Genomic DNA, 72,089 nt, shown 5'->3' on the forward strand with positions numbered 1-72,089 from the left:
AGAAAGGATTTAGGGATCTAAACTTACAGTTGCAGGCAACAACAAGAATGACAATTCAAAATAGAATGGCATTAGATTTGCTTTTATTAAAAGAACATGGAGTCTGTGGGTACCTCCAAGGAAAGGTTGACCATTGCTGCGTACATATCCCAAATGTCACAGAAGAAGTAGAAAAAGACATAAGTCAATTAGAACAAATTGAAACAAAAGTGCATGAAGTCCAGGAGGAAGCTGAACATAACTGGGTAGGAGCACTGTTTAGCTCCCTAGGAATCCAAGTCTCTGGTTGGATATCATCAATTGTACAATATGTAATAATGATTGTATTGATTATTGTAGTATGCATGATTATGTACAGATGTCTTTTAGGAATGATTGCCAGAGAAGGAACTCATACTCGACGTGTTATGAGAGCACTGACCCGGAAAGAAGTAATTCTGCCAACTCGAAAAGAAGACTCACCATCCTACTTAGAAACCATAACTTGAAGAATTGAGCATCCTTGCAGAAAATCTGAAGAATGCTCAAAAGGGGGGAGTTGATACCGAAATAATGAGAAAAAGGACTAATGTAGATATAGTAGTAGTCATGCTAAGGCTTAGAAAACTGCAGTTCTCGAACAGGCCCTGGGAACCAGCCCTGGGAATGAGCTGGGGACTGTGGAAACAATAATTAAAGATAATTAAAGAATTTAGTGGAGCATATAAGAACATCTAGAAACTTTCAGGATAAGGCTAAAGTATAATAATAAATAAAGGGTTCTGGTGATGGGAAAACATGCAAGGGGGAATTAAAGGGGGGTAGCCTATAGTTTTGAATAGACAAGCATGCAAAATTTATAACTTTTAGGAATGATATCTACAAGATTTATGTATCTGTATTGTCTTGAAGAATGCGTACCTCTGCACGTGGACTACTTTGTAAAAAGGTATAAAAAACTTGACGAAAAAGGGAACTGTGGGACCCTGACTTTGGACGCTAGTCCGCAGGTTCCCCGGGCCCTGAATAAAGCACCGCATAAACTGACACTCTGTTAGTTTGTGTTCTGTTTGGGGCATCGGGCAGCAATGGGATCCCTTGGATGGGTTCGGATGGGATGGGATGGGATGGGATGGGATGGGATCCCTGGGATGGGATGGGATGGGATCCCTGGGATGGGATGGGATGGGATGGGATGGGATGGGATGGGATCCCTTGGATGGGATCGGATGGGATGCCTGGGATGGGATGGGATGGGATCCGTGGGATGGGATGTGATCCCTGGGATGGGATGGGTTGAGATGGGATGGGATGGGATGGGATGGGATGGGATGGGATGGGATTTCTGGGATTGGATGGGATCCCTGGGATGGGATGGGATGGGATCCCTGGGTTGGGATGGCTTCCATGGGATGGGATCCCTGGGATGGGATGGGATGGGATGGGATGGGATGGGATGGGATGGGATGGGATGGGATGGCATGGGATGGGATGTGATGGGTTGGGATGGGATTGGATCCCTGGGATAGGATGGAATGTGATGGGGTGGGATGGGAAGGGATGGGATGGGATCCCTGGGATGGGAACAGATGAAATGGGATCCCTGGGATGGGATGGAATCCCTGGGATGGGATGGGATGGGATGGGATGGGCTGGGATCCCTGGGATGGGTTGGGATCCCTGGGATGGGATGGCCTCCCTGGGATGGGATCCATGGGATGGGTTACTTGGGATGGGATAGGATCCCTGGGATGGGAGAGGATGGGATGGGATATGTTGGGATGGGATGGGATCATTGGGATGGGATGGGATCCCTGGGATGGGATCCCTGGAATGTGATCCCTCGTATGGGATGGGATCACTGGGATGGGATGGAATCCCTGGGATGGGATCCCTGGGATGGGATGGGATGGGATGGGATGGGATGGGATCCCTGGGATGTTATGGGATCCGTGGGATGTGATGGGATGGGATTCCTGGGATGGGAATGGGTGGGATGGGATGGGATCACTGGGATGGGATGGAATCCCTGGGATGAGATCGCTGGGATGGGATGTGATGGGATGTGATGGGATGGGATGGGGTGGGATGGGATGGGATGGGATCCCTGCGATGGGATGGGATGGTATGGGATGGGATCCCTGGGATGGGATCGGATGGGATGCCTGGGATGGGATGGGATCCATGGGATGGGATGGGATTGGATGGGATGGGGTGAGATGGGATGGGATGGGATGTTATGGTATCCCTGGGATGGTGTCCCTGGGATGGGATGGGGTGGGATGGGGTGGGATGGGATGGGATTGGATGGGATGGGGTGGGATGGGATTGGCTACAATGGGTTGGGATGGGATGGGATCGATGGGATGGGATGGGATGGGATGGAATGGGATCCCTGGGATGGTACGGAATGGGATCCCTGGGATGGGATGGGATCCCTGGGATGGGATCCCTGGGATGGGATGGGATGGGATCCCTGGGATGGGATGGGATCCCTGGGATGGGATCCCTGGAATGTGATCCCTGGGATGGGATGGGATCCCTGGGATGGGATGGAATCCCTGGGATGGGATCCCCGGGATAGGATGGGATCCCTGGGTTGGGATCGAATCCCTGGGATGGCATCCCTGGGATGGGATGGAATCTCTGGGATGGGATCCCTGGGATGGGATGGGATGGGTTGGAATGGGATGGGATCCCTGGGTTGGGATGGGTTCCATGGGATGGGATCCCTTGGATGGGTTCGGATGGGATGGGATGGGATGGGATGGGATGGGATGGGATGGGATGGGATCCCTGGGATGGGATGGGATGGGATCCCTGGGATGGGATGGGATGGGATGGGATGGGATGGGATGGGATGGGATCCCTTGGATGGGATCGGATGGGATGCCTGGGATGGGATGGGATGGGATCCGTGGGATGGGATGTGATCCCTGGGATGGGATGGGTTGAGATGGGATGGGATGGGATGGGATGGGATGGGATTTCTGGGATTGGATGGGATCCCTGGGATGGGATGGGATGGGATCCCTGGGTTGGGATGGCTTCCATGGGATGGGATCCCTGGGATGGGATGGGATGGGATGGGATGGGATGGGATGGGATGGCATGGGATGGCATGGGATGGGATGTGATGGGATGGGATGGGATGGGATGGGATGGGATCCCTGCGGTGGGATGGGATGGTATGGGATGGGATCCCTGGGATGGGGTCGGATGGGATGCCTGGGATGGGATGGGATGGGATCCGTGGGATGGGATGTGATCCCTGGGATGGGATGGGGTGAGATGGGATGGGATGGGTTGGGATGGGATGGGATTGGATGGGATGGGTTGGGATGGTATGGTATCCCTGGGATGGTGTCCCTGGGATGGGATGGGATGGGATGGGATGGGATGGGATGGGATGGGATGGGATGGGATGGCATGGGATGGGGTGGGATGGGATGGGATTGGCTACACTGGGTTGGGATGGGATGGGATCGATGGGATGGGATGGGATGGAATGGGATCCCTGGGATGGTGCGGAATGGGATCCCTGGGATGGGATGGGATGGGATCCCTGGGATGTTATGGGATCCGTGGGATGTGATGGGATGGGATTCCTGGGATGGGAATGGGTGGGATGGGATGGGATCACTGGGATGGGATGGAATCCCTGGGATAAGATCGCTGGGATGGGATGTGATGGGATGGGATGGGATGGGATGGGATGGGATGGGATGGGGTGGGATGGGATGGGATGGGATCCCTGCGATGGGATGGGATGGTATGGGATGGGATCCCTGGGATGGGATCGGATGGGATGCCTGGGATGGGATGGGATCCATGGGATGGGATGGGATTGGATGGGATGGGGTGAGATGGGATGGGATGGGATGGTATGGTATCCCTGGGATGGTGTCCCTGGGATGGGATGGGGTGGGATGGGGTGGGATGGGATGGGATTGGATGGGATGGGGTGGGATGGGATTGGCTACAATGGGTTGGGATGGGATGGGATCGATGGGATGGGATGGGATGGGATGGAATGGGATCCCTGGGATGGTACGGAATGGGATCCCTGGGATGGGATGGGATCCCTGGGATGGGATCCCTGGGATGGGATGGGATGGGATCCCTGGGATGGGATGGGATCCCTGGGATGGGATCCCTGGAATGTGATCCCTGGGATGGGATGGGATCCCTGGGATGGGATGGAATCCCTGGGATGGGATCCCTGGGATAGGATGGGATCCCTGGGTTGGGATCGAATCCCTGGGATGGCATCCCTGGGATGGGATGGAATCTCTGGGATGGGATCCCTGGGATGGGATGGGATGGGTTGGAATGGGATGGGATCCCTGGGTTGGGATGGGTTCCATGGGATGGGATCCCTTGGATGGGTTCGGATGGGATGGGATGGGATGGGATGGGAAGGGATGGGATGGGATCCCTGGGATGGGATGGGATGGGATCCCTGGGATGGGATGGGATGGGATGGGATGGGATCCCTTGGATGGGATCGGATGGGATGCCTGGGATGGGATGGGATGGGATCCGTGGGATGGGATGTGATCCCTGGGATGGGATGGGTTGAGATGGGATGGGAAGGGATGGGATGGGATGGGATTTCTGGGATTGGATGGGATCCCTGGGATGGGATGGGATGGGATCCATGGGTTGGGATGGCTTCCATGGGATGGGATCCCTGGGATGGGATGGGATGGGATGGGATGGGATGGGATGGGATGGGATGGGATGGCATGGGATGGGATGTGATGGGTTGGGATGGGATTGGATCCCTGGGATAGGATGAAATGTGATGGGGTGGGATGGGAAGGGATGGGATGGGATCCCTGGGATGGGAACAGATGAAATGGGATCCCTGGGATGGGATGGAATCCCTGGGATGGGATGGGATGGGATGGGATGGGATGGGCTGGGATCCCTGGGATGGGTTGGGATCCCTGGGATGGGATGGCCTCCCTGGGATGGGATCCATGGGATGGGTTACTTGGGATGGGATAGGATCCCTGGGATGGGAGAGGATGGGATGGGATATGTTGGGATGGGATGGGATCATTGGGATGGGATGGGATCCCTGGGATGGGATCCCTGGAATGTGATCCCTCGTATGGGATGGGATCACTGGGATGGGATGGAATCCCTGGGATGGGATCCCTGGAATGGGATGGGATGGGATGGGATGGGATCCCTGGGATGTTATGGGATCCGTGGGATGTGATGGGATGGGATTCCTGGGATGGGAATGGGTGGGATGGGATGGGATCACTGGGATGGGATGGAATCCCTGGGATGAGATCGCTGGGATGGGATGTGATGGGATGTGATGGGATGGGATGGGATGGGGTGGGATGGGATGGGATGGGATCCCTGCGATGGGATGGGATGGTATGGGATGGGATCCCTGGGATGGGATCGGATGGGATGCCTGGGATGGGATGGGATCCATGGGATGGGATGGGATTGGATGGGATGGGGTGAGATGGGATGGGATGGGATGGGATGGGATGGTATGGTATCCCTGGGATGGTGTCCCTGGGATGGGATGGGGTGGGATGGGGTGGGATGGGATGGGATTGGATGGGATGGGGTGGGATGGGATTGGCTACAATGGGTTGGGATGGGATGGGATCGATGGGATGGGATGGGATGGGATGGAATGGGATCCCTGGGATGGTACGGAATGGGATCCCTGGGATGGGATGGGATCCCTGGGATGGGATCCCTGGGATGGGATGGGATGGGATCCCTGGGATGGGATGGGATCCCTGGGATGGGATCCCTGGAATGTGATCCCTGGGATGGGATGGGATCCCTGGGATGGGATGGAATCCCTGGGATGGGATCCCTGGGATAGGATGGGATCCCTGGGTTGGGATCGAATCCCTGGGATGGCATCCCTGGGATGGGATGGAATCTCTGGGATGGGATCCCTGGGATGGGATGGGATGGGTTGGAATGGGATGGGATCCCTGGGTTGGGATGGGTTCCATGGGATGGGATCCCTTGGATGGGTTCGGATGGGATGGGATGGGATGGGATGGGATGGGATGGGATCCCTGGGATGGGATGGGATGGGATCCCTGGGATGGGATGGGATGGGATGGGATGGGATGGGATCCCTTGGATGTGATCGGATGGGATGCCTGGGATGGGATGGGATGGGATCCGTGGGATGGGATGTGATCCCTGGGATGGGATGGGTTGAGATGGGATGGGATGGGATGGGATGGGATGGGATTTCTGGGATTGGATGGGATCCCTGGGATGGGATGGGATGGGATCCCTGGGTTGGGATGGCTTCCATGGGATGGGATCCCTGGGATGGGATGGGATGGGATGGGATGGGATGGGATGGGATGGCATGGGATGGGATGTGATGGGATGGGATGGGATGGGATGGGATCCCTGCGGTGGGATAAGATGGTATGGGATGGGATCCCTGGGATGGGGTCGGATGGGATGCCTGGGATGGGATGGGATGGGATCCGTGGGATGGGATGTGATCCCTGGGATGGGATGGGGTGAGATGGGATGGGATGGGATCCCTGGGATGGTGTCCCTGGGATGGGATGGGATGGGATGGGATGGGATGGGATGGCATGAGATGGGGTGGGATTGGATGGGATTGGATGGGATGGGGTGGGATGGGATGGGATTGGCTACACTGGGTTGGGATGGGATGGGATCGATGGGATGGGATGGGATGGGATGGAATGGGATCCCTGGGATGGTGCGGAATGGGATCCCTGGGATGGGATGGGATGGGATCGCTGGGATGGGATCCCTGGGATGGGATGGGATGGGAAGGGATCCTTGGGATGGGATGGGATCCCTGGGTTGGGATGTGTTCACTGGGATGGGATGGGATCCCTGGAATGGGATGGGATGGGATTCCTGGGATGGGGTCGGATGGGATGCCTGGGATGGGATGGGATGGGATCCGTGGGATGGGATGTGATCCCTGGGATGGGATGGGGTGAGATGGGATGGGATCGGATGGGATCCCTGGGATTGGATGGGATGGGATGGGATGGGATGGGTTGGGATGGGATGGGATGGGATTGGATGGGATGGGTTGGGATGGTATGGTATCCCTGGGATGGTGTCCCTGGGATGGGATGGGATGGGATGGGATGGGATGGGATGGGATGGCATGGGATGGCATGGGATGGGGTGGGATGGGATGGGATTGGATGGGATGGGGTGGGATGGGATGGGATTGGCTACACTGGGTTGGGATGGGATGGGATCGATGGGATGGGATGGGATCGATGGGATGGGATGGGATGGAATGGGATCCCTGGGATGGTACGGAATGGGATCCCTGGGATGGGATGGGATACCTGGTATGGGATCCCTAGGATGGGATGGGATGGGATGCGATGGGATAGGATGGGATGGGATGCGATGGGATAGGATGGGATGGGATGGGGTAGGATGGGATGGGATGGCTGGGATGGGATGGCTGGGATGGGATGGGATCCCTGGGATGGGATCTCTGGGATCGGATGGTATCCATGGGATGGGATGGGTTGGGATGGGATGGGATGGGATGGGTTGGGATGGGATGGGATTGGATGGGATGGGTTGGGATGGTATGGTATCCCTGGGATGGTGTCCCTGGGATGGGATGGGATGGGATGGGATGGGATGGGATGGGATGGGATGGGATGGGATGGGATGGCATGGGATGGGGTGGGATGGGATGGGATTGGATGGGATGGGGTGGGATGGGATGGGATTGGCTACACTGGGTTGGGATGGGATCGATGGGATGGGATGGGATGGAATGGGATCCCTGGGATGGTACGGAATGGGATCCCTGGGATGGGATGGGATACCTGGTATGGGATCCCTAGGATGGGATGGGATGGGATGCGATGGGATAGGATGGGATGGGATGCGATGGGATAGGATGGGATGGGATGGGGTAGGATGGGATGGGATGGCTGGGATGGGATGGCTGGGATGGGATGGGATCCCTGGGATGGGATCTCTGGGATCGGATGGTATCCATGGGATGGGATGGGTTGGGATGGGATGGAATCCCTGGGATGGGGACCCGGGGTTGGGATGGGATCGCTGGTATGGGATCCCTGGGATGGGATGGGATGGGATGGGATCCCTGGGATGGGATGGGATCCCTGGGATGGGATCCCTGGAATGTGATCCCTGAGATGGGATGTGATCCCTGGGATGGGATGGGATTGGATGGGATGGCATGGGTTGGGATGGGTTGGGAACACTGGGATGGGATGTTATGTGATCCCTGGGATGGGATGGGATGGGATGGGATGGGATGGGATGGGATGGGATGGGTTGGGATGGGATGGGATCTCAGGGATGGGATGGGATGAGATGGTGCGGGACGGGATGGGATGGGATGGGATCCCTCAGATGGAATGGGACCCCAAGAATGGGATCCCTGGGATGGGATCCCAGGGATGGGATGGGATGGGATTGGATGGGTTGGGATACCTGGGATGGGCTGGGATGGCATGGGATGGGATGGTATCCTTGGATGGGATGGAATGGGATCCCTGAGATGGGATGCGATCCCTGGGATGGGATCCCTGGGCTGGGATGGGATCCCTGGAATGGGATGGGATCCCTGGAATGGGATGGGATGGGATTCCTGGGATGGGAATGGATGGGATGGGATGGGATCCCTGGGATGGGATGGGATGGGATCCCTGGGATGGGATGGGATCCCTGGGATGGGATGGGATGGGATCCCTGGGATGGGATGGGATGGGATGGGATGGGATGGGATGGGATGGGATGGGATGGGATCCCTTGGATGGGATCGGATGGGATGCCTGGGATGGGATGGGATGGGATCCGTGGGATGGGATGTGATCCCTGGGATGGGATGGGTTGAGATGGGATGGGATGGGATGGGATCCCTGGGATTGGATGGGATCCCTGGGATGAGATGGGATGGGAACCCTGGGTTGGGATGGGTACCATGGGATGGGATCCCTGGGATGGGATGGGATGGGATGGGATGGGATGGGATCCCTGCGATGGGATGGGATGGGATTCCTGGGATGGGAATGGATGGGATGGGATGGGATTGGATGGGATGGGATCACTGGGATAGGATGGGATCCCTGGGTTGGGATCGAATCCCTGGGATGGCATCCCTGGGATGGGATGGAATCTCTGGTTTGGGATACCTGGGGTGGGATGGGTTGGAATGGGATGGGATCCCTGGGATCGGATGGGATCCCTGGGATGGGATGGGATGGGATCCCTGGGTTGGGATGGGTTCCATGGGATGGGATCCCTGGGATGGGATGGGATGGGATGGGATAGGATCTCTGGGATTGAATCCCTGGGATGGGATGGGATCCCTGGGATATTATGGGATCCGCGGGATGTGATGGGATGGGATTCCTGGGATGGGAATGGGTGGGGTGGGATGGGATGGGATGGGATGGGATGGGCTGGGATCCCTGGGATGGGATGGGATCCCTGTGATGGGAAGGGATGGTATCCCTGTGATGGGATGGAATCCCTGGGATGGGATGGGATCCCTGGGATGGGATGGAATACCTGGCATGAGATAGCAGGGATGATATGGGATGGGATGGGATGGGATGGGATCCCTGGGATGGGATACCTGGGATGGGATGGGATGGGATTGGATGGGATGGGATGGGATGGGATCCCTGGGATGGGATGGGATGCGATGGGATGGGATGGGATCCCTGGGATGGGATGGCATTCCTGGGATGGTATCCCTGGGATGGGTTAGGATGGGATTGGATGGGATGGGATGGGATCCCTGGGATGGGATGGGATCCCTGAGATGGGATGTGTTCACTGGGATGGGTTGGGATCCCTGGAATAGGATGGGATCCCTGGGATGGGATGGGATGGGATGGGATCCCTGGGAAGGGATCCCTGGGATGGGATGGGATGGGATGGGATACCTGTGATGGGATGGGATGGGATGGGATGGGACGGGATCCCTGTGATGGGGTGGAATCCCTGGGATGGGATGGGATCCCTGGGATTGGATGGGATGGGATGGGATCCCTGGGATGGGATACCTGGGATGGGGTGGGATCCCTGGGATGGGATGGGATCCCTGGGAAGGGGTGCCTCGGATGGGATGGGATCCCTGGGATGCGATGGGATTCCACGGAAGCGATGGGACCCCTGGGTTGGGATCCCTGGGATGGGATGGGATCCCTGGGATTGGATGGGGTGGGATGGGATCCCTGGCATTGGATCGGATCCCTGGGATGGCATCCCTGGGATGGGATCGATGGGATGTGATGTGATGGGATGGGATGGGATCCCTGGGATGGGATCCCTGGAATGAGATGTGATGGGATGGCATCCCTGGGATGAGATGGGATCGCTGGGATGGGGTCTCAGGGATGGGACGGGATCCCTGGGATGGGATCGATGGGATGGGATGGGATGGGATGGGATGGGATGGGATGGGATCCCTGGTATGGGATCTCTGGGATGGGATGGGATGTGATGGGATGGGATGGGATCCCTGGGAAGGGGTGCATGGGATGGGATGGGATCCCTGGGATGCGATGCGATTCCACGGAAGCGATGGGACCCCTGGAATGGGATCCCTGGGATGGGATTGGATCCATGGGATGGCATGGGATGGGATGGGATGGGATGGGATGGGATGGGATGGGATGGGATGGGATGGGATACCTGTGATGGGATGGGACGGGATGGGATGGGATCCCTGTGATGTGATGGAATCCCTGGGATGGGATGGGATCCCTGGGATGGGATCCCTGGGATTCGATGGGATCCCTGGGATGGGATCCCTGGGATTGGATGGGATCCCTGGGATGGGATGGGGTGGGATCCCTGGGATGGGATGGGATCCCAGGGATGGGGTGGGATGGGATGGGATGGGATGGGATCCCGGGGATGGGATGGGATACGTGGGACGGGATGGGATCCCTGGGATGGTATCGCTGGGATGGGATGGGATGTCATGGGATGGGATGGGATCCCTGGGATGGGATGGGATCCCTGGGAAGGGGTGCCTGGGATGGGATGGGATCCCTGGGATGGGATGGGGTGGGATCCCTGGGATGGGATGGGATCCCAGGGATGGGGTGGGATGGGATGGGATGGGATGGGATCCCTGGGATGGGATGGGATCCCTGAGATGGGATGTGTTCACTGGGATGGGTTGGGATCCCTGGAATAGGATGGGATCCCTGGGATGGGATGGGATGGGATGGGATCCCTGGGAAGGGATCCCTGGGATGGGATGGGATGGGATGGGATACCTGTGATGGGATGGGATGGGATGGGATGGGACGGGATCCCTGTGATGGGGTGGAATCCCTGGGATGGGATGGGATCCCTGGGATTGGATGGGATGGGATGGGATCCCTGGGATGGGATACCTGGGATGGGGTGGGATCCCTGGGATGGGATGGGATCCCTGGGAAGGGGTGCCTCGGATGGGATGGGATCCCTGGGATGCGATGGGATTCCACGGAAGCGATGGGACCCCTGGGTTGGGATCCCTGGGATGGGATGGGATCCCTGGGATTGGATGGGGTGGGATGGGATCCCTGGCATTGGATCGGATCCCTGGGATGGCATCCCTGGGATGGGATCGATGGGATGTGATGTGATGGGATGGGATGGGATCCCTGGGATGGGATCCCTGGAATGAGATGTGATGGGATGGCATCCCTGGGATGAGATGGGATCGCTGGGATGGGGTCTCAGGGATGGGACGGGATCCCTGGGATGGGATCGATGGGATGGGATGGGATGGGATGGGATGGGATGGGATGGGATCCCTGGTATGGGATCTCTGGGATGGGATGGGATGTGATGGGATGGGATGGGATCCCTGGGAAGGGGTGCATGGGATGGGATGGGATCCCTGGGATGCGATGCGATTCCACGGAAGCGATGGGACCCCTGGAATGGGATCCCTGGGATGGGATTGGATCCATGGGATGGCATGGGATGGGATGGGATGGGATGGGATGGGATGGGATGGGATGGGATACCTGTGATGGGATGGGACGGGATGGGATGGGATCCCTGTGATGTGATGGAATCCCTGGGATGGGATGGGATCCCTGGGATGGGATCCCTGGGATTCGATGGGATCCCTGGGATGGGATCCCTGGGATTGGATGGGATCCCTGGGATGGGATGGGGTGGGATCCCTGGGATGGGATGGGATCCCAGGGATGGGGTGGGATGGGATGGGATGGGATCCCGGGGATGGGATGGGATACGTGGGACGGGATGGGATCCCTGGGATGGTATCGCTGGGATGGGATGGGATGTCATGGGATGGGATGGGATCCCTGGGATGGGATGGGATCCCTGGGAAGGGGTGCCTGGGATGGGATGGGATCCCTGGGATGCGATGGGATTCCACGGAAGCGATGGGACCCCTGGGATGGGATCCCTGGGATGGGATGGAATCCCTGGGATGGGGTGGGATCCCTGGGATGGGATGGGATCCCTGGAATGGGCTGGGATCCATGGTAAGGGGTGGCTGGGATGGCATGGGATCCCTGGGAAGCGATGGGATCCCAGGGATGGGATGGGATGGGATGGGATGGGATGGGATCCCTGTGATGGGATGGAATCCCTGGGATGGGATGGGATCCCTGGGATTGGATGGGATCCCTGGGATGGGATGGGGTGGGATGGGATGGGATGGGATGGGATCCCTGGGATGGGATGGGATCCCTGTGATGGGATGGGATGGGATCCCTGTGATGGGATTTGTTGGGATGGGATCCCTGGGATGTTATGGGATCCGTGGGATGTGATGGGATGGGATTCCTGGGATGGGAATGGGTGGGATGGGATGGGATGGGATCCCTGGAATGGGATGGGATGGGACCCCTGGAATGGGATGGGATCCCTGTGATGGGATGGGATGGTATCCCAGCGATGGGATTGGTTGGGATGGGATCCCTGGGATGGGATGGAATACCTGGCATGAGATAGCAGGGATGATATGGGATGGGATGGGATGGGATGGGATGGGATGGGATGGGATGGGATGGGATGGGATGGGATGGGATGGGATGGGATGGGATGGGACTGGATGGGATGGGATGGGATCCCTGGGATGGGATAACTGGGATGGGATCGGATGGGATTGGATGGGATGGGATGGGATCCCTGGGATGGGATGGGATGCGATGGGATGGGATGGGATCCCTGGGATGGGATCCCTGGGATGGGATCCCTGGGATGGGATGGGATGGGAAGGGATCCTTGGGATGGGATGGGATCCCTGGGTTGGGATGTGTTCACTGGGATGGGATGGGATCCCTGGAATGGGATGGGATGGGATTCCTGGGATGGGGTCGGATGGGATGCCTGGGATGGGATGGGATGGGATCCGTGGGATGGGATGTGATCCCTGGGATGGGATGGGGTGAGATGGGATGGGATCGGATGGGATCCCTGGGATTGGATGGGATGGGATGGGATGGGATGGGATGGGATGGGATGGGATGGGTTGGGATGGGATGGGATGGGATTGGATGGGATGGGTTGGGATGGTATGGTATCCCTGGGATGGTGTCCCTGGGATGGGATGGGATGGGATGGGATGGGATGGGATGGGATGGGATGGCATGGGATGGCATGGGATGGGGTGGGATGGGATGGGATTGGATGGGATGGGGTGGGATGGGATGGGATTGGCTACACTGGGTTGGGATGGGATGGGATCGATGGGATGGGATGGGATGGAATGGGATCCCTGGGATGGTACGGAATGGGATCCCTGGGATGGGATGGGATACCTGGTATGGGATCCCTAGGATGGGATGGGATGGGATGCGATGGGATAGGATGGGATGGGATGCGATGGGATAGGATGGGATGGGATGGGGTAGGATGGGATGGGATGGCTGGGATGGGATGGCTGGGATGGGATGGGATCCCTGGGATGGGATCTCTGGGATCGGATGGTATCCATGGGATGGGATGGGTTGGGATGGGATGGGATGGGATGGGATGGGTTGGGATGGGATGGGATGGGATTGGATGGGATGGGTTGGGATGGTATGGTATCCCTGGGATGGTGTCCCTGGGATGGGATGGGATGGGATGGGATGGGGTGGGATGGGATGGGATTGGCTACACTGGGTTGGGATGGGATCGATGGGATGGGATGGGATGGGATGGAATGGGATCCCTGGGATGGTACGGAATGGGATCCCTGGGATGGGATGGGATACCTGGTATGGGATCCCTAGGATGGGATGGGATGGGATGCGATGGGATAGGATGGGATGGGATGCGATGGGATAGGATGGGATGGGATGGGGTAGGATGGGATGGGATGGCTGGGATGGGATGGCTGGGATGGGATGGGATCCCTGGGATGGGATCTCTGGGATCGGATGGTATCCATGGGATGGGATGGGTTGGGATGGGATGGAATCCCTGGGATGGGGACCAGGGGTTGGGATGGGATCGCTGGTATGGGATCCCTGGGATGGGATGGGATGGGATGGGATCCCTGGGATGGGATGGGATCCCTGGGATGGGATCCCTGGAATGTGATCCCTGAGATGGGATGTGATCCCTGGGATGGGATGGGATTGGATGGGATGGCATGGGTTGGGATGGGTTGGGAACACTGGGATGGGATGTTATGTGATCCCTGGGATGGGATGGGATGGGATGGGATGGGTTGGGATGGGATGGGATCTCAGGGATGGGATGGGATGGGATGGTGCGGGACGGGATGGGATGGGATGGGATGGGATCCCTCAGATGGAATGGGACCCCAAGAATGGGATCCCTGGGATGGGATCCCAGGGATGGGATGGGATGGGATGGGATTGGATGGGTTGGGATACCTGGGATGGGCTGGGATGGCATGGGATGGGATGGTATCCTTGGATGGGATGGAATGGGATCCCTGAGATGGGATGCGATCCCTGGGATGGGATCCCTGGGCTGGGATGGGATCCCTGGAATGGGATGGGATCCCTGGAATGGGATGGGATGGGATTCCTGGGATGGGAATGGATGGGATGGGATGGGATCCCTGGGATGGGATGGGATGGGATCCCTGGGATGGGATGGGATCCCTGGAATGGGATGGGATGGGATCCCTGGGATGGGATGGGATGGGATGGGATGGGATCCCTTGGATGGGATCGGATGGGATGCCTGGGATGGGATGGGATGGGATCCGTGGGATGGGATGTGATCCCTGGGATGGGATGGGTTGAGATGGGATGGGATGGGATGGGATCCCTGGGATTAGATGGGATCCCTGGGATGAGATGGGATGGGAACCCTGGGTTGGGATGGGTACCATGGGATGGGATCCCTGGGATGGGATGGGATGGGATGGGATGGGATGGGATGGGATGGGATGGGATGGGATGTGATGGGATGGGATGGGATGGGATGGGATCCCTGGGATGGGATCGGATGGGATGCCTGGGATGGGATGAGATGGGATCCGTGGGATGGGATGTGATCCCTGGGATGGGATGGGGTGAGATGGGATGGGATGGGATGGGATCCTTGGATGGGATGGAATGGGATCCCTGAGATGGGATGCGATCCCTGGGATGGGATCCCTGGGCTGGGATGGGATCCCTGGGCTGGGATGGGATCCCTGGAATGGGATGGGATGGGATTCCTGGGATGGGAATGGATGGGATGGGATGGGATTGGATGGGATGGGATCACTGGGATAGGATGGGATCCCTGGGTTGGGATCGAATCCCTGGGATGGCATCCCTGGGATGGGATGGAATCTCTGGTTTGGGATACCTGGGGTGGGATGGGTTGGAATGGGATGGGATCCCTGGGATCGGATGGGATCCCTGGGATGGGATGGGATGGGATCCCTGGGTTGGGATGGGTTCCATGGGATGGGATCCCTGGGATGGGATGGGATGGGATGGGATAGGATCTCTGGGATTGAATCCCTGGGATGGGATGGGATCCCTGGGATATTATGGGATCCGCGGGATGTGATGGGATAGGATTCCTGGGATGGGAATGGGTGGGGTGGGATGGGATGGGATGGGATGGGATGGGCTGGGATCCCTGGGATGGGATGGGATCCCTGTGATGGGAAGGGATGGTATCCCTGCGATGGGATCGGTTGGGATGGGATTCCTGGGATGGGATGGAATACCTGGCATGAGATAGCAGGGATGATATGGGATGGGATGGGATGGGATGGGATCCCTGGGATGGGATACCTGGGATGGGATGGGATGGGATTGGATGGGATGGGATGGGATGGGATCCCTGGGATGGGATGGGATGCGATGGGATGGGATGGGATCCCTGGGATGGGATGGCATTCCTGGGATGGTATCCCTGGGATGGGTTAGGATGGGATTGGATGGGATGGGATGGGATCCCTGGGATGGGATGGGATCCCTGAGATGGGATGTGTTCACTGGGATGGGTTGGGATCCCTGGAATGGGATGGGATCCCTGGGATGGGATGGGATGGGATGGGATCCCTGGGAAGGGATCCCTGGGATGGGATGTGATGGGATGGGATACCTGTGATGGGATGGGATGGGATGGGATGGGATGGGACGGGATCCCTGTGATGGGATGGAATCCCTGGGATGGGATGGGATGGGATGGGATCCCTGGGAAGGGATCCCTGGGATGGGATGGGATGGGATGGGACACCTGTGATGGGATGGGATGGGATGGGATGGGACGGGATCCCTGTGATGGGATGGAATCCCTGGGATGGGATGGGATCCCTGGGATTGGATGGGATCCCTGGGATGGGATGGGATGGGATGGGATCCCTGGGATGGGATCCCTGGGATGGGGTGGGATCCCTGGGATGGGATGGGATCCCTGGGAAGGGGTGCCTCGGATGGGATGGGATCCCTGGGATGCGATGGGATTCCACGGAAGCGATGGGACCCCTGGGTTGGGATCCCTGGGATGGGATGGGATCCCTGGGATTGGATGGGGTGGGATGGGATCCCTGGCATTGGATCGGATCCCTGGGATGGCATCCCTGGGATGGGATCGATGGGATGGGATGGGATGGGATGGGATGGGATGGGATGGGATGGGATCCCTGGTATGGGATCTCTGGGATGGGATGTGATGGGATGGGATGGGATCCCTGGGATGCGATGCGATTCCACGGAAGCGATGGGACCCCTGGAATGGGATCCCTGGGATGGGATGGGATCCATGGGATGGGATGGGATGGGATGGGATGGGATGGGATGGGATGGGATGGGATGGGATGGGATACCTGTGATGGGATGGGACGGGATGGGATGGGATCCCTGTGATGTGATGGAATCCCTGGGATGGGATCCCTGGGATGGGATCCCTGGGATTGGATGGGATCCCTGGGATGGGATCCCTGGGATTGGATGGGATCCCTGGGATGGGATGGGGTGGGATCCCTGGGATGGGATGGGATCCCAGGGATGGGATGGGATGGGATGGGATGGGATGGGATCCCTGGGATGGGATGGGATCCGTGGGACGGGATGGGATCCCTGGGATGGTATCGCTGGGATGGGATGGGATGTCATGGGATGGGATGGGATCCCTGGGATGGGATGGGATCCCTGGGAAGGGGTGCCTGGGATGGGATGGGATCCCTGGGATGCGATGGGATTCCACGGAAGCGATGGGACCCCTGGGATGGGATCCCTGGGATGGGATGGAATCCCTGGGATGGGGTGGGATCCCTGGGATGGGATGGGATCCCTGGAATGGGCTGGGATCCATGGTAAGGGGTGGCTGGGATGGCATGGGATCCCTGGGAAGCGATGGGATCCCAGGGATGGGATGGGATGGGATGGGATGGGATGGGATCCCTGTGATGGGATGGAATCCCTGGGATGGGATGGGATGGGATGGGATCCCTGGGAAGGGATCCCTGGGATGGGATGGGATGGGATGGGATACCTGTGATGGGATGGGATGGGATGGGATGGGACGGGATCCCTGTGATGGGATGGAATCCCTGGGATGGGATGGGATCCCTGGGATTGGATGGGATCCCTGGGATGGGATGGGATGGGATGGGATGGGATGGGATGGGATGGGATACCTGTGATGGGATGGGATGGGATGGGATGGGATGGGATGGGATGGGATGGGATCCCAGTGATGGGATGGAATCCCTGGGATGGGATGGGATCCCTGGGATGGGATCCCTGGGATGGGATGGGATCCCTGGGATTGGATGGGATCCCTGGGATTGGATGGGATCCCTGGGATGGGATGGGGTGGGATCCCTGGGATGGGATGGGATCCCAGGGATGGGATGGGATGGGATGGGATGCGATCCCTGGGATGGGATGGGATCCCTGGGAAGAGGTGCCTGGGATGCGATGGGATCCCTGGGATGCGATGGGATTCCACTGAAGCGATGGGACCGCTGGGATGGGATCCCTGGGATGGGATGGGATCCCTGGGATGGGATGGGATGGGATGGGATGGGATGGGATCCCTGGGATGGGATGGGATCCACGGTAAGGGGTGCCTGGGATGGCATGGGATCCGTGGGACGGGATGGGATCCCTGGGATGGTATCGCTGGGTTGGTATCCCTGGAATGGGATGGGATGTGATCCCTGTGATGAAATGGGATGCCTGGGATGGGATCCCTGGGATGGGATGGGATGGGTTGGGATGGGATGTGGTCCCTGGGATGGGATGGGATCCCTGGGATGGGATCCCTGGGATGGGATGAGATGGGATGGGATGGGGTCCCTGGGATGGGATGGGATCCCTGGGATCGGATGGGATCGCTGTGAAGGGATGGGATCCCTGGGATGAGATCCCTGGGATGGGATCCCTGGGATGGGATCCTTGGGATGGAATCCCTGCGATGGGATGGGATGGGATGGGATGGGATACCTGGGATGGGATGGGATGGGATGGGATGGGATGGGATGGGATGGGATGGGATCCCTGTGATGGGATGGAATCCCTGGGATGGGATGGGATCCCTGGGATGGGATCCCTGGGATTGGATGGGATCCCTGGAATGGGATCCCTGGGATTGGATGGGATCCCTGGGATGGGATGGGGTGGGATCCCTGGGATGGGATGGGATCCCTGGGATGCGATGGGATTCCACGGAAGCGATGGGACCCCTGGGATGGGATCCCTGGGATGGGATGGGATGGTGTGGGATGGGATGGGATCCCAGGGATGGGATCCCTGGGAAGGGATCCCTGGGATGGGATGGGATGGGATGGGATGGGATGGGATGGGATGGGATGGGATACCTGGGATGGGATGGGATGGGATGGGATGGGATGGGATGGGATGGGATCCCTGGGAAGGGATCCCTGGGATGGGATGGGATGGGATGTGATGGGATGGGATGGGATACCTGTGATGGGATGGGATGGGATGGGATCCCTGTGATGGGATGGAATCCCTGGGATGGGATGGGATCCCTGGGATGGGATCCCTGGAATGGGATGGGATCCCTGGGATTGGATGGGATCCCTGGGATTGGATGGGATCCCTGGGAAGAGGTGCCTGGGATGCGATGGGATTCCACGGAAGCGATGGGACCGCTGGGATGGGATCCCTGGGATGGGATGGGATCCCTGGGATGGGATGGGATGGGATCCCTGGGAAGGGATCCCTGGGATGGGATGGGATGGGATGGGATGGGATGGGATACCTGGGATGGGATGCGATGGGATGGGATGGGATGGGATGGGATGGGATGGGATGGGATCCCTGTGACGGGATGGAATCCCTGGGATGGGATGGGATCCCTGTGATGGGATCCCTGGGATTGGATGGGATCCCTGGGATGCGATGGGATGGGATGGGATCCCTGGGATGGGATCCCTGGGATGGGGTGGGATCCCTGGGATGGGATGGGATCGCTGTGATGGGATGGGATCCCTGGGATGAGATCCCTGGGATGGGATGGGATGGGATGGGATGCGATGGGATGGGATGGGATGGCATGGTATCCCTTGGATGGGATGGTATTTGAAGGGATGGGATCCCTGGGATGGGTTAGGATCCCTGGGATGGGAATGGATCCCTTGGAGGAGATCCCTGGGATGGGATGGGATGGGATGTGATGGGATCTCTGGAATGGGATCCCTGGAATGGGATTGGATCCCTGGGATGGGATCCCTGGGATGGGATGGGGTGGGATGGGATCCCTGGCATTGGATCGGATCCCTGGGATGGCATCCCTGGGATGGGATCGATGGGATGTGATGTGATGGGATGGGATGGCATCCCTGGGATGAGATGGGATCGCTGGGATGGGATCTCAGTGATGGGACGGGATCCCTGGGATGGGATCGATGGGATGGGATGGGATGGGATCCCTGGTATGGGATCTCTGGGATGGGATGGGATGGGATGGGATGTGATGGGATGGGATGGGATGGTATCCCTGGGATGGGATGGTATTTGAAGGGATGGGATCACTGGGATGGGATAGGATCCCTGGGATGGGAATGGATCCCTAGGAGGAGATCCCTGGGATGGGATGGGATGGGATGTGATGGGATCTCTGGAATGGGATCCCTGGAATGCGATTGGATCCCTGGGATGGGATCCCTGGGATGGGATGGGGTGGGATGGGATCCCTGGCATTGGATCGGATCCCTGGGATGGGATCGATGGGATGGGATGGAATGGGATGTGATGGGATGGGATGGGATGGGATCCCTGGGATGGGATCCCTGGGATGGCATCGCTGGGATGGGATGGGATGGGATGGGATGGGATGGGATGTGATGGGATGGGATAGGATCCCTGGGATGGGATGGTATTTGAAGGGATGGGATCACTGGGATGGGATAGGATCCCTGGGATGGGAATGGATCCCTTGGAGGAGATACCTGGGATGGGATGGGATGTGATGGGATCTCTGGAATGGGATCCCTGGAATGGGATTGGATCCCTGGGATGGGATCCCTGGGATGGGATGGGGTGGGATGGGATCCCTGGCATTGGACCGGATCCCTGGGCTGGCATCCCTGGGATGGGATCTATGGGATGTGATGGGATGGGATGGGATGGGATCCCTGGGATGGGATCCCTGGAATGAGATGTGATGGGATGGCATCCCTGGGATGAGATGGCATCGCTGGGATGGGATCTCAGGGATGGGACGGGATACCTGGGATGGGATCGATGGGATGGGATGGGATGGGATGGGATGGGATGGGATGGGATGGGATGGGATCCCTGGTATGGGATCTCTGGGATGGGATGGGATGTGATGGGATGGGATGGGATGGGATGGGATTCCTGGGAAGGGGTGCCTGGGACGGGATGGGATCCCTGGGATGCGATGGGATTCCACGGAAGCGATGGGACCTCTGGGATGGGATCCCTGGGATGGGATGGGATGGGATGGGATGGGATCCCTGGGATGGGATCCCTGGGATGGGGTGGGATCTCTGGGATGGGATGGGATCGCTGTGAAGGGATGGGATCCCTGGGATGAGATCCCTGGGATGGGATCCCTGGGATGGGATCCTTGGGATGGGATGCCTGGGATGGGATGGGATGGGATGGGATGGGATGGGATGGGATGGGACACCTGGGATGGGATGGGATGGGATGGGATGGGATCCCTGTGATGAGATGGAATCCCTGGGATGGGATCCCTGGGATGGGGTCGGATGGGATTGGATGGTATCCCTGGGATGGGATGCCTGGGATTGGATGGGATCCCTGGGATGGGATGGGGTGGGATCCCTGGGATGGGATGGGATCCCAGGGATGGGATGGGATGGGATGGGATGGGATGGGATCCCTGGGATGGGATGGGATCCGTGGGACGGGATGGGATCCCTGGGATGGTATCGCTGGGATGGGATGGGATGTCATGGGATGGGATGGGATCCCTGGGATGGGATGGGATCCCTGGGAAGGGGTGCCTGGGATGGGATGGGATCCCTGGGATGCGATGGGATTCCACGGAAGCGATGGGACCCCTGGGATGGGATCCCTGGGATGGGATGGAATCCCTGGGATGGGGTGGGATCCCTGGGATGGGATGGGATCCCTGGAATGGGCTGGGATCCATGGTAAGGGGTGGCTGGGATGGCATGGGATCCCTGGGAAGCGATGGGATCCCAGGGATGGGATGGGATGGGATGGGATGGGATGGGATCCCTGTGATGGGATGGAATCCCTGGGATGGGATGGGATGGGATGGGATCCCTGGGAAGGGATCCCTGGGATGGGATGGGATGGGATGGGATACCTGTGATGGGATGGGATGGGATGGGATGGGACGGGATCCCTGTGATGGGATGGAATCCCTGGGATGGGATGGGATCCCTGGGATTGGATGGGATCCCTGGGATGGGATGGGATGGGATGGGATGGGATGGGATGGGATGGGATACCTGTGATGGGATGGGATGGGATGGGATGGGATGGGATGGGATGGGATCCCAGTGATGGGTTGGAATCCCTGGGATGGGATGGGATCCCTGGGATGGGATCCCTGGGATGGGATGGGATCCCTGGGATTGGATGGGATCCCTGGGATTGGATGGGATCCCTGGGATGGGATGGGGTGGGATCCCTGGGATGGGATGGGATCCCAGGGATGGGATGGGATGGGATGGGATGCGATCCCTGGGATGGGATGGGATCCCTGGGAAGAGGTGCCTGGGATGCGATGGGATCCCTGGGATGCGATGGGATTCCACTGAAGCGATGGGACCGCTGGGATGGGATCCCTGGGATGGGATGGGATCCCTGGGATGGGATGGGATGGGATGGGATGGGATGGGATCCCTGGGATGGGATGGGATCCACGGTAAGGGGTGCCTGGGATGGCATGGGATCCGTGGGACGGGATGGGATCCCTGGGATGGTATCGCTGGGTTGGTATCCCTGGAATGGGATGGGATGTGATCCCTGTGATGAAATGGGATGCCTGGGATGGGATCCCTGGGATGGGATGGGATGGGTTGGGATGGGATGTGGTCCCTGGGATGGGATGGGATCCCTGGGATGGGATCCCTGGGATGGGATGAGATGGGATGGGATGGGGTCCCTGGGATGGGATGGGATCCCTGGGATCGGATGGGATCGCTGTGAAGGGATGGGATCCCTGGGATGAGATCCCTGGGATGGGATCCCTGGGATGGGATCCTTGGGATGGAATCCCTGCGATGGGATGGGATGGGATGGGATGGGATACCTGGGATGGGATGGGATGGGATGGGATGGGATGGGATGGGATGGGATCCCTGTGATGGGATGGAATCCCTGGGATGGGATGGGATCCCTGGGATGGGATCCCTGGGATTGGATGGGATCCCTGGAATGGGATCCCTGGGATTGGATGGGATCCCTGGGATGGGATGGGGTGGGATCCCTGGGATGGGATGGGATCCCTGGGATGCGATGGGATTCCACGGAAGCGATGGGACCCCTGGGATGGGATCCCTGGGATGGGATGGGATGGTGTGGGATGGGATGGGATCCCAGGGATGGGATCCCTGGGAAGGGATCCCTGGGATGGGATGGGATGGGATGGGATGGGATGGGATGGGATGGGATGGGATACCTGGGATGGGATGGGATGGGATGGGATACCTGGGATGGGATGGGATGGGATCCCTGGGAAGGGATCCCTGGGATGGGATGGGATGGGATGTGATGGGATGGGATGGGATACCTGTGATGGGATGGGATGGGATGGGATCCCTGTGATGGGATGGAATCCCTGGGATGGGATGGGATCCCTGGGATGGGATCCCTGGAATGGGATGGGATCCCTGGGATTGGATGGGATCCCTGGGATTGGATGGGATCCCTGGGAAGAGGTGCCTGGGATGCGATGGGATTCCACGGAAGCGATGGGACCGCTGGGATGGGATCCCTGGGATGGGATGGGATCCCTGGGATGGGATGGGATGGGATCCCTGGGAAGGGATCCCTGGGATGGGATGGGATGGGATGGGATGGGATGGGATACCTGGGATGGGATGCGATGGGATGGGATGGGATGGGATGGGATGGGATGGGATGGGATCCCTGTGACGGGATGGAATCCCTGGGATGGGATGGGATCCCTGTGATGGGATCCCTGGGATTGGATGGGATCCCTGGGATGCGATGGGATGGGATGGGATCCCTGGGATGGGATCCCTGGGATGGGGTGGGATCCCTGGGATGGGATGGGATCGCTGTGATGGGATGGGATCCCTGGGATGAGATCCCTGGGATGGGATGGGATGGGATGGGATGCGATGGGATGGGATGGGATGGCATGGTATCCCTTGGATGGGATGGTATTTGAAGGGATGGGATCCCTGGGATGGGTTAGGATCCCTGGGATGGGAATGGATCCCTTGGAGGAGATCCCTGGGATGGGATGGGATGGGATGTGATGGGATCTCTGGAATGGGATCCCTGGAATGGGATTGGATCCCTGGGATGGGATCCCTGGGATGGGATGGGGTGGGATGGGATCCCTGGCATTGGATCGGATCCCTGGGATGGCATCCCTGGGATGGGATCGATGGGATGTGATGTGATGGGATGGGATGGCATCCCTGGGATGAGATGGGATCGCTGGGATGGGATCTCAGGGATGGGACGGGATCCCTGGGATGGGATCGATGGGATGGGATGGGATGGGATCCCTGGTATGGGATCTCTGGGATGGGATGGGATGGGATGGGATGTGATGGGATGGGATGGGATGGTATCCCTGGGATGGGATGGTATTTGAAGGGATGGGATCACTGGGATGGGATAGGATCCCTGGGATGGGAATGGATCCCTAGGAGGAGATCCCTGGGATGGGATGGGATGGGATGTGATGGGATCTCTGGAATGGGATCCCTGGAATGCGATTGGATCCCTGGGATGGGATCCCTGGGATGGGATGGGGTGGGATGGGATCCCTGGCATTGGATCGGATCCCTGGGATGGGATCGATGGGATGGGATGGAATGGGATGTGATGGGATGGGATGGGATGGGATGGGATGGGATCCCTGGGATGGCATCGCTGGGATGGGATGGGATGGGATGGGATGGGATGGGATGTGATGGGATGGGATAGGATCCCTGGGATGGGATGGTATTTGAAGGGATGGGATCACTGGGATGGGATAGGATCCCTGGGATGGGAATGGATCCCTTGGAGGAGATACCTGGGATGGGATGGGATGTGATGGGATCTCTGGAATGGGATCCCTGGAATGGGATTGGATCCCTGGGATGGGATCCCTGGGATGGGATGGGGTGGGATGGGATCCCTGGCATTGGACCGGATCCCTGGGCTGGCATCCCTGGGATGGGATCTATGGGATGTGATGGGATGGGATGGGATGGGATCCCTGGGATGGGATCCCTGGAATGAGATGTGATGGGATGGCATCCCTGGGATGAGATGGCATCGCTGGGATGGGATCTCAGGGATGGGACGGGATACCTGGGATGGGATCGATGGGATGGGATGGGATGGGATGGGATGGGATGGGATGGGATGGGATGGGATCCCTGGTATGGGATCTCTGGGATGGGATGGGATGTGATGGGATGGGATGGGATGGGATGGGATTCCTGGGAAGGGGTGCCTGGGACGGGATGGGATCCCTGGGATGCGATGGGATTCCACGGAAGCGATGGGACCTCTGGGATGGGATCCCTGGGATGGGATGGGATGGGATGGGATGGGATCCCTGGGATGGGATCCCTGGGATGGGGTGGGATCCCTGGGATGGGATGGGATCGCTGTGAAGGGATGGGATCCCTGGGATGAGATCCCTGGGATGGGATCCCTGGGATGGGATCCTTGGGATGGGATGCCTGGGATGGGATGGGATGGGATGGGATGGGATGGGATGGGATGGGACACCTGGGATGGGATGGGATGGGATGGGATGGGATCCCTGTGATGAGATGGAATCCCTGGGATGGGATCCCTGGGATGGGGTCGGATGGGATTGGATGGTATCCCTGGGATGGGATCCCTGGGATTGGATGGGATCCCTGCGATGGGATGGGGTGGGATTCCTGGGATGGGATGGGATCCCAGGGATGGGATGGGATGGGATGGGATGGGATCCCTGGGATGGGATGGGATCCGTGGGACGGGATGGGATCCCTGGGATGGAATCGCTGGGATGGGATGGGATGTGATGGGATGGGATGGGATCCCTGGGATGGGATGGGATCCCTGGGAAGGGGTGCCAGGGATGGGATGGGATCCCTGGGATGCTATGGGATTCCACGGAAGCGATGGGACCCCTGGGATGGGATCCCTGGGATGGGATGGGATCCCTGGGATGGGATGGGATCCCAGGGATGGGATCCCTGGGAAGGGATCCCTGGGATGGGATGGGATGGGATGGGATGGGATGGGATGGGATGGATGGGATTCCTGGGATGGGATGGGATGGGATGGGATGGGATGGGATGGGATGGGACGGGATCCCTGTGATGGGATGGAATCCCTGGGATGGGATGGGATCCCTGGGATGGGATCCCTGGGATCGGATGGGATTCCTGGCATGGGATGGGATGGGATGGGATGGGATCCCTGGGATGGGATCCCTGGGATGCGGTGGGATCCCTGGGATGGGATCCCTGGGATGGGATGGGATCCATGGTAAGGGGTGCCTGGGATGGCATGGGATCCGTGGGACTGGATGGAATCCCGGGTATGGGATCTCTGGGATGGGATGGGATGTGATGGGATGGGATGGGATGGGATTCCTGGGAAGGGGTACCTGGGACGGGATGGGATCCCTGGGATGCGATGGGATGGGATGGGATCCCGGGGAAGGGAACCCCGGGATGGGAAGGGATGGGATGGGATACCTGGGATGGGATGGGATGGGATGGGATGGGATGGGATGGGATGGGATCCCTGGGATGGGATGGGATGGGATGGGATACCTGGGATGGGATGGGATATCTGGGATGGGATATCTGGGATGGGATGTGATGGGACGGGATGGGATGGGATAGGATGGGATGGGATGGGGTAGGATGGGATGGGATGGGTTTGGATGGGATCGGATCCCTGGGATGGGATGGGATGGGATGGGATGGGATGCCATGACATGGCATGGGATCCGCGGGATGAGATGGGATGGGATGGGATACGTGGGATGGGATGGGATCCCTGGGATGGGATGAGATGGGATGCGATCCCTGGGTTGGGATTGGAGGGGATGGGATAACTGGGATGGGATGGAATCCCTGAGATGAGATCGCTGGGATGGGATGGGATGGGATGGGATGGGATGGGATGGGATGGGATGGGATGGGTTTCCTGGGAAGGGGTGCCTGGGACGGGATGGGATCCCTGGGATGCGATGGGATGGGATGGGATCCCGGGGAAGGGAACCCCAGGATGGGAAGGGATGGGATGGGATGGGATGGGATGGGATGGGATGGGATCCCTGTGATGGGATGGAATCCCTGGGATGGGATGGGATCCCTGGGATGGGATGGGATGGGATACCTGTGATGGGATGGGATGGGATGGGATGGGATGGGATGGGATGGGACGGGATCCCTGTGATGGGATGGAATCCCTGGGATGGGATGGGATCCCTGGGATGGGATCCCTGGGATTGGATTGGATCCCTGGAATGGGATGGGATGGGATCCCTGGGATGGGATCCCTGGGATGCGGTGGGATCCCTGGGATGGGATGGGATCCCTGGGATGCGATGGGATTCCACGGAAGCGATGGGACCCCTGGGATGGGATCCCTGGGATGGGATGGGATCCTTGGGATGGGATGGGATGGGATGGGATGGGATCCCTGGGATGCGATGGGATGGGATGGGATCCCGGGGAAGGGAACCCAGGATGGGAAGGGATGGGATGGGATGGGATGGGATACCTGGGATGGGATGGGATGGGATGGGATACCTGGGATGGGATGGGATGGGATGGAATCCCTGGGATGGGATGGGATCCCTGGGATGGGATCCCTTGGATTGGATGGGATCCCTGGGATGGGATGGGATGGGATGGGATGGGTGGGATCCCTGGGATGGGATCCCTGGGATGGGGTGAGATCCCTGGGATGGGATGGGATCCCTGGAATGGGATGGGATCCATGGTAAGGGGTGCCTGGGATGGCATGGGATCCCTGGGAAGCGATGGGATCCCAGGGATGGGATGGGATGGGATGGGATGGGATGGGATGGGATGGGATACCTGGGATGGGATGGGATCCGTTGGACGGGATTGGATCTCTGGGATGGTATCGCTGGGATGGGATGGGATGGGATGGGATAGGATGGGATGGAATGGGATCCCTGGGAAGGGGTGCCTGGGACGGGATGGGATCCCTGGGATGCGATGGGATTCCACGGAAGCGATGGGACCCCTGGGATGGGATCCCTGGGATGGGATGGGATCCTTGGGATGGGATGGGATGGGATGGGATCCCTGGGAAGGGATCCCTGGGATTGGATGGGATGGGATGGGATACCTGTGATGGGATGGGATGGGATGGGATGGGATGGGATGGGATGGGATCCCTGTGATGGGATGGAATCCCTGGGATGGGATGGGATCCCTGGGATGGGATCCCTGGGATTGGATGGGATTCCTGGGATGGGATGGGGTGGGATCCCTGGGATGGGATGGGATCCCAGGGATGGGATGGGATGGGATGGGATCCCTGGGATGGGATGGGATCCATGGGACGGGATGGGATCCCTGGGATGGTATCGCTGGGATGGGATGGGATCCCTGGGATGGGATGGGATGGGATGGGATCCCTGGGAAGAAATCCCTGGGATGGGATGGGATGGGATGGGATGGGATGGGATGGGATCCCTGGGATGGGATGCCTGGGATGCGGTGGGATCCCTGGGATGGGATGGGATCCCTGGGATGGGATGGGATCCATGGTAAGGGGTGCCTGGGATGGCATGGGATCCGTGGGACGGGATGGGATCCCTGGGATGGTAACCCTGGGTTGGTATCCCTGGAATGGGATGGGATGGGATCCCTGTGATGAGATGGGATGGGATGGGATGGGATCCCTGGGATGGGATGGGATGGGATGGGATGGGATGTGGTCCCTGGGATGGGAAGGGATCCCTGGGATGGGATCCCTGGGATGGGATGTGATGGGATGGGATGGGGTCCCTGGGATGGGATGGGATCCCTGGGATGGTATCCCTGGGATGGGATGGGATCCCTGGGATGGGATGTCATGGGATCTCTGGATGGGATGGGATGGGATGGGATGGGAGGGATACCTGGGATGGGATGGGATCCCTGGGTTGGGTTCTTTGGATGGAATGGGATGAGTTGGGATGGGATGGGATGGGATCCGAAGGATGGGATCCCTGGGATGGGATGATATCCCTGGGATGGGATGGGATGGGATCCCTGGGTTGGATCGATGGGATGGGATGGGATGGGATCCCTGGGATGGGATGGGACGGGATGGGACGGGATCGGATTCCTGGGATGGGGTCCCTGGAATGAGATGTGATGGGATGGGATCCCTGGGATGAGATGGGATCCCTGGGATGGGATCGATGGGATCGATGGGATGGGATGGGATGGAATGGGATGAATCCCTGGGATGGGATGGGATCCCTGGGTTGGGTTCCTTGGATGGAATGGGATGGGATGGGATGGGATGGGATGGGATGGGATGGGATGGGATGGGATGGGATGGGATGGGATGGGATCCCTTGGATTGGATGGGATCCCTGGGATGGGATGGGATGGGATGGGATGGATGGGATCCCTGGGATGGGATCCCTGGGATGGGGTGGGATCCCTGGGATGGGATGGGATCCCTGGAATGGGATGGGATCCATGGTAAGGGGTGCCTGGGTTGGCATGGGATCCGTGGGACGGAATGGGATCCCTGCGATGGTATCACTGGGTTGGTATCCCTGAAATGGGATGGGATGGGATCCCTGTGATGAGATGGGATGGGATGGGATGGGATCCCTGGGATGGGATGGGATGTGGTCCCTGTGATGGGATGGAATCCCTGGGATGGGATGGGATCCCTGGGATGGGATCCCTGGGATTGGATGGGATCCCTGGGATGGGATCCCTGGGATTGGATGGGATCCCTGGGATGGGATGGGGTGGGATCCCTGGGATGGGATGGGACCCCAGGGATGGAATGGGATGGGATGGGATCCCTGGGATGGGATGGGATCCATGGGACGGGATGGGATCCCTGGGATGGTATCGCTGGGATGGGATGGGATCCCTGGGATGGGATGGGATGGCATGGGATGGGATGGGATCCCTGGGAAGGGATCCCTGGCATGGGATGGGATGGGATGGGATGGGATACCTGTGATGGGATGGGATGGGATGGGATGGGATGGGATGGGACGGGATCCCTGTGATGGGATGGAATCCCTGGGATGGGATGGGATCCCTGGGATGGGATCCCTGGGATTGGATGGGATCCCTGGGATGGGATGGGATGGGATGGGATGGGATGGGATGGGATCCCTGGGATGGGATGCCTGGGATGCGGTGGGATCCCTGGGATGGGATGGGATCCCTGGGATGGGATGGGATCCATGGTAAGGGGTGCCTGGGATGGCATGGGATCCATGGGACGGGATGGGATCCCTGGGATGGTATCGCTGGGTTGGTATCCCTGGAATGGGATGGGATGGGATCCCAGTGATGAGATGGGATGCCTGGGATGGTATCCCTGGGATGGGTTAGGATGGGATTGGATGGGATGGGATGGGATCCCTGGGATGGGATGGGATCCCTGAGATGGGATGTGTTCACTGGGATGGGTTGGGATCCCTGGAATGGGATGGGATCCCTGGGATGTGATGGGATGGGATGGGATCCCTGGGAAGGGATCCCTGGGATGGGATGGGATGGGATGGGATGGGATGGGATGGGATGGGATGGGATGGGATGGGATACCTGTGATGGGATGGGATGGGATGGGATGGGACGGGATCCCTGTGATGGGATGGAATCCCTGGGATGGGATGGGATGGGATGGGATCCCTGGGAAGGGATCCCTGGGATGGGATGGGATGGGATGGGATGGGATGGGATGGGATACCTGTGATGGGATGGGATGGGATGGGATGGGATGGGACGGGATCCCTGTGATGGGATGGAATCCCTGGGATGGGATGGGATCCCTGGGATTGGATGGGATCCCTGGGATGGGATGGGATGGGATGGGATCCCTGGGATGGGATCCCTGGGATGGGGTGGGATCCCTGGGATGGGATGGGATCCCTGGGAAGGGGTGCCTCGGATGGGATGGGATCCCTGGGATGCGATGGGATTCCACGGAAGCGATGGGACCCCTGGGTTGGGATCCCGGGGATGGGATGGGATCCCTGGGATTGGATGGGATCCCTGGGATGGGATGGGGTGGGATGGGATCCCTGGCATTGGATCGGATCCCTGGGATGGCATCCCTGGGATGGGATCGATGGGATGTGATGTGATGGGATGGGATGGGATCCCTGGGATGGGATCCCTGGAATGAGATGTGATGGGATGGCATCCCTGGGATGAGATGGGATCGCTGGGATGGGGTCTCAGGGATGGGACGGGATCCCTGGGATGGGATCGATGGGATGGGATGGGATGGGATGGGATGGGATGGGATGGGATCCCTGGTATGGGATCTCTGGGATGGGATGGGATGTGATGGGATGGGATGGGATCCCTGGGAAGGGGTGCATGGGATGGGATGGGATCCCTGGGATGCGATGCGATTCCACGGAAGCGATGGGACCCCTGGAATGGGATCCCTGGGATGGGATGGGATCCATGGGATGGGATGGGATGGGATGGGATGGGATGGGATGGGATACCTGTGATGGGATGGGACGGGATGGGATGGGATCCCTGTGATGTGATGGAATCCCTGGGATGGGATGGGATCCCTGGGATGGGATCCCTGGGATTCGATGGGATCCCTGGGATGGGATCCCTGGGATTGGATGGGATCCCTGGGATGGGATCCCTGGGATGGGATGGGATCCCAGGGATGGGATGGGATGGGATGGGATGGGATGGGATGGGATGGGATCCCTGGGATGGGATGGGATCCGTGGGACGGGATGGGATCCCTGGGATGGTATCGCTGGGATGGGATGGGATGTCATGGGATGGGATGGGATCCCTGGGATGGGATGGGATCCCTGGGAAGGGGTGCCTGGGATGGGATGGGATCCCTGGGATGCGATGGGATTCCACGGAAGCGATGGGACCCCTGGGATGGGATCCCTGGGATGGGATGGAATCCCTGGGATGGGGTGGGATCCCTGGGATGGGATGGGATCCCTGGAATGGGCTGGGATCCATGGTAAGGGGTGCCTGGGATGGCATGGGATCCCTGGGAAGCGATGGGATCCCAGGGATGGGATGGGATGGGATGGGATGGGATACCTGGGATGGGATGGGATCCGTGGGACGGGATGGGATCTCTGGGATGGTATCGCTGGGATGGGATGGGATGGGATGGGATGGGATCCCTGGGAAGCGGTGCCTGGGATGGGATGGGATCCCTGGGATGGGATGGGATCCCTGGGATGGGATCCCTGGGATTGGATGGGATCCCTGGGATGGGATCCCTGGGATTGGATGGGATCCCTGGGATGGGATGGGGTGGGATCCCTGGGATGGGATGGGATGGGATGGGATGGGATGGGATGGGATGGGATACCTGTGATGGGATGGGATGGGATGGGATGGGATGGGATGGGATGGGACGGGATCCCTGTCATGGGATGGAATCCCTGGGATGGGATGGGATCCCTGGGATTGGATGGGATCCCTGGGATGGGGTGGGATGGGATGGGACGGGATCCCTGTGATGGGATGGAATCCCTGGGATGGGATGGGATCCCTGGGATTGGATGGGATCCCTGGGATGGGATGGGATGGGATGGGATGGGATGGGATCCCTGGGATGGGATCCCTGGGATGGGGTGGGATCCCTGGGATGGGATGGGATCGCTGTGATGGGATGGCATCCCTGGGATGAGATCCCTGGGATGGGATCCCTGGGATGGGATCCCTGGGATGGGATGGGATGGGATGGGATGGGATGGGATGGGATGGGATGCTATCCCTGGGATGGGATGGTATTTGAAGGGATGGGATCCCTGGGATGGGATAGGATCCCTGGGATGGGAATGGATCCCTTGGAGGAGATCCCTGGGATGGGATGGGATGGGATGTGATGGGATCTCTGGAATGGGATCCCTGGAATGGGATTGGATCCCTGGGATGGGATCCCTGGGATGGGATGGGGTGGGATGGGATCCCTGGCATTGGATCGGATCCCTGGGATGGCATCCCTGGGATGGGATCGATGGGATGTGATGTGATGGGATGGGATGGGATCCCTGGGAAGGGGTGCATGGGATGGGATGGGATCCCTGGGATGCGATGGGATTCCACGGAAGCGATGGGACCCCTGGGATGGGATCCCTGGGATGGGATGGGATCCATGGGATGGGATGGGATGGGATGGGATGGGATGGGAGGGGATGGGATGGGATGGGATACCTGTGATGGGATGGGACGGGATGGGATGGGATCCCTGTGATGTGATGGAATCCTTGGGATGGGATGGGATCCCTGGGATTGGATGGGATCCCTGGGATGGGATCCCTGGGATGGGATGAGATCCCAGGGATGGGATGGGATGGGATGGGATGGGATGGGATGGGATGGGATGGGATGGGATGGGATGGGATCCCTGGGATGGGATGGGATCCGTGGGACGAGATGGGATCCCTGGGATGGTATCGCTGGGATGGGATGGGATGTGATGGGATGGGATGGGATCCCTGGGAAGGGGTGCCTGGGATGGGATGGGACACCTGGGATGCGATGGGATTCCACGGAAGCGATGGGACCCCTGGGATGGGATCCCTGGGATGGGATGGGATCCCTGGGATGGGATGGAATCCCTGGGATGGGATGGGATCTCTGGGATGGGATCCCTGGGATTGTATGGGATACCTGGGATGGGATGGGATGGGATGGGATCCCTGGGATGGGATCCCTGGGATGCGGTGGGATCCCTGGGATGGGATCCCTGGGATGGGATGGGATCCATGGTAAGGGGTGCCTGGGATGGCATGGGATCCGTGGGACGGGATGGGATGGGATGAGATCCCGGGGAAGGGAACCCCGGGATGGGATGGGATGGGATGGGATACCTGGGATGGGATGGGATGGGATTGGATGGGATCCCTGTGATGGGATGGAATCCCTGGGATGGGATGGGATCCCTGGGATGGGATCCCTTGGATTGGATGGGATCCCTGGGATGGGATGGGATGGGATGGATGGGATCCCTGGGATGGGATCCCTGGGATGGGGTGGGATCCCTGGGATGGGATGGGATCCCTGGAATGGGATGGGATCCATGGTAAGGGGTGCCTGGGATGGCATGGGATCCCTGGGAAGCGATGGGATCCCAGGGATGGGATGGGATGGGATAGGATGGGATGGGATGGGATGGGATCCCTGAAAAGGGGTGCCTGGCATGGGATGGGATCCCTGGGATGTGATGGGATTCCACGGAAGCGATGGGACCCCTGGGATGAGATCCCTGGGATGGGATGGGATCCATGGGATGGGATGGGATGGGATGGGATGGGATGGGATGGGATCCCTGGGATGGGATCCCTGGGATTGGATGGGATGGTATGGGATGGGATACCTGGGATGGGATGGGATGGGATGGGATGGGATGGGATCCCTGTGATGGGATGGAATCCCTGGGATGGGATGGGATCCCTGGGATGGGATCCCTGGGATTGGATGGGATCCCTGGGATGGGATCCCTGGGATGGGATGGGATCCCTGGGATGGGATGGGGTGGGATCCCTGGGATGGGATGGGATCCCAGGGATGGGATGGGATGGGATCCCTGGGAAGGGGTGCCTGGGATGGGATGGGATTCCACGGAAGCGATGGGACCCCTGGGATGGGATCCCTGGGATGGGATGGGATCCCTGGGATGGGATGGAATCCCTGGGATGGGAAGGGATCCCTGGGATGGGATGGGATGGGACGGGATCCCTGTGATGGGATGGAATCCCTGGGATGGGATGGGATCCCTGGGATGGGATCCCTGGGATAGGATGGGATCCCTGGGATGGGATGGGATGGGATGGGATCCCTGGGATGGGACGCCTGGGATGCGGTGGGATCCCTGGGGTGGGATGGGATCCCTGGGATGGGATGGGATCCACGGTAAGGGGTGCCTGGGATGGCATGGGATCCGTGGGACGGGATGGGATCCCTGGGATGGTATCGCTGGGTTGGTATCCCTGGAATGGGGTGGGATGTGATCCCTGTGATGAAATGGGATGCCTGGGATGGGATCCCTGGGATGGGATGGGATGGGATGTGGTCCCTGGGATGGGATGGGATCCCTGGGATGGGATCCCTGGGATGGGATGAGATGGGATGGGATGGGGTCCCTGGGATGGGATGGGATCCCTGGGATCGGATGGGATCGCTGTGAAGGGATGGGATCCCTGGGATGAGATCCCTGGGATGGGATCCGTGGGATGGGATCCTTGGGATGGAATCCCTGGGATGGGATGGGATGGGATGGGATGGGATGGGATGGGATGGGATACCTGGGATGGGATGGGATGGGATGGGATGGGATGGGATGGGATGGGATGGGATGGGATCCCTGTGATGGGATGGAATCCCTGGGATGGGATGGGATCCCTGGGATGGGATCCCTGGGATTTGGATGGGATCCCTGGGATGGGATCCCTGGGATGGGATGGGATCCCTGGGATGGGATGGGGTGGGATCCCTGGGATGGGATGGGATCCCTGGGATGCGATGGGATTCCACGGAAGCGATGGGACCCCTGGGATGGGATCCCTGGGATGGGATGGGATGGGATGGGATGGGATGGGATGGGATACCTGTGATGGGATGGGATGGGATGGGATGGGATCCCTGTGATGGGATGGAATCCCTGGGATGGGATGGGATCCCTGGGATGGGACCCCTGGGATGGGATGGGATCCCTGGGATTGGATGGGATCCCTGGGATTGGATGGGATCCCTGGGATGGGATGGGGTGGGATCCCTGGGATGGGATCCCAGGGATGGGATGGGATGGGATGGGATGCGATCCCTGGGATGGGATGGGATCCGTGGGATGGGATGGGATGGGATGGGATGGGATGGGATCCCTGGGAAGGGATCCCTGGGATGGGATGGGATGGGATGGGATGGGATCCCTGGGATGGGATACCTGGGATGGGATGGGATGGAATGGGATGGGATGGGATCCCTGTGATGGGATGGAATCCCTGGGATGGGATGGGATCCCTGGGATGGGATCCCTGGGATTGGATGGGATCCCTGGGATGGGATGGGATGGGATGGGATGGGATCCCTGGGATGGGACGCCTGGGATGCGGTGGGATCCCTGGGGTGGGATGGGATCCCTGGGATGGGATGGGATGGGATGTGGTCCCTGGGATGGGATCCCTGGGATGGGATCCCTGGGATGGGATGAGATGGGATGGGATGGGGTCCCTGGGATGGGATGGGATCCCTGGGATCGGATGGGATCGCTGTGATGGGATGGAATCCCTGGGATGGGATGGGATCCCTGGGATGGGATCCCTGGGATTGGATGGGATCCCTGGGATGGGATGGAATGGGATGGGATCCCTGGGATGGGACGCCTGGGATGCGGTGGGATCCCTGGGGTGGGATGGGATCCCTGGGATGGGATGGGATGGGATGTGGTCCCTGGGATGGGATGGGATCCCTGGGATGGGATCCCTGGGATGGGATGAGATGGGATGGGATGGGGTCCCTGGGATGGGATGGGATCCCTGGGATGAGATCCCTGGGATGGGATCCCTGGGATGGGATCCTTGGGATGGAATCCCTGGAATGGGATGGGATGGGATGGGATGGGATGGGATGGGATGGGATGGGATACCTGGGATGGGATGGGATGGGATGGGATGGGATGGGATGGGATGGGATCCCTGTGATGGGATGGAATCCCCGGGATGGGATGGGATCCCTGGGATTGGATGGGATCCCTGGGATGGGATGGGGTGGGATCCCTGGGATGGGATGGGATCCCTGTGATGCGATGGGTTTCCACGGAAGCGATGGGACCCCTGGGATGGGATCCCTGGGATGGGATGGGATGGTGTGGGATGGGATGGGATGGGATGGGATCCCGGGGAAGGGATCCCTGGGATGGGGTGGGATGGGATGGGATGGGATGGGATACCTGGGTTGGGATGGGATGGGATGGGATGGGATGGGATGGGATGGGATCCCTGGGAAGGGATCCCTGGGATGGGATGGGATGGGATGGGATGGGATAGGATGGGATGGGATACCTGTGATGGGATGGGATGGGATGGGATGGGATGGGATGGGATGGGATGGGATCCCAGTGATGGGATGGAATCCCTGGGATGGGATGGGATCCCTGGGATGGGATCCCTGGGATGGGATGGGATCCCTGGGATTGGATGGGATCCCTGGGATTGGATGGGATCCCTGGGATGGGATGGGGTGGGATCCCTGGGATGGGATGGGATCCCAGGGATGGGATGGGATGGGATGGGATGCGATCCCTGCGATGGGATGGGATCCCTGGGAAGAGGTGCCTGGGATGCGATGGGATCCCTGGGATGCGATGGGATTCCACGGAAGCGATGGGACCGCTGGGATGGGATCCCTGGGATGGGATGGGATCCCTGGGATGGGATGGGATGGGATGGGATCCCTGGGATGGGATGGGATCCACGGTAAGGGGTGCCTGGGATGGCATGGGATCCGTGGGACGGGATGGGATCCCTGGGATGGTATCGCTGGGTTGGTATCCCTGGAATGGGATGGGATGTGATCCCTGTGATGAAATGGGATGCCTGGGATGGGATCCCTGGGATGGGATGGGATGGGTTGGGATGGGATGTGGTCCCTGGGATGGGATGGGATCCCTGGGATGGTGTTGGGGGTTGAATGCTTTGCTTTTCTTTCTGTGGAATTTCTCCCATTGTTATGCTAAGTAATTGTGGCTACACCTTAAAACGACAGATAATGTTCTCTCGTAGGGGGGTGGCTGGAGGGAGGGGGGGGGAACCGGAAAAGGAAAGGTGGGATAGGGGGGTCTGGAGCGGGGGACTCTCTCTCGCTTGACTCCTGGAGTGGGAAGACAACCTGGGCTCTGCTCTGGCATCTTCCCCTGTCATCCCAGCGCTGAGATCCACGCTCCCTGCCTTTGGACATCGCTCCGCGGCTCTCCCAGCTCACCCTACTACCTCCGGACACTCTGCTGAGCACCACGACCGACACCGTGAGGGGGGAGTCACTTTCCCCATCCCCGCTCTCCCCTGGGCCGCGGCCGCCATCACCCAGCCCTCTTCAACTGCGCGGGACCTGCCCTGCCCCCACAGCACCGGTAACAGCACAGGGAGACGGCCTGCGGCCAGAAGGGACTGGAGCTGAGCTAGACTGTTTCTGTTGCCAATTTTTATAGCTGTTGTTGTTTTTTTTCTGCTTTGTTAAATACCAGTAAAGAACTGTTATTCTCATCCCCATATCTCCTGCCTGAAGGTGTCTGAATTGGACCTAAAATAATTAAAAGGGAGGAGGGTTGCACTCTGCATCGCAGAAAAGGGGCTCCTGCCTTTCCTTAGACCATACCTGTCTTTCAAACCAAGACAGATTTTGGCGCCCGGAACGTGGGGCATTGCCTGAGGGCATTGAGAGAGGGGTAGAAAAGGGGATAACAGTTCTTAAATTACCCAAGCTTGTGGTAGGTGACACCATGCTGTCCAGCTTACCCTGGATTGGCCTCCATGTGGTCACTGCTATATCTCTCCCATTTGCAAGCCCTTTTTTAAACATGAGTTTCATAACCAAGGTTACTGTGGCTATTATCCAGTTTATTATGTGGGTTGATCAGTTGAGGAATTCATGGATTTTTAATTTTCTCTGGAAGATGGCCACATGGATTCAGAGCTATCACACTCTAAGTGTGTGTTTCTGGGGCTACTTCAATAATGGTACTTACTGTGAGGAAGTGGCAGCAGGTGAAATTTTTTCTCAACCCATCACAGGGTTTTTGAAGTTCACCCCACCAGTCTTCAAGGGGTTCCAATCCACTTTAAATGCTAATGACATTATATTGTGGCTAGTGTTGCTTATATCCCTGTTAAACCTGTTCTATCTAACATTCAGAGATAAGGGGAGATTGACTTGGATAACAACCCTGATACCTACCCCAGGGATTAGTGATGTTACCCCAGAGCCTGATCCTGTCCCAGAGACTAGGGAGGTTACCCCAGAGCCTGATCTTGTCCCAGAGACTAGGGATATTACCCCAGAGTTTGACCCTGCTCCACAGCCCACCTCGGAAAGGAACCACCCAGAATGGGTGGGGGTGCTAGCAAAGGAGATACGTGAGATGGGCCAGATGCTGAAGGAGTACCTCTCCCCAGCTGGTGAGAAACCCTCCCCCTGCCTTAAAGAGGGAGACTCTGGTGGTGCAGCAGTGGGACCCACAGATGTTACATCTGTCCAGGTTCCAGCTGAACTGCAAGGGCACTCACAGCCAGCAGCAGTTGCCCCTGTGGAAACTAGGAAGTCTAAGATGAAAACAAGGCACCTAGATAATAAGGGTCAGGAAGGGGGCCCCTCACAACCAGCAGGGGAGCCAGAAGTTGAGATCATCACCGAGTCCCTGTCATACGAGAGTCTCCGTAACCTGCGAAAAGACATTGTACGACGGGGCCGTGAGGCTTTTACAACCTGGTTACTGCGGGTCTGGGACCTTATGGGTACAGGTGTGCAACTGGATGGTACTGAGGCAAGGAATTTGGGAGCCTTGACCCAGGACTCAGGTGTGGACCAGGTATTTGTAAGGGAGACAGGTCTCCTTTCCCTCTGGGAGCGACTTTTAATGAGTGTGAGAGAGAGATTTGTCCACAGGGAAAGAATGCAGGAGTACCACCAGAGAACACGTTGGAATACCCTTGAGGAAGGGATCCAAAAGCTGAGAGAAGTGGCAGTACTGGAGGTGCTCTTTGGGAGGGATGGACAGCATGACAATGACCCTGACAAGGTCAGGTGCACAGGGCAGATGTTGTGGAATCTGGCAAACCTGGGCCCATCTCAATATACCCCCTTTATTGCAATGATTGATGCTGATACCAACCAAGTGACAGTGGGTTCTGTTGCCAACAGGCTCAGGAATTATCAGAGTATGATGGCTGGCCCAGTGCAGGCTCATGTCTCTGCTGTGGCTAAGGACCTCAGAGAGGAGTTTAAGGAGGAGATGAAGGAGATAAGGGAAGAGGTGAGGAAGATCAGTGCAGCACCAGTGAGAGTCATGGACCCCAAAAGTAGAGCCCAACGCCCCCCAGCTAGGGAGAGAGGGTACACCCCACGTGCTGACCTGTGGTTTTTTCTACGTGACCACGGGGAAGACATGAGAAGGTGGGATGGGAAACCCACTTCCGTCCTGGCAGCACGGGTGCGCCAAATCAGGGAGGGGAACACCAACAGAGGGAACTCCACTAAAGTGAGGGTAGCCTCAGCCTCCCATGGAGGTGCAGGGTATTACAGAAGGGAGGATGATCTGTCAGATCCCCTTGAAGGAACCTCCAGTATGTATGCCCAGGAGAGAAATAATAACCAGGGCTAGAGGGGCCCTGCCTCTAGCCAGGGAGAGGCACGGGAAAACCGGATCTTTTGGACGGTGTGGATCCGATGGCCTGGCACATCAGAGCCACAGGAACACAGAGCATTGGTTGACACTGGTTCACAATGTACATTAATACCATCAGGACATGTTGGAAAGGAACCTGTTTCAATTGCTGGGGTTACAGGGGGATCTCAGGAATTGACTCTGCTGGAGGCTGAGGTGAGCCTGACTGGGAAAGAGTGGCAGAAACATCCAATTGTGACTGGCCCAGAGGCACCATGTATCCTAGGCATAGACTTCCTCAGGAATGGCTATTACAAAGACCCAAAGGGACTCAGGTGGGCTTTTGGAATAGCTGCTGTGGCAGCAGAGGGCATTAAGCAGTTGAACACCCTGCCTGGGCTATCAGAAAACCCATCTGCAGTGGGACTCCTCAGGGTGAAAGAGCAACAGGTGCCAATTGCTACCTCAACAGTGCATCGCCGGCAGTACTGGACGAATCGAGATGCCGTGATCCCCATCCACAAGATGATCCGTGAGCTGGAGAGCCAAGGGGTGGTCAGCAAAACCCACTCACCCTTCAACAGCCCCATCTGGCCTGTGCGTAAATCGGAAGGAGAATGGAGATTGACAGTGGACTATCGTGCACTGAATGAGGTGACTCCACCGCTGAGTGCTGCCGTGCCGGACATGCTGGAACTCCAGTACGAGCTGGAGTCCAAGGCAGCAAAGTGGTACGCCACTATCGATATCGCCAATGCATTCTTCTCCATTCCTCTGGCAGCAGATTGCAGGCCTCAGTTCGCTTTCACCTGGAGGGGTGTGCAATACATGTGGAACCGACTGCCCCAGGGGTGGAAACACAGCCCCACCATCTGTCATGGACTGATCCAGGCTACACTGGAGAAGGGTGGAGCTCCAGAACATCTGCAGTACATTGATGACATCATTGTGTGGGGGGATACGGCAATGGAAGTATTTCAGAAAGGAGAAAAGATCATTGAGATTCTGCTGGGAGCCGGCTTCGCCATTAAAAAGAGCAAAGTCAAAGGGCCTGCCCAAGAGATCCAGTTCCTGGGAGTAAAGTGGCAAGATGGACGGCGCCAGATCCCCAGTGAGGTCATCAATAAGATCACTGCAATGTCTCCACCAACCAGCAAGAAGGAAACACAAGCCTTCCTAGGTGCCATAGGCTTTTGGAGGATGCACATTCCTGAGTACAGCCAGATTGTGAGCCCTCTTTACCTGGTCACCCGCAAGAAGAACGATTTCCACTGGGGTCCTGAGCAGCAGCAAGCCTTTGCCCAGATCAAGCAGGAGATTGCTCATGCAGTAGCCCTTGGCCCAGTCAGGACGGGACCAGATGTGAAGAACGTGCTCTACTCTGCAGCCGGGAACCATGGTCTGTCCTGGAGCCTTTGGCAGAAGGTGCCTGGTGAGACGCGAGGCCGACCACTGGGGTTCTGGAGCCGAAGCTACAGAGGGTCCGAGGCCAACTACACTCCGACGGAGAGGGAGATCTTGGCCGCCTATGAAGGGGTCCAAGCAGCCTCAGAGGTGGTTGGCACAGAAACACAACTCCTCCTGGCACCCCGACTGCCAGTGCTGGGCTGGATGTTTAAAGGAAAGGTTCCCTCAACCCACCATGCCACTGACGCCACATGGAGTAAATGGATTGCCCTCATCACACAACGTGCCCGTATTGGAAACCCGAATCGCCCTGGGATTTTGGAGATTATTACCAACTGGCCGGAAGGGGAAGACTTTGGCCTTGCCGACGAAGAGGAACAGGAACAGGTGACCCGGGCCGAAGAAGCCCCACCATATAACCAACTGCCAGCAGATGAAACATGCTATGCTCTTTTCACTGATGGTTCCTGCCGCATCGTGGGGATGAACCGGAAGTGGAAAGCAGCCGTATGGAGCCCCACACGACAGGTTGCACAAGCTACCGAAGGAGAAGGTGGATCGAGTCAACTTGCTGAACTCAAAGCTGTTCAGCTGGCCCTGGACATTGCTGAAAGAGAGAAGTAGCCAAAACTCTACCTTTACACTGATTCATGGATGGTAGCCAATGCTCTGTGGGGATGGCTGGAAAGGTGGAAAAAGGCTAACTGGCAACGTAGGGGAAAACCAATCTGGGCTGCCAATGAATGGAAAGACATTGCCACCCGGGTAGAGAAGTTGCCTGTGAAAGTCCGTCACGTAGATGCCCATGTCCCCAAGAGTCGGGCTAATGAGGAACACCGACACAATGAGCAGGTAGATCAGGCTGCACAGATAGAGGTGTCGCAGATAGATTTAGACTGGCAGCACAAGGGAGAGTTGTTCCTGGCTCGATGGGCCCATGATGCCTCAGGTCATCAGGGCAGAGATGCCACATATAAGTGGGCACGAGACCGAGGGGTGGATCTAACCATGGACAGTATTTCTCAAGTTATCCATGACTGTGAGACATGCGCTGCCATCAAGCAGGCCAAGCGGGTGAAGCCCCTCTGGTATGGGGGGCGATGGTCCAAATATAAGTATGGAGAGGCCTGGCAGATTGACTACATCACACTGCCTCAAACCCGCCAGGGCAAGCGCTATGTACTGACCATGGTGGAAGCCACCACTGGATGGTTGGAGACCTACCCTGTGCCTCATGCCACTGCTCGGAACACCATCCTGGGCCTGGAAAAACAAGTTCTTTGGAGGCATGGTACCCCTGAGAGAATTGAGTCAGACAATGGGACTCATTTCAAGAACAGCCTTATAAACACCTGGGCTAGAGAACACGGCATTGAGTGGGTGTACCATATCCCCTACCATGCACCAGCTGCAGGGAAAGTTGAACGGTGCAATGGCCTGCTTAAAACCACCTTGAAGGCACTGGGTGGGGGAACTTTCAAGAACTGGGAGATTAATCTACCAAAGGCCACCTGGTTAGTGAACACCCGAGGTTCCACTAACCGAGCAGGCCCTGCCCAATCTGAGCCCTTGGGAATATCGAATGGAGATAAGGTTCCAGTGGTACACATGAGAGGTATGCTAGGAAAAACTGTTTGGGTGAATCCTGCCTCCAGCAAAGACAATCCCATCCATGGAGTTGTATTCGCTCAAGGACCAGGTTGCACCTGGTGGGTAATGCAAAAGAATGGAGAGACCAGATGCATACCCCAAGGAGACCTTGTTTTAGGGTGAAATACCTATAGTACTGTGCCTATGTCTCTAACTGCATGTATGTATATATAATGTAACAGTTTAATTTGATATAGCATATTAGTATGGGAGAAATTCAGGGGTGGATAATGTTGGGGGTTGAATGCTTTGCTTTTCTTTCTGTGGAATTTCTCCCATTGTTATGCTAAGTAATTGTGGCTACACCTTAAAACGACAGATAATGTTCTCTCGTAGGGGGGTGGCTGGAGGGAGAGGGGGGGGGGAACCGGAAAAGGAAAGGTGGGATAGGGGGGTCTGGAGCGGGGGACTGGCTCTCGCTTGGCTCCTGGAGTGGGAAGACAACCTGGGCTCTGCTCTGGCATCTTCCCCTGTCATCCCAGCGCTGAGATCCACGCTCCCTGCCTTTGGACATCGCTCCGCGGCTCTCCCAGCTCACCCTACTACCTCCGGACACTCTGCTGAGCACCACGACCGACACCGTGAGGGGGGAGTCACTTTCCCCATCCTCTCTCTCTCCCCTGGGCCGCGGCCGCCATCACCCAGCCCTCTTCAACTGCGCGGGACCTGCCCTGCCCCCACAGCACCGGTAACAGCACAGGGAGACGGCCTGCGGCCAGAAGGGACTGGAGCTGAGCTAGACTGTTTCTGTTGCCAATTTTTATAGCTGTTGTTGTTTTTTTTCTGCTTTGTTAAATACCAGTAAAGAACTGTTATTCTCATCCCCATATCTCCTGCCTGAAGGTGTCTGAATTGGACCTAAAATAATTAAAAGGGAGGAGGGTTGCACTCTGCATCGCAGAAAAGGGGCTCCTGCCTTTCCTTAGACCATACCTGTCTTTCAAACCAAGACAGATGGGATCCCTGGGATGGGATGAGATGGGATGGGATGGGGTCCCTGGGATGGGATGGGATCCCTGGGATCGGATGGGATCGCTGTGAAGGGATGGGATCCCTGGGATGAGATCCCTGGGATGGGATCCCTGGGATGGGATCCTTGGGATGGAATCCCTGGGATGGGATGGGATGGGATGGGATGGGATACCTGGGATGGGATGGGATGGGATGGGATGGGATGGGATGGGATGGGATGGGATCCCTGTGATGGGATGGAATCCCTGGGATGGGATGGGATCCCTGGGATGGGATGGGGTGGGATCCCTGGGATGGGATGGGATCCCTGGGATGCGATGGGATTCCACGGAAGCGATGGGACCCCTGGGATGGGATCCCTGGGATGGGATGGGATGGTGTGGGATGGGATGGGATGGGATGGGATCCCGGGGAAGGGATCCCTGGGATGGGATGGGATGGGATGGGATGGGATGGGATGGGATACCTGGGATGGGATGGGATGGGATGGGATGGGATGGGATGGGATCCCTGGGAAGGGATCCCTGGGATGGGATGGGATGGGATGTGATGGGATGGGATGGGATACCTGTGATGGGATGGGATGGGATGGGATCCCTGGGATGGGATGGAATCCCTGGGATGGGATGGGATCCCTGGGATGGGATCCCTGGAATGGGATGGGATCCCTGGGATTGGATGGGATCCCTGGGATTGGATGGGATCCCTGGGAAGAGGTGCCTGGGATGCGATGGGATCCCTGGGATGCGATGGGATTCCACGGAAGCGATGGGACCGCTGGGATGGGATCCCTGGGATGGGATGGGATCCCTGGGATGGGATGGGATGGGATCCCTGGGAAGGGATCCCTGGGATGGGATGGGATGGGATGGGATGGGATGGGATGGGATACCTGGGATGGGATGCGATGGGATGGGATGGGATGGGATGGGATCCCTGTGACGGGATGGAATCCCTGCGATGGGATGGGATCCCTGGGATGGGATCCCTGGGATTGGATGGGATCCCTGGGATGCGATGGGATGGGATGGGATGGGATCCCTGGGATGGGATCCCTGGGATGGGGTGGGATCCCTGGGATGGGATGGGATCGCTGTGATGGGATGGGATCCCTGGGATGAGATCCCTGGGATGGGATGGGATGGGATACGATGGGATGGGATGGGATGGCATGGTATCCCTGGGATGGGATGGTATTTGAAGGGATGGGATCCCTGGGATGGGATAGGATCCCTGGGATGGGAATGGATCCCTTGGAGGAGATCCCTGGGATGGGATGGGATGGGATGGGATGTGATGGGATCTCTGGAATGGGATCCCTGGAATGGGATTGGATCCCTGGGATGGGATCCCTGGGATGGGATGGGGTGGGATGGGATCCCTGGCATTGGATCGGATCCCTGGGATGGCATCCCTGGGATGGGATCGATGGGATGTGATGTGATGGGATGGGATGGCATCCCTGGGATGAGATGGGATCGCTGGGATGGGATCTCAGGGATGGGACGGGATCCCTGGGATGGGATCGATGGGATGGGATGGGATGGGATCCCTGGTATGGGATCTCTGGGATGGGATGGGATGGGATGTGATGGGATGGGATGGGATGGTATCCCTGGGATGGGATGGTATTTGAAGGGATGGGATCACTGGGATGGGATAGGATCCCTGGGATGGGAATGGATCCCTTGGAGGAGATCCCTGGGATGGGATGGGATGGGATGTGATGGGATCTCTGGAATGGGATCCCTGGAATGCGATTGGATCCCTGGGATGGGATCCCTGGGATGGGATGGGGTGGGATGGGATCCCTGGCATTGGATCGGATCCCTGGGATGGGATCGATGGGATGGGATGGAATGGGATGTGATGGGATGGGATGGGATGGGATGGGATGGGATGGGATCCCTGGGATGGCATCGCTGGGATGGGATGGGATGGGATGGGATGGGATGGGATGGGATGGGATGGGATGTGATGGGATGGGATAGGATCCCTGGGATGGGATGGTATTTGAAGGGATGGGATCACTGGGATGGGATAGGATCCCTGGGATGGGAATGGATCCCTTGGAGGAGATACCTGGGATGGGATGGGATGGGATGTGATGGGATCTCTGGAATGGGATCCCTGGAATGGGATTGGATCCCTGGGATGGGATCCCTGGGATGGGATGGGGTGGGATGGGATCCCTGGCATTGGACCGGATCCCTGGGCTGGCATCCCTGGGATGGGATCTATGGGATGTGATGGGATGGGATGGGATGGGATCCCTGGGATGGGATCCCTGGAATGAGATGTGATGGGATGGCATCCCTTGGATGAGATGGCATCGCTGGGATGGGATCTCAGGGATGGGACGGGATCCCTGGGATGGGATCGATGGGATGGGATGGGATGGGATGGGATGGGATGGGATGGGATGGGATGGGATGGGATCCCTGGTATGGGATCTCTGGGATGGGATGGGATGTGATGGGATGGGATGGGATGGGATGGGATTCCTGGGAAGGGGTGCCTGGGACGGGATGGGATCCCTGGGATGCGATGGGATTCCACGGAAGCGATGGGACCTCTGGGATGGGATCCCTGGGATGGGATGGGATGGGATGGGATGGGATGGGATGGGATCCCTGGGATGGGATCCCTGGGATGGGGTGGGATCCCTGGGATGGGATGGGATCGCTGTGAAGGGATGGGATCCCTGGGATGAGATCCCTGGGATGGGATCCCTGGGATGGGATCCTTGGGATGGGATGCCTGGGATGGGATGGGATGGGATGGGATGGGATGGGATACCTGGGATGGGATGGGATGGGATGGGATGGGATGGGATGGGATGGGATGGGATCCCTGTGATGAGATGGAATCCCTGGGATGGGATGGGATCCCTGGGATGGGATCCCTGGGATTGGATGGTATCCCTGGGATGGGATCCCTGGGATTGGATGGGATCACTGCGATGGGATGGGGTGGGATCCCTGGGATGGGATGGGATCCCAGGGATGGGATGGGATGGGATGGGATGGGATCCCTGGGATGGGATGGGATCCGTGGGACGGGATGGGATCCCTGGGATGGAATCGCTGGGATGGGATGGGATGTGATGGGATGGGATGGGATCCCTGGGATGGGATGGGATCCCTGGGAAGGGGTGCCAGGGATGGGATGGGATCCCTGGGATGCTATGGGATTCCACGGAAGCGATGGGACCCCTGGGATGGGATCCCTGGGATGGGATGGGATCCCTGGGATGGGATGGGATCCCAGGGATGGGATCCCTGGGAAGGGATCCCTGGGATGCGGTGGGATCCCTGGGATGGGATGGGATCCCTGGGATGGGATGGGATCCATGGTAAGGGGTGCCTGGGATGGCATGGGATCGGTGGGACGGGATGGGATCCCGGGTATGGGATCTCTGGGATGGGATGGGATGGGATGGGATTCCTGGGAAGGGGCGCCTGGGACGGGATGGGATCCCTGGGATGCGATGGGATTCCACGGAAGCGATGGGACCCCTGGGATGGGATCCCTGGGATGGGATGGGATCCTTGGGATGGGATGGGATGGGATGGGATGGGATCCCTGGGATGCGATGGGATGGGATGGGATCCCGGGGAAGGGAACCCAGGATGGGAAGGGATGGGATGGGATGGGATGGGATACCTGGGATGGGATGGGATGGGATGGGATGGGATGGGATGGGATGGGATGGGATGGGATGGGATGGAATCCCTGGGGTGGGATGGGCTCCCTGGGATGGGATCCCTTGGATTGGATGGGATCCCTGGGATGGGATGGGATGGGATGGGATGGGTGGGATCCCTGGAATGGGATGGGATCCATGGTAAGGGGTGCCTGGGATGGCATGGGATCCCTGGGAAGCGATGGGATCCCAGGGATGGGATGGGATGGGATGGGATGGGATGGGATGGGATACCTGGGATGGGATGGGATCCGTTGGACGGGATTGGATCTCTGGGATGGTATCGCTGGGATGGGATGGGATGGGATGGGATAGGATGGGATGGAATGGGATCCCTGGGAAGGGGTGCCTGGGACGGGATGGGATCCCTGGGATGCGATGGGATTCCACGGAAGCGATGGGACCCCTGGGATGGGATCCCTGGGATGGGATGGGATCCTTGGGATGGGATGGGATGGGATGGGATGGGATCCCTGGGAAGGGATCCCTGGGATTGGATGGGATGGGATGGGATACCTGTGATGGGATGGGATGGGATGGGATGGGATGGGATGGGATGGGATGGGATCCCTGTGATGGGATGGAATCCCTGGGATGGGATGGGATCCCTGGGATGGGATCCCTGGGATTGGATGGGATCCCTGGGATGGGATGGGGTGGGATCCCTGGGATGGGATGGGATCCCAGGGATGGGATGGGATGGGATGGGATCCCTGGGATGGGATGGGATCCATGGGACGGGATGGGATCCCTGGGATGGTATCGCTGGGATGGGATGGGATCCCTGGGATGGGATGGGATGGGATAGGATCCATGGTAAGGGGTGCCTGGGATGGCATGGGATCGGTGGGACGGGATGGGATCCCGGGTATGGGATCTCTGGGATGGGATGGGATGTGATGGGATGGGATGGGATTCCTGGGAAGGGGTGCCTGGGACGGGATGGGATCCCTGGGATGCGATGGGATGGGATGGGATCCCGGGGAAGGGAACCCCAGGATGGGAAGGGATGGTATGGGATGGGATGGGATGGGATCCCTGTGATGGGATGGAATCCCTGGGATGGGATGGGATCCCTGGAATGGGATGGGATCCATGGTAAGGGGTGCCTGCGATGGCATGGGATCCCTGGGAAGCGATGGGATCCCAGGGATGGGATGGGATGGGATGGGATGGGATGGGATGGGATACCTGGGATGGGATGGGATCCGTTGGACGGGATGGGATCTCTGGGATGGTATCGCTGGGATGGGATGGGATAGGATGGGATGGGATGGGATCCCTGGGAAGGGGTGCCTGGGATGGGATGGGATCCCTGGGATACGATGGGATTCCACGGAAGCGATGGGACCCCTGGGATGGGATCCCTGGGATGGGATGGGATCCATGGGATGGGATGGGATGGGATGGGATGGGATGGGATCCCTGGGAAGGGATCCCTGGGATTGGATGGGATGGGATGGGATGGGATACCTGTGATGGGATGGGATGGGATGGGATGGGATGGGATGGGATGGGATGGGATGGGATGGGATCCCTGTGATGGGATGGAATCCCTGGGATGGGATGGGATCCCTGGGATGGGATCCCTGGGATTGGATGGGATCCCTGGGATGGGATCCCTGGGATTGGATGGGATCCCTGGGATGGGATGGGGTGGGATCCCTGGGATGGGATGGGATCCCAGGGATGGGATGGGATGGGATCGGATCCCTGGGATGGGATGGGATCCATGGGACGGGATGGGATCCCTGTGATGGTATCGCTGGGATGGGATGGGATGGGATGGGATGGGATCCCTGGGATGGGATGGGATCCCTGGGATGGGATCCCTGGGAAGGGATCCCTGGGATGGGATGGGATGGGATGGGATGGGATACCTGGGATGGGATGGGATGGGATGGGATACCTGTGATGGGATGCCTGGGATGCGGTGGGATCCCTGGGATGGGATGGGATCCCTGGGATGGGATGGGATCCATGGTAAGGGGTGCCTGGGATGGCATGGGATCCGTGGGACGAGATGGGATCCCTGGGATGGTATCGCTGGGATTAGTATCCCTGGAATGGGATGGGATGGGATCCCTCTGATGAGATGGGATGGGATGGGATGGGATCCCTGGGATAAGAAGGGATCCCTGGGATGGGATCCCTGGGATGGGATGTGATGGGATGGGATGGGGTCTCTGGGATGGGATGGGATCCCTGGGATGGGATCCCTGGGATGGTATGGGATCCCTGGGATCGGAAGGGATCCCTGGGATGGGATCCCTGGGATGGGATGTGATGGGATGGGATGGGGTCTCTGGGATGGGATCCCTGGGATGGGATCCCTGGGATGGTATGGGATCCCTGGGATCGGATGGGATCCCTGGGATGGTATCCCTGGGATGGGATGGGATCCCTGGGATGGGATGTCATGGGATCTCTGGATGGGATGGGATGGGATGGGATTCCTGGGAAGGGGAGCCTGGGACGGGATGGGATCCCTGGGATGCGATGGGATGGGATGGGATCCCGAGGAAGGGAACCCCGGGATGGGATGGGATGGGATGGGATACCTGTGATGGGATGGGATGGGATGGGATGGGATGGGATGGGATGGGATGGGAAGGGATCCCTGTGATGGGATGGAATCCCTGGGATGGGATGGGATCCCTGGGATGGGATCCCTGGGATTGGATGGGATCCCTGGGATGGGATGGGATGGGATGGGATCCCTGGGATGGGATGCCTGAGATGGGATGGGATCCCTGGGATGGGATGGGATCCAGGGTAAGGGGTGCCTGGGATGGCATGGGGTCCGTGGGACGGGATGGGATGCCTGGGATGGTATCGCTGGGTTGGTATCCCTGGAATGCGATGGGATCCCTGTGATGAGATGGGATGGGATGGGATCCCTGGGATGGGATGGGATGGGATGGGATGTGGTCCCTGGGATGGGAAGGGATCCCTGGGATGGGATCCCTGGGATGGGATGTGATGGGATGGGATGGGGTCCCTGGGATGGGATGGGATCCCTGGGATGGGATCCCTGGGATGGTATGGGATCCCTGGGATCGGATGGGATCCCTGGGATGGTATCCCTGGGATGGGATGGGATCCCTGGGATGGGATGTCATGGGATCTCTGGATGGGATGGGATGGTATGGGATGGGATGGGATGGGATGGGATTCCTGGGAAGGGGTGCCTGGGACGGGATGGGATCCCTGGGATGCGATGGGATGGGATGGGATCCCGGGGAAGGGAACCCCGGGATTGGATGGGATGGGATGGGATGGGATACCTTTGATGGGATGGGGTGGGACGGGATTGGATGGGATGGGATGGGATCCCTGTGATGGGATGGAATCCCTGGGATGGGATGGGATCCCTGGGATGGGATCCCTGGGATGGGATGGGATTCCTGGGATGGGATCCCTGGGATGGGATCCCTGGGATGGGATCCCTGGGAAGGGATCCCTGGGATGGGATGGGATGGGATGGGATGGGATGGGATACCTGGGATGGTATGGGATGGGATGGGATGGGATGGGACGGGATCCCTGTGATGGGATGGAATCCCTGGGATGGGATGGGATCCCTGGGATGGGATCCCTGGGATTGGATGGGATCCCTGGGATGGGATGGGATGGGATGGGATGGGATGGAATCCCTGGGATGGGATCCCTGGGATGCGGTGGGATCCCTGGGATGGGATGGGATCCCTGGGATGGGATGGGATCCATGGTAAGGGGTGCCTGGGATGGCATGGGATCGGTGGGACGGGATGGGATCCCGGGTATGGGATCTCTGGGATGGGATGGGATGTGATGGGATGGGATGAGATGGGATTCCTGGGAAGGGGTGCCTGGGACGGGATGGGATCCCTGGGATGCGATGGGATGGGATGGGATCCCGGGGAAGGGAACCCCAGGATGGGAAGGGATGGGATGGGATGGGATCCCTGTGATGGGATGGAATCCCTGGGATGGGATGGGATCCCTGGAATGGGATGGGATCCATGGTAAGGGGTGCCTGGGATGGCATGGGATCCCTGGGAAGCGATGGGATCCCAGGGATGGGATGGGATGGGATGGGATGGGATGGGATGGGATACCTGGGATGGTATCGCTGGGATGGGATGGGATCGGATGGGATGGGATGGGATGGGATGGGATCCCTGGAAAGGGGTGCCTGGGATGGGATGGGATCCCTGGGATGCGATGGGATTCCACGGAAGCGATGGGACCCCTGGGATGGGATCCCTGGGATGGGATGGGATCCATGGGATGGGATGGGATGGGATGGGATGGGATGCATGGGATGGGATGGGATGGGATCCATGGGATGGGATGGGATGGGATGGGATGGGATGGGATGGGATCCCTGGGAAGGGATCCCTGGGATTGGATGGGATGGGATGGGATGGGATACCTGTGATGGGATGGGATGGGATGGGATGGGATGGGACGGGATGGGATGGGATGGGATGGGATGGGATCCCTGTGATGGGATGGAATCCCTGGGATGGGATGGGATCCCTGGGATGGGATGGGATGGGATGGGATCCCTGGGAAGGGATCCCTGGGATGGGATGGGATGGGATGGGATGGGATGGGATGGGATGGGATACCTGTGATGGGATGGTATGGGATGGGATGGGATGGGATGGGACGGGATCCCTGTGATGGGATGGAATCCCTGGGATGGGATGGGATCCCTGGGATGGGATCCCTGGGATTGGATGGGATCCCTGGGATGGGATGGGATGGGATGGGATGGGATGGATTCCCTGGGATGGGATCCCTGGGATGCGGTGGGATCCCTGGGATGGGATGGGATCCCTGGGATGGGATGGGATCCATGGTAAGGGGTGCCTGGGATGGCATGGGATCGGTGGGACGGGATGGGATCCCGGGTATGGGATCTCTGGGATGGGATGGGATGTGATGGGATGGGATGGGATGGGATTCCTGGGAAGGGGTGCCTGGGACGGGATGGGATCCCTGGGATGCGATGGGATGGGATGGGATCCCGAGGAAGGGAACCCCGGGATGGGATGGGATGGGATGGGATACCTGTGATGGGATGGGATGGGATGGGATGGGATGGCTGTTATGGGATCTCTGGGATGGGATGGGATCCCTGGGATGGGTTGGGATTCCTGGGAAGGGGTGCCTGGGAAGGGATGGGATCCCTGGGATGCGATGGGATTCCACGGAAGCGATGGGATCCCTGGGATGGGATCCCTGGGATGGGATGGGATCCCTGGGATGGGATGGGATGGGATGGGATGGGATGGGATGGGATGGGATGGGATGGGATGGGATGGGATCCCGGGGAAGGGATCCCTGGGATGGGATGGGATGGGATGGGATGGGATGGGATACGTGGGATGGGATGGGATGGGATGGGATGGGATGGGATGGGATCCCTGTGATGGGATGGAATCCCTGGGATGGTTGGGATCCCTGGGATGGGATCCCTGGGATGGGGTGGGATCCCTGGGATGGGATGGGATCCATGGTAAGGGGTGCCTGCGATGGCATGGGATCCCTGGGAAGCGATGGGATCCCAGGGATGGGATGGGATGGGATGGGATGGGATGGGATGGGATGGGATACCTGGGATGGGATGGGATCCGTGGGACGGGATGGGATCTCTGGGAAGGGGTGCCTGGGATGGGATGGGATCCCTGGGATGCGATGGGATTCCACGGAAGCGATGGGACCCCTGGGATGGGATCCCTGGGATGGGATGGGATCCATGGGATGGGATGGGATCCATGGGATGGGATGGGATGGGATGGGATGGGATGGGATGGGATGGGATGGGATGGGATGGGATCCCTGGGAAGGGATCCCTGGGATTGGATGGGATGGGATGGGATGGGATGGGATGGGATCCCTGTGATGGGATGGAATCCCTGGGATGGGATGGGATCCCTGGGATGCGATGGTATTCCACTGAAGCGATGGGACCTCTGGGATGGGATCCCTGGGATGGGATGGGATGGGATGGGATCCCTGGGATGGGATCCCTGGGATGGGGTGGGATCCCTGGGATCGGATGGGATCGCTGTGAAGGGATGGGATCCCTGGGATGAGATCCCTGGGATGGGATCCCTGGGATGGGATCCTTGGGATGGGATCCCTGGGATGGGATGGGATGGGATGGGATGGGATGGGATACCTGTGATGGGGTGGGATGGGATGGGATGGGATGGGATCCCGGTGATGGGATGGAATCCCTGGGATGGGATGGGATCCCTGGGATGGGATCCCTGGGATTGGATGGGATCCCTGGGATGGGATCCCTGGGATTGGATGGGATCCCTGGGATGGGATGGGGTGGGATCCCTGGGATGGGATGGGATCCCAGGGATGGGCTGGGATGGGATGGGATCCCTGGGATGGGATGGGATCCGTGGGACGGGATGGGATCCCTGGGATGGGATGGGATCCATGGTAAGGGGTGCCTGGGATGGCATGGGATCGGTGGGACGGGATGGGATCCCGGGTATGGGATCTCTGGGATGGGATGGGATGTGATGGGATGGGATGGGATGGGATTCCTGGGAAGGGGTGCCTGGGACGGGATGGGATCCCTGGGATGCGATGGGATGGGATGGGATCCCGGGGAAGGGAACCCCAGGATGGGAAGGGATGGGATGGGATGGGATGGGATGGGATGGGATGGGATGGGATCCCTGTGATGGGATGGAATCCCTGGGATGGGATGGGATCCCTGGGATGCGATGGGATCCCTGGAATGGGATGGGAACCATGGTAAGGGGTGCCTGGGATGGCATGGGATCCCTGGGATGGGATGGGATGGGATGGGATGGGATGGAATCCCTGGGATGGGATCCCTGGGATGCGGTGGGATCCCTGGGATGGGATGGGATCCCAGGGATGGGATGGGATCCATGGTAAGGGGTGCCTGGGATGGCATGGGATCGGTGGGACGGGATGGGATCCCGGGTATGGGATCTCTGGGATGCGATGGGATGTGATGGGATGGGATGGGATTCCTGGGAAGGGGTGCCTGGGACGGGATGGGATCCCTGGGATGCGATGGGATGGGATGGGATCCCGGGGAAGGGAACCCCAGGATGGGAAGGGATGGGATGGGATGGGATGGGATCCCTGTGATGGGATGGAATCCCTGGGATGGGATGGGATCCCTGGAATGGGATGGGATCCATGGTAAGGGGTGCCTGGGATGGCATGGGATCCCTGGGAAGCGATGGGATCCCAGGGATGGGACGGGATGGGATGGGATGGGATACCTGGGATGGGATGGGATCTTTTGCACGGGATGGGATCTCTGGGATGGTATCGCTGGGATGGGATGGGATGGGATCCCTGGGAAGGGGTGCCTGGGATGGGATGGGATCCCTGGGATACGATGGGATTCCACGGAAGCGATGGGATCCCTGGGATGGGATGCCTGGGATGCGGTGGGATCCCTGGGGTGGGATGGTATCCCTGGGATGGGATGGGATCCACGGTAAGGGGTGCCTGGGATGGCATGGGATCCGTGGGAAGCGATGGGATCCCAGGGATGGGATGGGATGGGATAGGATGGGATGGGATGGGATGGGATACCTGGGATGGGATGGGATCCGTTGGACGGGATGGGATCTCTGGGATGGTATCGCTGGGATGGGATGGGATGGGATGGGATGGGATGGGATCCCTGGAAAGGGGTGCCTGGGATGGGATGGGATCCCTGGGATGCGATGGGATTCCACGGAAGCGATGGGACCCCTGGGATGGGATCCCTGGGATGGGATGGGATCCATGGGATGGGATGGGATGGGATGGGATGGGATGGGATGGGATGGGATGGGATGGGATCCCTGGGATGGGATGGGATCCATGGGATGGGATGGGATGGGATGGGATGGGATGGGATGGGATGGGATCCCTGGGAAGGGATCCCTGGGATTGGATGGGATGGGATGGGATGGGATTCCTGTGATGGGATGGGATGGGATGGGAAGGGATGGGATGGGATGGGGTGGGATCCCTGTGATGGGATGGAATCCCTGGGATGGGATGGGATCCCTGGGATGGGACCCCTGGGATTGGATGGGATCCCTGGGATGGGATGGGATGGGATGGGATGGGATGGAATCCCTGGGATGGGATCCCTGGGATGCGGTGGGATCCCTGGGATGGGATGGGATCCCTGGGATGGGATGGGATCCATGGTAAGGGGTGCCTGGGATGGCATGGGATCGGTGGGACGGGATGGGTTCCCGGGTATGGGATCTCTGGGATGGGATGGGATGTGATGGGATGGGATGGGATGGGATTCCTGGGAAGGGGTGCCTGGGACGGGATGGGATCCCTGGGATGCGATGGGATGGGATGGGATCCCGGGGAAGGGAACCCCATGATGGGTAGGGATGGGATGGGATGGGATGGGATGGGATGGGATGGGATGGGATGGGATCCCTGTGATGGGATGGAATCCCTGGGATGGGATGGGATCCCTGGAATGGGATGGGATCCATGGTAAGGGGTGCCTGGGATGGCATGGGATCCCTGGGATGGGATGGGATGGGATGGGATCCCTGGGAAGGGATCCCTGGGATGGGATGGGATGGGATGGGATGTCATGGGATCTCTGGATGGGATGGGATGGTATGGGATGGGATGGGATGGGATGGGATTCCTGGGAAGGGGTGCCTGGGACGGGATGGGATCCCTGGGATGCGATGGGATGGGATGGGATCCCGGGGAAGGGAACCCCGGGATTGGATGGGATGGGATGGGATGGGATACCTTTGATGGGATGGGGTGGGACGGGATTGGATGGGATGGGATGGGATCCCTGTGATGGGATGGAATCCCTGGGATGGGATGGGATCCCTGGGATGGGATCCCTGGGATGGGATGGGATTCCTGGGATGGGATCCCTGGGATGGGATCCCTGGGAAGGGATCCCTGGGATGGGATGGGATGGGATGGGATGGGATACCTGGGATGGTATGGGATGGGATGGGATGGGATGGGACGGGATCCCTGTGATGGGATGGAATCCCTGGGATCAGATGGGATCCCTGGGATGGGATCCCTGGGATTGGATGGGATCCCTGGGATGGGATGGGATGGGATGGGATGGGATGGGATGGAATCCCTGGGATGGGATCCCTGGGATGCGGTGGGATCCCTGGGATGGGATGGGATCCCTGGGATGGGATGGGATCCATGGTAAGGGGTGCCTGGGATGGCATGGGATCGGTGGGACGGGATGGGATCCCGGGTATGGGATCTCTGGGATGGGATGGGATGTGATGGGATGGGATGAGATGGGATTCCTGGGAAGGGGTGCCTGGGACGGGATGGGATCCCTGGGATGCGATGGGATGGGATGGGATCCCGGGGAAGGGAACCCCAGGATGGGAAGGGATGGGATGGGATGGGATGGGATCCCTGTGATGGGATGGAATCCCTGGGATGGGATGGGATCCCTGGAATGGGATGGGATCCATGGTAAGGGGTGCCTGGGATGGCATGGGATCCCTGGGAAGCGATGGGATCCCAGGGATGGGATGGGATGGGATGGGATGGGATGGGATGGGATACCTGGGATGGGATGGGATCTGTTGCACGGGATGGGATCTCTGGGATGGTATCGCTGGGATGGGATGGGATGGGATGGGATGGGATGGGATGGGATGGGATCCCTGGAAAGGGGTGCCTGGGATGGGATGGGATCCCTGGGATGCGATGGGATTCCACGGAAGCGATGGGACCCCTGGGATGGGATCCCTGGGATGGGATGGGATCCATGGGATGGGATGGGATGGGATGGGATGGGATGGGATGGGATGGGATGCCTGGGATGGGATGGGATGGGATCCATGGGATGGGATGGGATGGGATGGGATGGGCTGGGATCCCTGGGAAGGGATCCCTGGGATTGGATGGGATGGGATGGGATGGGATACCTGTGATGGGATGGGATGGGATGGGATGGGATGGGACGGGATGGGATGGGATGGGATGGGATCCCTGTGATGGGATGGAATCCCTGGGATGGGATGGGATCCCTGGGATGGGATGGGATGGGATGGGATCCCTGGGAAGGGATCCCTGGGATGGGATGGGATGGGATGGGATGGGATGGGATGGGATACCTGTGATGGGATGGTATGGGATGGGATGGGATGGGATGGGACGGGATCCCTGTGATGGGATGGAATCCCTGGGATGGGATGGGATCCCTGGGATGGGATCCCTGGGATTGGATGGGATCCCTGGGATGGGATGGGATGGGATGGGATGGGATGGATTCCCTGGGATGGGATCCCTGGGATGCGGTGGGATCCCTGGGATGGGATGGGATCCCTGGGATGGGATGGGATCCATGGTAAGGGGTGCCTGGGATGGCATGGGATCGGTGGGACGGGATGGGATCCCGGGTATGGGATCTCTGGGATGGGATGGGATGTGATGGGATGGGATGGGATGGGATTCCTGGGAAGGGGTGCCTGGGACGGGATGGGATCCCTGGGATGCGATGGGATGGGATGGGATCCCGAGGAAGGGAACCCCGGGATGGGATGGGATGGGATGGGATACCTGTGATGGGATGGGATGGGATGGGATGGGATGGGATGGGATGGGATGGGATGGCTGGTATGGGATCTCTGGGATGGGATGGGATCCCTGGGATGGGATGGGATTCCTGGGAAGGGGTGCCTGGGAAGGGATGGGATCCCTGGGATGCGATGGGATTCCACGGAAGCGATGGGATCCCTGGGATGGGATCCCTGGGATGGGATGGGATCCCTGGGATGGAATGGGATGGGATGGGATGGGATCCCGGGGAAGGGATCCCTGGGAAGGGATGGGATGGGATGGGATGGGATACGTGGGATGGGATGGGATGGGATGGGATGGGATGGGATGGGATGGGATCCCTGTGATGGGATGGAATCCCTGGGATGGTTGGGATCCCTGGGATGGGATCCCAGGGATGGGGTGGGATCCCTGGGATGGGATGGGATCCCTGGGATGGGATGGGATCCATGGTAAGGGGTGCCTGGGATGGCATGGGATCCCTGGGAAGCGATGGGATCCCAGGGATGGGATGGGATGGGATGGGATGGGATGGGATGGGATACCTGGGATGGGATGGGATCCGTGGGACGGGATGGGATCTCTGGGATGGCATCGCTGGGATGGGTTGGGATGGGATGGGATCCCTGGGAAGGGGTGCCTGGGATGGGATGGGATCCCTGGGATGCGATGGGATTCCACGGAAGCGATGGGACCCCTGGGATGGGATCCCTGGGATGGGATGGGATCCATGGGATGGGATGGGATCCATGGGATGGGATGGGATGGGATGGGATGGGATGGGATGGGATGGGATGGGATGGGATCCCTGGGAAGGGATCCCTGGGATTGGATGGGATGGGATGGGATGGGATGGGATGGGATCCCTGTGATGGGATGGAATCCCTGGGATGGGATGGGATCCCTGGGATGCGATGGGATTCCACAGAAGCGATGGGACCTCTGGGATGGGATCCCTGGGATGGGATGGGATGGGATGGGATCCCTGGGATGGGATCCCTGGGATGGGGTGGGATCCCTGGGATCGGATGGGATCGCTGTGAAGGGATGGGATCCCTGGGATGAGATCCCTGGGATGGGATCCCTGGGATGGGATCCTTGGGATGGGATCCCTGGGATGGGATGGGATGGGATGGGATGGGATGGGATGGGATGGGATACCTGTGATGGGGTGGGATGGGATGGGATGGGATGGGATCCCGGTGATGGGATGGAATCCCTGGGATGGGATGGGATCCCTGGGATGGGATCCCTGGGATTGGATGGGATCCCTGGGATGGGATCCCTGGGATTGGATGGGATCCCTGGGATGGGATGGGGTGGGATCCCTGGGATGGGATGGGATCCCAGGGATGGGCTGGGATGGGATGGGATCCCTGGGATGGGATGGGATCCGTGGGACGGGATGGGATCCCTGGGATGGGATGGGATCCATGGTAAGGGGTGCCTGGGATGGCATGGGATCGGTGGGACGGGATGGGATCCCGGGTATGGGATCTCTGGGATGGGATGGGATGTGATGGGATGGGATGGGATGGGATTCCTGGGAAGGGGTGCCTGGGACGGGATGGGATCCCTGGGATGCGATGGGATGGGATGGGATCCCGGGGAAGGGAACCCCAGGATGGGAAGGGATGGGATGGGATGGGATGGGATGGGATGGGATGGGATGGGATCCCTGTGATGGGATGGAATCCCTGGGATGGGATGGGATCCCTGGGATGGGATCCCTTGGATTGGATGGGATCCCTGGGATGGGATGGGATGGGATGGATGGGATCCCTGGGATGGGATCCCTGGGATGGGGTGGGATCCCTGGGATGGGATGGGATCCCTGGAATGGGATGGGAACCATGGTAAGGGGTGCCTGGGATGGCATGGGATCCCTGGGAAGCGATGGGATCCCTGGGATGGGATCCCTGGGATGGGATCCCTGGGATGGGATGGGATTCCTGGGATGGGATCCCTGGGATGGGATCCCTGGGAAGGGATCCCTGGGATGGGATGGGATGGGATACCTGGGATGGGATGGGATGGGATGGGATGGGACGGGATCCCTCTGATGGTATGGAATCCCTGTGATGGGATGGAATCCCTGGGATGGGATGGGATCCCTGGGATGGGATCCTTGGGATTGGATGGGATCCCTGGGATGGGATGGGATGGGATGGGATGGGATGGGATGGGATGGAATCCCTGGGATGGGATCCCTGGGATGCGGTGGGATCCCTGGGATGGGATGGGATCCCAGGGATGGGATGGGATCCATGGTAAGGGGTGCCTGGGATGGCATGGGATCGGTGGGACGGGATGGGATCCCGGGTATGGGATCTCTGGGATGGGATGGGATGTGATGGGATGGGATGGGATTCCTGGGAAGGGGTGCCTGGGACGGGATGGGATCCCTGGGATGCGATGGGATGGGATGGGATCCCGGGGAAGGGAACCCCAGGATGGGAAGGGATGGGATGGGATGGGATGGGATGGGATCCCTGTGATGGGATGGAATCCCTGGGATGGGATGGGATCCCTGGAATGGGATGGGATCCATGGTAAGGGGTGCCTGGGATGGCATGGGATCCCTGGGAAGCGATGGGATCCCAGGGATGGGATGGGATGGGATGGGATGGGATGGGATACCTGGGATGGGATGGGATCTGTTGCACGGGATGGGATCTCTGGGATGGTATCGCTCGGATGGGATGGGATCGGATGGGATGGGATCCCTGGGAAGGGGTGCCTGGGATGGGATGGGATCCCTGGGATACGATGGGATTCCACGGAAGCGATGGGATCCCTGGGATGGGATGCCTGGGATGCGGTGGGATCCCTGGGGTGGGATGGTATCCCTGGGATGGGATGGGATCCACGGTAAGGGGTGCCTGGGATGGCATGGGATCCGTGGGAAGCGATGGGATCCCAGGGATGGGATGGGATGGGATAGGATGGGATGGGATGGGATGGGATACCTGGGATGGGATGGGATCCGTTGGACGGGATGGGATCTCTGGGATGGTATCGCTGGGATGGGATGGGATGGGATGGGATGGGATGGGATCCCTGGAAAGGGGTGCCTGGGATGGGATGGGATCCCTGGGATGCGATGGGATTCCACGGAAGCGATGGGACCCCTGGGATGGGATCCCTGGGATGGGATGGGATCCATGGGATGGGATGGGATGGGATGGGATGGGATGGGATGGGATGGGATGGGATGGGATACCTGGGATGGGATGGGATCCATGGGATGGGATGGGATGGGATGGGATGGGATGGGATGGGATGGGATCCCTGGGAAGGGATCCCTGGGATTGGATGGGATGGGATGGGATGGGATTCCTGTGATGGGATGGGATGGGATGGGAAGGGATGGGATGGGATGGGATGGGATCCCTGTGATGGGATGGAATCCCTGGGATGGGATGGGATCCCTGGGATGGGATCCCTGGGATGGGATCCCTGGGATGGGATGGGATCCCTGGGATGGGATGGGATGGGATGGGATGGGATGGGATGGGATGGGATGGGATACCTGTGATGGGATGGTATGGGATGGGATGGGATGGGACGGGATCCCTGTGATGGGATGGAATCCCTGGGATGGGATGGGATCCCTGGGATGGGACCCCTGGGATTGGATGGGATCCCTGGGATGGGATGGGATGGGATGGGATGGAATCCCTGGGATGGGATCCCTGGGATGCGGTGGGATCCCTGGGATGGGATGGGATCCCTGGGATGGGATGGGATCCATGGTAAGGGGTGCCTGGGATGTCATGGGATCGGTGGGACGGGATGGGATCCCGGGTATGGGATCTCTGGGATGGGATGGGATGTGATGGGATGGGATGGGATGGGATTCCTGGGAAGGGGTGCCTGGGACGGGATGGGATCCCTGGGATGCGATGGGATGGGATGGGATCCCGGGGAAGGGAACCCCAGGATGGGAAGGGATGGGATGGGATGGGATGGGATGGGATGGGATGGGATCCCTGTGATGGGATGGAATCCCTGGGATGGGATGGGATCCCTGGAATGGGATGGGATCCATGGTAAGGGGTGCCTGGGATGGCATGGGATCCCTGGGATGGGATGGGATGGGATGGGATCCCTGGGAAGGGATCCCTGGGATGGGATGGGATGGGATGGGATGGGATGGGATGGGATGGGATGGGATGGGATGGGATCCCTGGAATGGGATGGGAACCATGGTAAGGGGTGCCTGGGATGGCATGGGATCCCTGGGAAGCGATGGGATCCCTGGGATGGGATCCCTGGGATTGGATGGGATCCCTGGGAAGGGATCCCTGGGATTGGATGGGATCCCTGGGATGGGATGGGGTGGGATCCCTGGGATGGGATGGGATCCCTGGGATGGGATGGGATCCATGGGACGGGATGGGATCCCTGGGATGGTATCGCTGGGATGGGATGGGATGGGATGGGATGGGATGGGATCCCTGGGATGGGATGGGATGGGATCCCTGGGAAGGGATCCCTGGGATGGGATGGGATGGGATGGGATGGGATGGGATACCTCTGATGGGATGGGATGGGATGGGATGGGATGGGACGGGATCCTTGTGATGGGATGGAATCCCTGGGATGGGATGGGATCCCTGGGAAGGGATCCCTGGGATGGGATGGGATGGGATGGGATGGGATACCTGTGATGGGATGGGATGGGATGGGATGGGACGGGATCCCTGTGATGGGATGGAATCCCTGGGATGGGATGGGATCCCTGGGATGGGATGCCTGGGATTGGATGGGATCCCTGGGATGGGATGGTATGGGATAGGATCCCTTGGATGGGATGCCTGGGATGCGGTGGGACCCCTGGGATGGGATGGGATCCCTGGGATGGGATGGGATCCATGGGATGGTATCGCTGGGTTGGTATCCCTGGAATGGGATGGGATGGGATCCCTGTGATGAGATGGGATGGGATGGGATGGGATGCGATGCCTGGGATGGGATGGGATGGGATGTGGTCCCTGGGATGGGAAGGGATCCCTGGGATGGGATCCCTGGGATGGGATGTGATGGGATGGGGTCCCTGGGATGGTATGGGATCCCTGGGATGCCTGGTATGGGATCTCTGGGATGGTATCCCTGGGATGGGATGGGATCCCTGGGATGGGATGTCATGGGATCTCTGGATGGGATGGGATGGGATGGGATGGGATGGGATGGGATGGGATGGGATGGTATGGGATGGGATGGGATGGGATGAGATGGGATGGGATTCCTGGGAAGGGGTGCCTGGGATGGGGTGGGATCCCTGGGATGGGATGGGATCCCTGGAATGGGATGGGATCCATGGTAAGGGGTGCCTGGGTTGGCATGGGATCCCTGGGAAGCGATGGGATCCCAGGGATGGGATGGGATGGGATACCTGGGATGGGATGGGATCCGTTGGACGGGATGGGATCTCTGGGATGGTATCGCTGGGATGGGATGGGATGGGATGGGATAGGATGGGATGGAATGGGATCCCTGGGAAGGTGTGCCTGGGACGGGATGGGATCCCTGGGATGCGATGGGATTCCACGGAAGCGATGGGACCCCTGGGATGGGATCCCTGGGATGGGATGGGATCCCTGGGATGGGATGGGAACCATGGGATGGGATGGGATGGGATGGGATGGGATGGGATGGGATGGGATGGGATGGGATCCCTGGGAATCGATCCCTGGGATTGGATGGGATGGGATGGGATGGGATACCTCTGATGGGATGGGATGGGATGGGACGGGACGGGATCCCTGTGATGGGATGGAATCCCTGGGATGGGATGGGATCCCTGGGATGGGATCCCTGGGATTGGATGGGATCCCTGGGATGGGATCCCTGGGATGGGATGGCATCCCTGGGATGGGATGGGGTGGGATCCCTGGGATGGGATGGGATCCCCGGGATGGGATGGGATGGGATGGGATGGGATGGGATGGGATCCCTGGGATGGGATGGGATCCCTGGGAAGGGGTGCCTGGGATGGGATGGGATCCCTGGGATGCGATGGGATTCCACGGAAGCGATGGGACCCCTGGGATGGGATCCCTGGGATGGGATGGGATGGGATGGGATGGGATGGGATGGGATACCTGTGATGGGATGGGATGGGATGGGATGGGACGGGATCCCTGTGATGGGATGGAATCCCTGGGATGGGATGGGATCCCTGGGATGGGATCCCTGGGATTGGATGGGATCCCTGGGATGGGATGGGATCCCTGGAATGGGATGGGAACCATGGTAAGGGGTGCCTGGGATGGCATGGGATCCCTGGGAAGCGATGGGATCCCTGGGATGGGATCCCTGGGATTGGATGGGATCCCTGGGAAGGGATCCCTGGGATTGGATGGGATCCCTGGGATGGGATGGGGTGGGATCCCTGGGATGGGATGGGATCCCAGGGATGGGATGGGATGGGATGGGATCCCTGGGATGGGATGGGATCCATGGGACGGGATGGGATCCCTGGGATGGTATCGCTGGGATGGGATGGGATGGGATGGGATGGGATGGGATGGGATGGGATGCCTGGGATGGGATGGGATGGGATCCCTGGGAAGGGATCCCTGGGATGGGATGGGATGGGATGGGATGGGATGGGATGGGATGGGATGGGATACCTGTGATGGGATGGGATGGGATGGGATGGGACGGGATCCCTGTGATGGGATGGAATCCCTGGGATGGGATGGGATCCCTGGGATGGGATGCCTGGGATTGGATGGGATCCCTGGGATGGGATGGTATGGGATAGGATCCCTGGGATGCGATGCCTGGGATGCGGTGGGATCCCTGGGATGGGATGGGATCCCTGGGATGGGATGGGATGGGATGGGATGGGATACCTGTGATGGGGTGGGATGGGATGGGATGGGATGGGATGGGATCCCGGTGATGGGATGGAATCCCTGGGATGGGATGGGATCCCTGGGATGGGATCCCTGGGATTGGATGGGATCCCTGGGATGGGATCCCTGGGATTGGATGGGATCCCTGGGATGGGATGGGGTGGGATCCCTGGGATGGGATGGGATCCCAGGGATGGGCTGGGATGGGATCCCTGGGATGGGATGGGATCCATGGTAAGGGGTGCCTGGGATGGCATGGGATCGGTGGGACGGGATGGGATCCCGGGTATGGGATCTCTGGGATGGGATGGGATGTGATGGGATGGGATGGGATGGGACGGGATCCCTGTGATGGGATGGAATCCCTGGGATGGGATGGGATCCCTGGGATGGGATGCCTGGGATTGGATGGGATCCCTGGGATGGGATGGTATGGGATAGCATCCCTGGGATGGGATGCCTGGGATGCGGTGGGATCCCTGGGATGGGATGGGATCCCTGGGATGGTATCGCTGGGTTGGTATCCCTGGAATGGGATGGGATGGGATCCCTGTGATGAGATGGGATGGGATGGGATGGGATGCCTGGGATGGGATGGGATGGGATGGGATGTGGTCCCTGGGATGGGAAGGGATCCCTGGGATGGGATCCCTGGGATGGGATGTGATGGGATGGGGTCCCTGGGATGGTATGGGATCCCTGGGATGCCTGGTATGGGATCTCTGGGATGGTATCCCTGGGATGGGATGGGATCCCTGGGATGGGATGTCATGGGATCTCTGGATGGGATGGGATGGGATGGGATGGTATGGGATGGGATGGGATGGGATGAGATGGGATGGGATTCCTGGGAAGGGGTGCCTGGGATGGGGTGGGATCCCTGGGATGGGATGGGATCCCTGGAATGGGATGGGATCCATGGTAAGGGGTGCCTGGGATGGCATGGGATCCCTGGGAAGCGATGGGATCCCAGGGATGGGATGGGATGGGATACCTGGGATGGGATGGGATCCGTTGGACGGGATGGGATCTCTGGGATGGTATCGCTGGGATGGGATGGGATGGGATGGGATAGGATGGGATGGAATGGGATCCCTGGGAAGGTGTGCCTGGGACGGGATGGGATCCCTGGGATGCGATGGGATTCCACGGAAGCGATGGGACCCCTGGGATGGGATCCCTGGGATGGGATGGGATCCCTGGGATGGGATGGGAACCATGGGATGGGATGGGATGGGATGGGATGGGATGGGATGGGATGGGATGGGATGGGATGGGATGGGATCCCTGGGAAGGGATCCCTGGGATTGGATGGGATGGGATGGGATGGGATACCTCTGATGGGATGGGATGGGATGGGACGGGACGGGATCCCTGTGATGGGATGGAATCCCTGGGATGGGATGGGATCGCTGGGATGGGATCCCTGGGATTGGATGGGATCCCTGGGATGGGATCCCTGGGATTGGATGGGATCCCTGGGATGGGATGGGGTGGGATCCCTGGGATGGGATGGGATCCCAGGGATGGGATGGGATGGGATGGGATGGGATCCCTGGGATGGGATGGGATCCCTGGGAAGGGGTGCCTGGGATGGGATGGGATCCCTGGGATGCGATGGGATTCCACGGAAGCGATGGGACCCCTGGGATGGGATCCCTGGGATGGGATGGGATGGGATGGGATGGGATGGGATGGGATGGGATACCTGTGATGGGATGGGATGGGATGGGATGGGACGGGATCCCTGTGATGGGATGGAATCCCTGGGATGGGATGGGATCCCTGGGATGGGATCCCTGGGATTGGATGGGATCCCTGGGATGGGATGGGATGGGATGGGATCCCTGGGATGGGATCCCTGGGATGCGGTGGGATCCCTGGGATGGGATGGGATCCCTGGGATGGGATGGGATGGGATGGGATACCTGTGATGGGGTGGGATGGGATGGGATGGGATGGTATGGGATGGGATCCCGGTGATGGGATGGAATCCCTGGGATGGGATGGGATCCCTGGGATGGGATCCCTGGGATTGGATGGGATCCCTGGTATGGGATCCCTGGGATTGGATGGGATCCCTGGGATGGGATGGGGTGGGATCCCTGGGATGGGATGGGATCCCAGGGATGGGCTGGGATGGGATGGGATCCCTGGGATGGGATGGGATCCATGGTAAGGGGTGCCTGGGATGGCATGGGATCGGTGGGACGGGATGGGATCCCGGGTATGGGATCTCTGGGATGGGATGGGATGTGATGGGATGGGATGGGATGGGATTCCTGGGAAGGGGTGCCTGGGACGGGATGGGATCCCTGGGATGCGATAGGATGGGATGGGATCCCGGGGAAGGGAACCCCAGGATGGGAAGGGATGGGATGGGATGGGATGGGATGGGATCCCTGTGATGGGATGGAATCCCTGGGATGGGATGGGATCCCTGGGATGGGATCCCTTGGATTGGATGGGATCCCTGGGATGGGATGGGATGGGATGGGATGGATGGGATCCCTGGGATGGGATCCCTGGGATGGGGTGGGATCCCTGGGATGGGATGGGATCCCTGGAATGGGATGGGAACCATGGTAAGGGGTGCCTGGGATGGCATGGGATCCCTGGGAAGCGATGGGATCCCTGGGATGGGATCCCTGGGATTGGATGGGATCCCTGGGAAGGGATCCCTGGGATTGGATGGGATCCCTGAGATGGGATGGGGTGGGATCCCTGGGATGGGATGGGATCCCAGGGATGGGATGGGATGGGATGGGATCCCTGGGATGGGATGGGATCCATGGGACGGGATGGGATCCCTGGGATGGTATCGCTGGGATGGGATGGGATGGGATGGGATGGGATGGGATGGGATCCCTGGGATGGGATGGGATGGGATGGGATCCCTGGGAAGGGATCCCTGGGATGGGATGGGATGGGATGGGATGGGATGGGATACCTGTGATGGGATGGGATGGGATGGGACGGGATCCCTGGGATGGGATGGAATCCCTGGGATAGGATGGGATCCCTGGGAAGGGATCCCTGGGATGGGATGGGATGGGATGTGATGGGATGGTATGGGATACCTGTGATGGGATGGGATGGGATGGGATGGGACGGGATCCCTGTGATGGGATGGAATCCCTGGGATGGGATGGGATCCCTGGGATGGGATGCCTGGGATTGGATGGGATCCCTGGGATGGGATGGTATGGGATAGGATCCCTGGGATGGGATGCCTGGGATGCGGTGGGATCCCTGGGATGGGATGGGATCCCTGGGATGGGATGGGATCCATGGTAAGGGGTGCCTGGGATGGCATGGGATCCGTGGGACGGGATGGGATCCCTGGGATGGTATCGCTGGGTTGGTATCCCTGGAATGGGATGGGATGGGATCCCTGTGATGAGATGGGATGGGATGGGATGGGATGCCTGGGATGGGATGGGATGGGATGGGATGTGGTCCCTGGGATGGGAAGGGATCCCTGGGATGGGATCCCTGGGATGGGATGTGATGGGATGGGGTCCCTGGGATGGTATGGGATCCCTGGGATGCCTGGTATGGGATCTCTGGGATGGTATCCCTGGGATGGAATGGGATCCCTGGGAAGGTGTGCCTGGGACGGGATGGGATCCCTGGAATGCGATGGGATTCCACGGAAGCGATGGGACCCCTGGGATGGGATCCCTGGGATGGGATGGGATCCCTGGGATGGGATGGGAACCATGGGATGGGATGGGATGGGATGGGATGGGATGGGATGGGATGGGATGGGATGGGATCCCTGGGAAGGGATCCCTGGGATTGGATGGGATGGGATGGGATGGGATACCTCTGATGGGATGGGATGGGATGGGACGGGACGGGATCCCTGTGATGGGATGGAATCCCTGGGATGGGATGGGATCCCTGGGATGGGATCCCTGGGATTGGATGGGATCCCTGGGATGGGATCCCTGGGATTGGATGGGATCCCTGGGATGGGATGGGGTGGGATCCCTGGGATGGGATGGGATCCCAGGAATGGGATGGGATGGGATGGGATGGGATCCCTGGGATGGGATGGGATCCCTGGGAAGGGGTGCCTGGGATGGGATGGGATCCCTGGGATGCGATGGGATTCCACGGAAGCGATGGGACCCCTGGGATGGGATCCCTGGGATGGGATGGGATGGGATGGGATGGGATGGGATGGGACGGGATCCCTGTGATGGGATGGAATCCCTGGGATGGGATGGGATCCCTGGGATTGGATGGGATCCCTGGGATGGGATGGGATGGGATGGGATCCCTGGGATGGGATCCCTGGGATGCGGTGGGATCCCTGGGATGGGATGGGATCCCTGGGATGGGATGGGATGGGATGGGATGGGATGGGATGGGATGGGATACCTGTGATAGGGTGGGATGGGATGGGATGGGATGGGATGGGATCCCGGTGATGGGATGGAATCCCTGGGATGGGATGGGATCCCTGGGATGGGATCCCTGGGATTGGATGGGATCCCTGGGAAGGGATCCCTGGGATTGGATGGGATCCCTGGGATGGGATGGGGTGGGATCCCTGGGATGGGATGGGATCCCAGGGATGGGATGGGATGGGATGGGATCCCTGGGATGGGATGGGATCCATGGGACGGGATGGGATCCCTGGGATGGTATCGCTGGGATGGGATGGGATGGGATGGGATGGGATGGGATCCCTGGGATGGGATGGGATGGGATGGGATCCCTGGGAAGGGATCCCTGGGATGGGATGGGATGGGATGGGATGGGATGGGATGGGATACCTGTGATGGGATGGGATGGGATGGGATGGGACGGGATCCCTGGGATGTGATGGAATCCCTGGGATAGGATGGGATCCCTGGGAAGGGATCCCTGGGATGGGATGGGATGGGATGTGATGGGATGGTATGGGATACCTGTGATGGGATGGGATGGGATGGGATGGGACGGGATCCCTGTGATGGGATGGAATCCCTGGGATGGGATGGGATCCCTGGGATGGGATGCCTGGGATTGGATGGGATCCCTGGGATGGGATGGTATGGGATAGGATCCCTGGGATGGGATGCCTGGGATGCGGTGGGATCCCTGGGATGGGATGGGATCCCTGGGATGGGATGGGATCCATGGTAAGGGGTGCCTGGGATGGCATGGGATCCGTGGGACGCGATGGGATCCCTGGGATGGTATCGCTGGGTTGGTATCCCTGGAATGGGATGGGATGGGATCCCTGTGATGAGATGGGATGGGATGGGATGGGATGCCTGGGATGGGATGGGATGGGATGGGATGTGGTCCCTGGGATGGGAAGGGATCCCTGGGATGGGATCCCTGGGATGGGATGTGATGGGATGGGGTCCCTGGGATGGTATGGGATCCCTGGGATGCCTGGTATGGGATCTCTGGGATGGTATCCCTGGGATGGAATGGGATCCCTGGGAAGGTGTGCCTGGGACGGGATGGGATCCCTGGAATGCGATGGGATTCCACGGAAGCGATGGGACCCCTGGGATGGGATCCCTGGGATGGGATGGGATCCCTGGGATGGGATGGGAACCATGGGATGGGATGGGATGGGATGGGATGGGATGGGATGGGATGGGATGGGATGGGATCCCTGGGAAGGGATCCCTGGGATTGGATGGGATGGGATGGGATGGGATACCTCTGATGGGATGGGATGGGATGGGACGGGACGGGATCCCTGTGATGGGATGGAATCCCTGGGATGGGATGGGATCCCTGGGATGGGATCCCTGGGATTGGATGGGATCCCTGGGATGGGATCCCTGGGATTGGATGGGATCCCTGGGATGGGATGGGGTGGGATCCCTGGGATGGGATGGGATCCCAGGGATGGGATGGGATGGGATGGGATGGGATCCCTGGGATGGGATGGGATCCCTGGGAAGGGGTGCCTGGGATGGGATGGGATCCCTGGGATGCGATGGGATTCCACGGAAGCGATGGGACCCCTGGGATGGGATCCCTGGGATGGGATGGGATGGGATGGGATGGGATGGGATGGGACGGGATCCCTGTGATGGGATGGAATCCCTGGGATGGGATGGGATCCCTGGGATGGGATCCCTGGGATTGGATGGGATCCCTGGGATGGGATGGGATGGGATGGGATGGGATCCCTGGGATGGGATCCCTGGGATTGGATGGGATCCCTGGGAAGGGATCCCTGGGATTGGATGGGATCCCTGGGATGGGATGGGGTGGGAT

Source organism: Sturnus vulgaris, chromosome W, assembly GCF_052056855.1.
Source record: "Sturnus vulgaris isolate bStuVul1 chromosome W, bStuVul1.hap1, whole genome shotgun sequence".
NCBI classification, from domain to species: Eukaryota; Metazoa; Chordata; class Aves; order Passeriformes; family Sturnidae; genus Sturnus; species Sturnus vulgaris.